The sequence below is a fragment of the Prionailurus viverrinus genome, chromosome C2, assembly GCF_022837055.1.
Source record: "Prionailurus viverrinus isolate Anna chromosome C2, UM_Priviv_1.0, whole genome shotgun sequence".
NCBI lineage: Eukaryota > Metazoa > Chordata > Mammalia > Carnivora > Felidae > Prionailurus > Prionailurus viverrinus.
In genome coordinates this window covers 107,687,633-107,759,721 of record NC_062569.1, presented here as the reverse complement: position 1 = coordinate 107,759,721, position 72,089 = coordinate 107,687,633, and positions in this window count along the sequence as shown.

Sequence of the window (72,089 nt, the reverse complement as noted above, 5' to 3'; positions counted from 1 at the left end):
ACAAAACCTCTCAGAATTTGTACTTGTGAAACTCTATGAACTTACATTCATGCCACCTCATAATCTACAAATAAATCTTGAAGCTAAAACACCTAAAAATGGACTATTCCATTATTAAGATGAAATATAGCTTTATTACCTTTAAAGTTGTTCTTTCTTCATGTTTCCATACACTAAAAACACATGATAAGAGTTTCTATGAGCACTGTAATGGATACTAGACCATACTACTCTGTTGACAGAGTAGTAAGACTAGTAGTCTGTTGACTACTAGTTTCAAAGTCTGACACATCCATCATCTTGTGAGTGATTAAGAGTAACTACGTCTAACAGACTTGTTGAGATATCTGAAGCCAAGCCCCGAAATGCTCCTAACAGGACCTGAAATTGGCATTCATCATCAATAGGTATTAGAAGTCACTTGCAGAAATTTTGTTATGACCATTTCCAAAGACAAATGCCCACCTTTACTACCAGTCTGACACCTTATGGAGCTAATTCTTTTCCCCCATATTTTAGAGACCATTTTGCTACTTAAAATTTAATAGGGTGTCTCATCTGATGTGCACAACTCTGTAGGACATTAAAGCGGTAATTATTATCTCCATTTAAAAAAATGAAAAAAAAATGAGATAATGCATTCAATGTGATCAAGTGACTTGTCAATAGTCATTGCTGATACAAACCCACAGGTCAGGGCAAAACCTGAGCATGCTAAGAAGATAGTATAGAGCAATAAGCCTGAAAAGCTGACCTTCAGTCAGCCCTCAGGAGCATGTTGGGCAACCTTAGGGGCAGGAAACCACCTAAGTGGAGTTTCCATAATTGCAGAAAGGAGTTGAGAGGGGGGAAGAAAATTAAATCTGTGAGAATGCCAGAAATACTTTTTTTTTTTTGAGGAAATTTACAAAGACAGTTTCAGCAACAGTTAGAATGCTGTATTAAATGAAGTACAGAGAAACTTGTCTGATACGTAGGAAGAGGTGATCAGCTTATAAACCTAACCATCATTTTCCTCCAAACCAAAAACTGAGACATACATTATCCATTTAGAAAACGTAGGGGGAGGGAAAATCAGAGTATAAGATCATAGTGGAAACTTAGATCCTTCTGTTCCATCTCTTCATTTTACATTGAAGAAAATAAGGTATAAGAACATAAGGAGATAGCAAAATTGATAAAACAAGTTCATGGCAGAGCTCTGACTTGAGCTCAGACTCTCTGAGTCTTAATCCAGTCTCCTTCCTACCACAAAATCCTAACTTCCTGCTGTCTTCATGAAGGCAGTTAAGATGTCTAGAAATTCCTCTCATGTCCTGGCCTTACATTTTTAGCTTCAGAGATACTACAGGGTGGTCTTTTCTTTCTGTCTCTCTCACAACTATAGTGCTTTGGCCTGTTTTGTTTTATGTTTTCAGAAAATGTAGAGAAGGCTTGCATTGATGTGCAACATAGCCATTATTCCCATATATGTGAGATGATATCAAACTCAGATCTCTGTTTAATTCAGGGTTTAGATCAAAAGAATGAAGTTCTTAAAAGCCTCTTCACAAGAAGTAGTACTTGTCCAAAAGCTGATGTCTTCTGTTCATGACTAATCAGGTAGAGTGTCTTTGAGCACATGCTTTAGGGAGGTGTATTTTCCTTGCATGTCTGGCACAAAAGCAGTGGATTTGGCAGCCTTGTGGAATTTCAGGGGTTTTCCCAGCACCAAAATGAAAGGTTCCTTTCTTGATAGAAAAAAAAGTGGTATGGCAGGTATTTTTCTGATTTTCCCCTAATTCATTTAGTACTTTTCACGAGAAGATCTAAAAGGAAAACTGAGGTGCCACAGAAATCGCTGTTGGCAATCATTTAGTAAGTATGCTTTGGTAGCGCAGAGACACATAAACATTATAGAAAATATATATTTTAAATGTTCTATGTTCTTCCTGAGGGAAAAATTTGGCAATTTAACTTAATTGATGCCCTGAGAACAGAGCTGGAATGCAAAATGAGAGCCAAGGACCCACCAGCAGCAAAACAACTCAGAAATGCATCTCATAAAAAGAACCTTTGAAATCAGAACTAAAAAAATAATAATCTATGGAGACAAGTTATGCTATGTGATTAGAAAGTAGGTACAATGAGGTGTAAAAAGATATTTTTAACTTGTGACTTAGTGCTAAGAACTTGCTCGGTGCTCAATAAACATTTGTTAAATAAGCTAAGTGAATTTGCTGCAGTGAAAATACAGTTGACCTTTGAACACTGCAGTGTTTAGAGGCACCTATCCCCTCTGGAGTCAAAAATCCACATATGGCTTTTGAGTACCCCCAAATTTTACTAATAGCTTATTGTGGGCCATAAGCCTTACTGATAACATAATTGGTAAAATAGCACATATTTTTTATTGTTATATGTATTATATATGGTATTCTTATAATAAGGTAAGCTAGAAAAAAGAAAATATTATTAAGAAAATTATAAGGAAGAGAAAACACATTTCCAGTGCTATCTTCAAAAAAAGAATATTCACATGTAAGTGGACCCATGTAGTTCAAACCCATGTTGTTCAAGGATTATCTGTATATATAGTTGAATACATAGGTAAATAGATAGATGCACACATTTGTTACATGTATTGAGTGTTTATTCTGTGCCGGTTACAGTGCTAAATGTTCTAAGTGCACTATTACATTGTAACTTTATGAAGTAAATACTGATTATGAAACTAATTTTATAGCTGAAGGAATGGTTCCAAGGAAGTAACTTGCCAAAGTTTGCTCAAATAGTCAGTGTTAAAACTGAAAAGTAATCCAGGTTTCCTAACTCCAGAGACCAAAGAATTAACTGCTAAACCGTACTGGCTTCCTTCATTCTCCATACTTAGGTAAACAATTTTCAATCAATGCTTTTTGCTTAGAAACATCACAGGAAAGAATTCTTGCTATTTCAGTTTTAATAGCATATGCAAACAATTGTCCTTTGCTTCTGCAGCATATCTTCCAGGCATACCCACATTCAAATTCACCAGGAATAAGGGCTGACAAAAAATAATCTAAGGGAGAGAAAGCTGTGCACAGTCAGTTCTATGGTTTCTCAAATACATAAAACTGTATAATTCATTATGTCTGACTATCCCATTATTAGACATATTAAAAAGATGGATAGTCCAAGTTAAGTGTCTGCTCCAGGGGATGTTGTCTCTTGTTCATTCTCAAGCTTGCATGTCTATGGTGCACCAAATGATTCATAATATAGACCTTTAGAAAAGCTGAATGTAAGTAAAACGTGAAATAGGGTTGGCATATTAAACTAATCAGCTTTGGTAAATGCCCTTTCTGCAGCCGGCAAGCAACCATTCTGCAGGTGCCCTCGTGATGTCTTGATGGACTTCCATCACACAGTTGTATCCCCAGCTTTTGCAGGGATCATTTCCCTCTTGGAATAATGTGCTCTACAGTTATGTAAATCATAGTGAGAAACTCTCTGGGTTATCTAGCGGTTCTGTTACTGCTGCCGAGGTTTAAACATAATTGTTCCTTTAGTGCATTATTTATTACACGTTGACAAAATTTGAAGTAATAATACAAAACAAAACCAGTGTTTTGACTCAGATACAAATAATGGTACCAAAAGAAAATATCTAAAGCTTCTTTGGTCTTGAGAAACATCTGGGAATATGTGTTATATTCATCCACTAAGAAAATTGTATCCAAGACTTACTAATTTCCAACTATGTGCAAAGTGCTAAGCAGGATTCTAGAAGTATTTTGTTCTACTGATGATTTTGTTGTGTTTCTTTTTTACCCTTAGATATCACAATTAAAAATAATTCATTATTAAAACATTAGAAATATATAGAAACCTTTAGGAAAATAATTTTTAAATTACCCTTTACCTCATAGCTCCAAAATAGCAGTATTTATCATTTTATTGATATTCACCCAGACATTTTAAACACATATGTAGGCATGGATGTATTTATGCCTAAACTTAGATGCTGCTTCACCTTGTTATTGTTGAGATCATGTTTTTATCTCATTCATCTATATAGCAATATAATTTTGTGTGTCTATTGGGTTATCTATTGCTGCATTTAACATTACTCCAGAACTTAGCAACTTAAGACAACCCACATTTATTACCTGATGACGTCTCTGGATCAGAGTTCTAGCTATGGTTAGCTGAATTCTTCAGCTCAAGAGGCCATACAAGGTGAGATCAAGGTTACAAAGGGCTGCACTCATATAAAGTTTCAATCAGGGCAAGATTTAATTCCAAGCTCTTTCAGCAGTTGTTGGCAGGACTCTGTTCCTCATTAGTTGTTGCACTTAATGGTTTAGTTCTTGCACTTAATGGTTTAGTTCCTGCTGCTGGTTGACGGGAAGTAACCCTCAGTTCCTTGCCACATGGGTCTCTTCATAAGGCACCTCAAAACACAGCAGCTTGTTTCATCCAACCCATATAATGGGAAGAGTCAGGGAAAGAGTTTCAGCAAAAATGAAGTCACAGCTTTTCAAAACCTAATTTCAGAAGTTACATACTATCACTTTTGCTGTATTGTATTCATTAGAAGTGAGTTGCTATGTCAAGTTCACCCTCAAGCCAAACAGTGAGCAAGGACATGAATACCCGTGGATGGGGATCACTTGGGGCCATTTTAATGGGTGGGCATAGTGATATTCTTTTTACATATATTGTTTTAGGCATCCATTATTATTTCCTTTTGACATATTCTGACAAGGAGAATTATTTGATGAAAAGGAGGATAAAATTTAAGGCTTTTGTAATATTCTCTAAATATCACTCCAGAATTATTTTGCTAACATATAACCCCATTAACAATATGAGAAAAAAAAGTCATCTTTCCTCTTTATCGAACACATTATCATAGCTTTAATCACTTCAATATTTTGGTGAAAAACATAGCTTTGATCACCTTAATATTTTAATGAAAAACATTAAAAATGCTTTATTTTTCATCTCTTTGATAACATTAAATGCAGTGCTTTTTTATATGCTTATGACTCACTCAGATTTCTTCCATTTTAAATTGCTCTTATTGTTTGTATGTTTTCCGATTGGGTTGTGCATTGATCAAAAAAAGTTAACTATGTTTAACTTTTGATTTCCACTTTCTTATTTGCCTTTTATGTAAATAAAAGTCTAATATATTAACATATATACATATTTTCCTCATTGAACTATAAGGCAAAGAGTTACCCACTAGCATTCCAATGATACTGTTTTTTTTTGCAATAACAACAAAACAAACAAAAAGCACATTTGGAACTGGAAGCATTCAGTGTTTCTCAAGGGCCCACGGAAACAGAAAGGCTCAGATCATATAAAATGTTGCATCTGGAAGCAGTGTAGCCTGAAAGGTAGGAATATATGGAAAGAAAGAAAAGAATGGTTTATACAAATGCTATGTGATATAAAAGTTTGGAACGCGAGAGAAAAAAACAGTAAAATTGTCTCCATTATTGTCAATCTAAATAAAATATACAGTAGCAGTCTACATTACTTAGGAAAGATGTCAGTGTGATTTCTGGGTTTCTTTTTGATACAACACTGAATTAAAATGTCCATAAGTGGTATAATGTTTTTCAGTTTAAAGGAGAATTTAAATGAGAACACCAATTTGTTTATTTTCTTTGTGACAAATATTGACTCAATTATACTAGACAATGTTGAAGATACTATTTATTCTTATAATAATTAAAGTTCTAAAGTTCTAATTAACCAATTTGCTTCATTAATTGAATATCTTTAATGGAATACAATAGTAACTAAATTGATCAGCTTTTATTCCTTTAAATGTTGTAAACACATTAGTAAATATGTGTCATTCTTGTCATTATTTCCACTACTTAGGGAGACCCTCACTCTTCACACATGTTATTCAAGGCACAATTTAAGTACCATCGTTCTGATACAATTGTTCCTAATCTTATACTCCTAGATCAGAACAGTCTCATAATAAAGACATTGATGTTTTTCCATTCTTCAATTCAGATTTGGTTGTCATTATTAGTTATTTTATTACTGCTTAAAAAGATCCTTATTTAGGAATGAACTTATATTTTCAAACATATTTAATACACTTTGGGAGCCACTGAAGCAATGAATTTTGACCTCGCTTAGAACAGTGTGACACATGCAGTTGAAGATAGAGGACTGAGCCATTTCCACCTTTACCCCCTTCCAAACTGTTAGGATGAATTGTGGTATAACCACACAATGGAGTGCTAAACATCTGTCAAAAGGAAGAAGGCTATTTTTAGAAACACATAAAAGTATTTTATTTCTTTGGAACAATTTCTGGGCTGTATTAAATGACAAAAAACAAGGGAGAAAGAAGTATGAATAGTAAACACTTTGAATAAATAAAACGTTGAATAAATATGTCTCCAAATAAACTCTTTCTTAGACATCAGATGAAAAAAGTCTTCCATCAAAATGATAATATAAAGTTATGACATGGCAGACAATAGTATGTGTTCACCAGAACAGGTGCATTGTTCTTCTTAACACAGAGAAAGACATTTTTCAGCCTGTCGTACAGTTTGCCTCGGCCTTGAGACTGAGTTCTGGTCAACGTATGCAGGCAGATGTAGTGTGGCCCTTCCGGGTCTGGCCGTGGGTCCTCCTGCAGCTTTCCCCACTGTCATTCTTTTTCTTTGTCAGGCAGATGCAGAAGGAATCTAGATGTCTGCAGAGCCACACAAGAGAGGGAGCTGGTTTCAGCATGACTTTGGAGCTAAGCTCTCATACTGGCCCAAGTCAGATGTGAAGTGAGTGTGACATAGCTCTTTATTATATAAAGTATGAAAAATGTTGGGTGCTTTATTTTAGCAGTTGGCATACCATGGCTGACAGACATAAGGTTCTGATAACCAGACCCTACACAGAGGGGAGCTGAAAGGAAATCCAAGAATGAATGCAGTTAAATAGGCCCCAAAAGCAACAAACCTGTTGTTCAACCCACCTGAACAACCCAGGGAGGTCTCTGGAAGGAGGGGGAAATGGTTAGCTGATAGGTTTGTGTGGAACTTTGTTTTGAAAGGTGGCCAGAGAGAATGGGAAGAAATTCAGAATTCTTTTCTTTTAATGAAGAAGTAACTCCAGGAAAAAGATGCAGAAAACAGAATCCTGCTCTACTATTTGGATTTGCAATGACCAATATAAATGTAGTCATACATCTGTGATTGAGAAGAGGAATTCCAGTGGCGATTTTAGATTATGTAAATAAATTATGTAAATAAATATTATGTAAGACATATTAATTGTAAATATGTATGTGAATATCAAAAGAAACAATGAAAAGAATTCTAAGAGGCTATTACTAGGGGGCAGCTTAGTGTGATAAATAAGGAGGCATAAGGATATTGCTACTTTACACACTATTTAGTATTATTTAGTCTATGTGTGTGTGTGTGTGTATGCATGCATACATATGAATGCATGATATATATGCAATTTTGATAATTAAATTTATTTTATATAAATAAAATTAATTTTGAAAAGGAAGAATAAAGTTTGGAGCAATATTTATAAGATAACGTAGAGTAAAAGCAGCCACTTTTGTATTCACAATCTTATCGAAATTGTTCAATCTTCTATCACCTGAGCATATCTGGATGATATTTTTTCTTGTCTCATTAATATATTTTGCTTAGTTGCTTCTTTATTCACACCAACAAACTTTTTGGAATGTCCTCTCTTTCTCTCTCTCCTATTAAATTATATTTATTTGCAAAATATAATTACATCCCCAACTCCTACAAAAAATTCCCCACGTCTAAAAGCTTACATACTTAGTGTAATATGCTGTAGGTTTTATTTGATACATTTTGACAGATGACTATATAATAATTAGAATAACTTTATCATGAAATCTTTATTCCCCAATAAGAATGTAAGCTACCTAGGAGACCAGGTGCCTCACAGTAGACAATGAATGTTGCTTGAAATCATATTAAATCAAATTATATATTTGTGTCACACTCAGCATCCAACACATTTTTAGGCACAAACTTCATTTAAAAATATTGGAAATTAAACTTGAACTCAAATGAACTGGAAACAGAGTATACAGGGGCAAAGATGAACAACTTTTAGAAACCTGAAAATCTCCTCGTTATCAGGTTAAAATATAGCTGATGTACAGTGGCACTAATAATTGTCTTTCATGATCATGTCCTGTGATCCCTTTCCTATTTGTCTACTATTTTCAAAGATGTTAAAAAATTTAAGTAGATTGCAAAGAAAAAAAAGTGAATGCATGTTTAAAAAACTGAGGTAGCAGGGGCGCCTGGGTGGCTCAGTAGGTTAAGTGTCCAACTTTACCTCAGGTCATGATCTCACAGTCCGTGAGTTCAATCTCCGTGTTGGACTCTGTGCTGACAGCTCATAGCCTGGAGCCTGCTTGGTGTTGTCTCTCTCCCTCTCTGCTCCTCCCCTGCTTGAGCATGCTCTTGCTCTTTCTCTCTCTCTCTCTCTCTCAAATAAACATTACATGACGCATTTGGGTGGTTCAGTCGGTTAAGCATCTGACTTCAGCTCAGGTCATAATCTCGCGGTTTGTGGGTTCAAGCCCTGTGTCAGGCTCTGTGCTGGCAGCTCAAAGATAAGAGCCTGCTTTGTATTCTGTGTGTCCCTCTCTCTCTGCCCCTCCCTTGCTCACTTTCTCTCTCTCTCTCTCTCTGTCTCAAAAATGAATAAACATCAAAAAAAACCTGAGGTAGCATTTCAATAAGAAAATGTATTTATCTTTAGCAAAATTCCTCGAATAACAACTACCAACACACAGTAAGTATTACTACTTTTAATTTATATTTGGACATTCTGTCCACAGATAGGTGCTGTCTCCCGGAAGTACCCTAGAATGGGGCCTCCATCATCAGTGCACATTGGATGCAGCGCAAGACCAAACAGTATGTTTTCTTTCATTGAAGTTTATGGTCTTTAACTAATTTCAAACTAAGTTAGATCTCTAACATTAGTACCTGGCCAGAGACAGGCACTTACCCACTACCAATGTGTGTGTGTGTGTGTGTGTGTGTGTGTGTGTGTGTGTTGGGGGGGTGGTGGTGAAACGAGCTGTCACCATCAATTTCAGTTTTAAAATAGGAAGTCTGCTCTGTGTTTGAATACAGATGTTGAGGCTCCAAACACACAAATACTTTCTCTTAGCTAAGGCTTTATTTTTCCTAAGAAGGACAAGTATGTTAGCAGCTTGTTTATAAGGGGAAAATGTGAATGTAGAAACACATAAGGGCATGTGGGCTAAATCTGACAGCATGTGTGCTACATAAAGGTACAATTACAAAACTTAATAAGTGTGCCACATGTCGCATAAGAAATGAAAGCCATTCCTCGGGTTCTTTTCAGTCACAGCATCCATGGAGCTATCCACATAGGTATGGGGAAACTGTAAGTATCTTACTGGTGTAGTAAATCCACTGGGTGAAGACCAAAGTATGATTTAAAAGGACATTCCTGTGACTCACAAAAAGTGAGCAGGAAACAAAAAATTAATGCTTTTATTTAATGATTACAGGCTAAAAAAATTTTTAAGTATCAGTTTTATGTCCTTACCCTAAGGTGGAGCTCAGCCTGGTATGCCAACTGGAAATTATTGTATCATTAAGAAACCCCAAATTACAGGGGCGCCTGGGTGGCTCAGTCCATTGAGAGTCCGACTTCGGCTCAGGTCACGATCTCGCGGTCCGTCAGTTCGAGCCGCCGCGTGGGGCTCTGGGCTGATGGCTCAGAGCCTGGAGCCTGCTTCCGATTCTGTGTCTCCCCCTCTCTCTGCCCCTCCCCCGTTCATGCTCTGTCTCTCTCTGTCTCAAAAATAAATAAATGTTAAAAAAAATTTAAAAAAAAAGAAACCCCAAATTACAAAATCATGATGAGGTCAGAATTGGTCACTAGATGCAGGCGGATTCTTATTGATTACCCACTATGTATCTTGATCTATGCTTTGCACTCTACGTAAGTAATAGCTGTCTGGTGATTAATTTCCAACAAATTGCAAATGTCAACAAAGCCCAAAATGTTGAAGCAATGAGACCAGTAGAGTATCCTAAGGATTTCTAACAAAGTTGCACATCTGCTCCCATACAACAAGAGAGAGGCCTGGTAAAGGGGCGGTCGCATCCTTGGAAAATGAAAGAGGAAATATAGTCATAAGTGTAAATGCAGGGTCAATGATAATACAAATGTCCTTGGAATGTCTCTAACCAATCATTTTTATCCCATTTAGAGACTCTGAGCTTGTTTAGCAGGTATATATGTAGGGCAAGTATAGACGTAGGCAAGTATAGATGAAGGGGAGGCTTCCCTTCTAACTACTCTGCTAGGTGGGTGTCTAGTTCCCTTACAGACACCTCAGGGAAAATTGTCCACATGTCAATTTCACAGCCGGCTCTTCCTCAGTTGTCTACACAGGACAGACACACAGAAACACCTATGTATCAAGGGTCTAGCATTTCTTCAGTGCAGCTGACAGGTAACGTGGGAACATAGGTAGCTAAGTGTTCTCCTACATCCAACTAAGGAGCCCTCAAGCTGAGACAAGGTGCAGGGTGAGGGCTCCTGTCTGAGTGAAGCTGGGTAGTCTGGGACACCCCAGGACATTCAAGTAAGGCCTCTCAGAGTGATCCTTCTCTGGGTCAAAACACACACAGCTCACTCTGGGAAATAATATTAGGTCCCAGCCCTTGAAAGAGCTTTCGTTTGCTCTCTTTCCCTGATCTTTCCCTATAGTTTCTCACAAAAATTTGTTATTCTTTCACATCCCACTCTTCCTCAATGTCCAACAAATACGCCAAACCTTACTTTCTTCAAACAGTGTTTCCTTTCTCATTTTCAAATTAAACATTAGAGCCCATTAAAACAGGTATAGGGAGGAGATTAGTCTTCAAATATTCCCAAAAGATAAAATAGAACATATGTTTCATCTCTCAAACACATCATAGAATGCCAAGTGAAACTGATAGTTGTTTTTCTACTAAAACAAGTTGTCCCTCTATGACCTGTCACAGTAAAAATAGCAGCTTCAATGAGTTTGAGGTTCTTGAATACATAACCTCTGATCCTGATAATAATGGTGAAGATGGTCAAGAGACATTATTAGATAAAACCCAGAGATTAGGAACCAGCGGCTCAAGGGAGTTAAGAGCCCCAAGTCTCAGTAAGAAAAAAGACCAGCTTGGCAGACCAGTAGGTTCTGAATTTCTGTTCTTTTCGCAAAACGTACCAGTCTTGGAGTACAAGAAAGAACAGGAAGGAAATCAAGCTGTATAGCTTCAAAAACACAAAGATTCTGATGGCAGAAATAGAGGCAGTTCTCTTTTAGAAAGTGATCTTTTTGAAGTAATGTAGCAAAAACCTGTATAATTCTTATCAAATACTGAGAAAATGTGATGCTGTGCTAAATGCTTCCAAGAAATGAATGAGAACCGCAGAAGAAGCCGAACTCAATCCAAGCCACATCAGAGCCAGAGAGTTTCTGCTAGCTTATATGTAAGAATTGGTCATTTATAGAATTACTTCCACATATGTAAATATATTGTTTTGTCAAGCTGTAGTGGTTTACTCAGATACTTATAATGTTATTTCCTCAAACATATTTTTATAGTTATTCTCAAGTCCTCAGGTAAAGAATATAATAAATATTAAAGCTTGATTATGCTACAGCCATAAGAATATTAACCCCTTAAACTATATAGTGGATGAGTGCTAAGGTGATCATGATCAAGACACAGTTAACACCATTAGCTCATGAGCTGGGATGATTACTCAAATGACATGAAACTGGAATCATCTACCTCTCCAAAAAAAAATAAGATCTGCACCAGATCAATAATGTCTGAAACAAGTTGTCCTTCACTAGAGGTAGCCTCTGATTTGAGGGAATCAATAGAATAATAAGCATTTAAAACGTAAGCTAAATACTTAAGTATACTTCTCACCTCATTGTTATTCCTTAAACTTTAGATTGGACACCATTTCATTGATTTAATTGGTCATTATCAGAGGGACAAGAATAGTCTTTATCAAATAAGAGTTAATATGATGCCTGATGAGATTATCTGCACAGTGACCTCAAGAAGATTGTTTCCTAAATCAGTCATTAAAATTAACATGTCCATCACACCAAAGACACAAAACAATTGCTTGCTGCTAAAAACTTCATGTAATAAAGGAGTGATTGGATGAATAATTTGAATACTGGAGCGCTATTCTCACTGTCATCCATTATTTAATCGAGAATATTGGGTAAAAAGCCAAAATAACACTTAGCTGAGTTCACACATAGTCTCAGAAGACCTTTGTAAGAGCAGGAGATTGACAATGATAGAATTAGTATTTATTCACACAGCAAATGGGTGTCTGAATATTTCCTTATGCTTCTGAAATAGTGAGAATGATGCACAAAAAGAAATAGAGTTACTTTCCTATTTTCCCCATATCTAACCAAATCACTGTTACTACTTTTTGTAGCTCAGATTGCCCTTATGCTGCCTGTACACTGAGTGACATGTCTTCTTGCAAGATACAGTTTGGTAGCATTCTAGAATCATAGAGTTTTAGTGCTTCCGTGTTAAGGGAGATAAGACATTATTATTAATTTTTGCATATGGCAAGGTTTTTAAATTAAAAAAGAATGTGTTATCCTAAAAAAGATAAAATGTGTTTTAATTATGTGTTCAATAGATGAGTGTTGTCAATGAAAATATTTAAGTGGCATCCAGTTGATACATATACATATCACAGACACACACACACATAAGTGTATTCATAGTTGGAAAACAAACACTCATGTTATCAAAGTGGAATGATAACCTCTGAGAAAAAAATTATACAACAAAAAGATTTTTGGCAATGTTGTCTCTGAGGGGAAAAATATATAAAATTATAAGCTATTATATCCTCTCTCTTAAAAAATTACCAATACACATTGTTTCCAGGACAAAGGGTTATTTTATCTCCAATATTAATCCTTATTATAATTTAGAGCTTGGCAGCATAAAATGGGACAAAATGTTACAATAACCAAAGCAAAAAGAATATCTCAAGATTATGGATACCATAATCCTTGTGAGAGTTCATAAGCATGAAAGAGTCATATATATTTTTTTAATTTGGATATAAAATGTAAGACAGCATCAGGAAATGTGTTGTTAATCAGCAACATATGAATATAGAATATCCATTCAGTCCACCTCTATGTTTATTGTGGGGACATATTTGAGACTCCAAATGAACATGACAGTGTCTTATTGGAGATAGTTCTGCTTTTTTTTCTTTTTTTATATTCATCTTCCCTGCTTAATCTGGCATTACATATCACTAAATATGCAGAGTTGTAAGTTCAGCATGTTATGTTTTAAGGCAAGGGGAGTGTCCAACAATTTTATGTATGTGTGTATGTATGTACATACGTATGTATTTGGAATAAGAGGGAGAAAAAAAAGCATGCGTGCTCAATAATCTTATAGAATGTCTACGTTGGTGTATTAGGCAGAAACATGCTCCCTACCCCCAAAGGAAATACAAGCCAAATCCTTGGGACTAGTGAAAGTTATCTTTTTCTGAAAAGGGTTTTCTCAGACGTAATTAAGGATTTTGAGAGGAGATCATCCTGGATTACCAGAGTGGGCCTTAAATCCAGGGCCCAGTGTCCTTATATGAGACACACTTGGGAAATTTGACAGACAGAAGAAGGGGAAGCAATGTGACCATGGAAACAGATTGGAGTAATACTGCTGATAGCCAACCAAAACTGGAAGAATGGAATCTACCCTAGAGTTTCTGGAGGGAGCAGTGTGCTGCTGACACCTGGAGTTCAGATTTCTGGCCTCACTGGCAGAGAATATATGTCTGTTGTTTTAAGTTAGCCAGTTTGTGGTAATCTGTTACATCAATCTCAGGAAACTAATACAGATGGCAAACAAGTTTACAATTGAAATCTTGAAATGGTGCTCAATAAAATTACTATGAATTGTAGGATGGGAGACCAGGGAAGAATATAATATGTGAGGGAAATAAGTGTCATCAATTACTATGCTATGTTCTAAGGGAGTAAAGATATTAATATAAAATGAATACGGAAGGGTGTGTGTGTGTGTGTGTGTGCGCACATGTGTTTAAGAATGCTCTGTTTAGGAAAGACATTCAAGCCGCAGGGCAGGTTAGGGTTGATGAATGGGGGAGCAGGTGATTTAAGAGATCATGTCGTTGTAATTCTGCCAGCAGCTAATTGGAGATGAAACAAATGGACTTTAGAAATAATGCGTTATCTGAAGATGATTTTCTCTCTGGGGTGCAGGGTATCAGTGTTAGAAGACTATGCGTTCTTGAATCCACCTTGAATTTGGTTTATGTGTGTATTATTTTCTACAATACTCAAGGACTGTGGACAAATAATTCCGGGACCTCAGCAGTTCCAATAACCAAACCAAAATTTTACTTTCTATTCAGCAATGAACATTTTCAATAGGGGGAAAAATGTGACAGTAATAGCTCTACTCTATTCCCCATTCTCTTTAAGTACACTCCCTTCCAATCCGGTAGAAGTTGAGATTATACCCTAGTTGTACAGAGCTAGAAGTCAGTGTTATGAATTAGTCACGTTAGTATGTACCCTTAGAGCTTGAAGCTCTAGAGCTCTTAGAGCTTGAAGACTCTAAGACCAAGTGATAGTTTAGAAAATTAGGGGCTATGGACTGTGCTGTAAGTGTACCAAAAATATCTTCTAAGCATTATTTTCTCACTTGTGAAATAAGGGATGGAAGACAGTTAACATTAAAACAAATAGAAATTCACCAAGGTAATTGATGATTCTACTTTATCAATCCTAAAAGAGCCTAGAAATACATACAGTATGCTAAAATGTGTTGTTAGTCAATTTCATCATGAAATAAGTAGTGTCCAAGGGCCCCAAGTTCAAAATGAAATATTAAGGGTTTGACACAGGCATTATGCTTTTCAGATAGTCAAATGATAAAGGGACAATGACAGCTACTGTCTCTCCCTCTAGCCAGAATATCAGAGCAGCTTTTGTGTCTGCCTCAGTTGAAGGAAGAGGAAATTGAGAGCAAATGTTAAAAGTTATATGATTAAAGGTCATTTTATGCAAGGCTTTGGAAGAAGGGTTTGTTTTCATGGCATAGGTGTTGGTTTACTTCAAAATTGAACGATAATTTTTATTGAATATCTTTGGATGACTTCAACCCCATTTGATATACATATTGGGCACTAATTCATGCATGTTAATGTTCAGTACTCACACCGTGAGAAAGAACCATAGTCACATCACAGAACTGGGATTGATATTAGTATTTAACAGGCTATGGATTTCAACACATGAAAAGGAATGACAGCCAACTTTGGAAACTGGCCCAAGGGAAAAAGGTAAGAAAGAAGTTTTTCCTTATTTCCATTGAATAGCTGAGATATCTTTTTAGTATGCTGAATAAAGAGATAGCCTACAGTTTTTTTTTCTAACTATTTAGGCATCCAAATCTTTCTAGTCAATTGAATTGTAAGAGATCTAGAATTTAAGAACATTTCCTCATATTTGGTCAGAAAAAAATTTCTTTATAATGAAATACTTCTGGATGAAAATATTTCATAACACGCAGAATTAATTTAAAAATCAAATTGTATTAAATCTTCTTGGGTGGCCAAATGAACAGAGATTTATGCTTCAGTTGGAATGTGACATGTGTTTTAATGTACAATGTGATGATAATTTACTGTGGTGATACATTAGAATGGTGTTTAACAAATTAAACATTCCATAGTTAAAAGTTTCATGCAAGTGTACAGGAGAATGGAGAAACAGAAGTGAAATACATTTCCAGATCTCTGTTAAAAAAACAGAATGGATAACAAAGAACACAAAACTTTTTACATAATTTTAAAAATATTCAAAAAAATCAAAGCTTGTACTGAGGAAAACTTATATTTTAATATTTCAGACAATTTGCTCTGAAAGCAAATTCTTATTTGTTAAAATACTAACAAATATTTAACAAGTAAATTTGTATTTAAAGAGGAGTACACCTAGTTAGTCTAAAGAATTATAACATTTTTGGCACGCCTGGGTGGCTCAGTCAGTTGAGTGACTGACTCTTGATTTCAGCTCAGATCATGATCCCAGAGTCATGGGATCGAGCCCTACTTCAGGCTCCATGCTAAGTGTGAAGCCTGCTTAAGATTCTCTCTCTCTCTCTCTCTCTCTCTCTCTCTCTTTCTCCTTCTACACCTTTCCCCCACTCATGCTCTTTCTGTCTCTAAAAAAAATTAGAAAAAAAAAGATTTAAACATTTTTATAAACATTTCAAATATACGAGTCAGTGTCCTGAGTAAGAAGTAAACATCCTCTGATTTTTTCTGTGTGTCTTCAGCAGAATCAAAGTTCTCAACTACTTTAAAACATGTAGGACATCTAAGTACATATACCTTTTTTTTTTCAATTTTTTTTTAACGTTTATTTATTCTGGAGACAGAGAGAGACAGAGCATGAACAGGGGAGGGGCAGAGAGAGAGGGAGACACAGAATCGGAAGCAGACTCCAGGCTCTGAGACATCAGCCCAGAGCCTGACGCGGGGCTCGAACTCACAGACCGCGAGATCGTGACCGGGGCTGAAGTCGGACGCTCAACCGACTGAGCCACCCAGGCGCCCCTAAGTACATATACCTTTAACTGTATTCCTTGAAATCTCATGGCCATAACTGGTATTTAGTCACTTACCAATGTACCAATCTATCTGCATATTACATGGGATTACAGATCGTAAAAAAGGAATAAAGTATACTTAAATTTCCATCGACCCCCTCCCCAGTCCCACACACAGAGACCCTATACATTTTGGAAAAACGGGAGATCCACAGATCAACAGGAAGAGAGAATAAAACATTGCAATTAGGAGAAACAATGTCTGAGGCATGAAGGTCACTGGTGGTCAGGGATACCACCTGGGTTACTTTAGTGAGGCCTGAAGATAGCAGCAATAGCTATAGTAATTAATAATGGCAATTGCATGCTGGAGGTGTCCAAAGAAAATAGTACAGCAAGGAGGCGTGGAGCTGCAGACGGTTGCTGAGAGAAGAGAAGCAACAAGGATTAGGATACGACCACTTGATACATAGGACTTTTGGAGGGAGAATGGAACGGAGCCTTTCCTAGAACATACTCTCGTATGTTAGTGGGGTCAAAAGATATAAAGCTTTTATGTGCTTTGAATTTAAGTCATAAGTCTGATTGGTTTTTCTTATATCTTCAAACAATCCTATTTCTTGAAATTATGCTAAAACCAGATCAGTGAAATCTAAATAAGGACAATCTAAATTTATAAATCAAATAGGCAATTCATAAATATGTTCACAAAATGTGTGCAGTATACAAGGCATAATTCTAGGTGCTATGGGAAATTCAAAGAAGAAATAACAACTAGCATTTGCTGAACACCTATTTTGTGTCAAGTTCTGTCTCTCTTTCTTTTTGGTGGTGGTGGTAGTGGTGGGGATATGTAAGTGAAGACATACATAGAGAAGTAAAGTAGAGAAAACGCTTGAGCTCAGTGATGCAGGTTTTGTGTTCATTGCCCTGATGCCACACTAAGCTCTCTCTTTGACTACATACCATTTATATCCATATCAAAAGATATCATAAACCACATTTATAAGGAAAAGTTTCTCCTCAACTAAGTTTATTCTATCCTGAAAATAGGGATGACTATACAATGAGTGATTTCCTTAAAGCATTTTTTCACATCCTGTTGAAAAGCAAATATCATATTAGTGGTAACAGAATATAATGTATTCACATCTGTAAGACAGGTAGGAGAAGACAGATATAAAGTATGGACATAGTCAAGGGAGAAAGGAATTAAAAACAGGAGGTGGGGCTGGTAGACTCAGCCATAAATATGGATCCTCAGTTCACTTGAACAACACTAATTACCCAATTTTACTACTCTCTTGTCTTTAATATATACATAACATTAAAATTAATCACAATAACAGTAAATCTTTCAAGCTATTTAAGTTATGTTTTGGTTTGCTATTACTATGTTGCAAATTACCACAAACTTAGCTTAAAACAACACTCATTCATTACCTTGTATTTTGGTAGTTCATTCTAAGTTCAGCTGGGGTCTGTGCTCAAGGTAAAAATCAAACTATTGGCAGGCAGGGCTCTTACCTAGAAGTTTCTAGAAAGAATCTGCCAGCCAGTCCATTCAAGTTTTTGACAGAATCAAGTTCCTTGCAGCAGTAGGACTGAGATCTTGCTGGCTGTCAGGGGCCTCTCTCTGTTCCTTATTGCCACTTGTGTGTTTTCTCATGTGACTTTCTCCATCTTCTAACAAGCAAGGGTACATAGAGTCCTTCTTAAATTTCCTGTCTGTCTGACATTTCCTTTTGCCACCAGCCAAAGAAAGCTCTCTGTTTTTCTGGATTCATGTGAATAAATAGGGATCACATAGATAATTCAGGACGATCTCCCGACTTTAAGGTCAATTATGCCATATAACACAACAATCATGCTCAGGTTCTAGGAATTATGATATCTTCACAAGGACATTCAAAATTCTGACTACCACAGTTATAAAATTGCATTCCAAGAAGTACAAAACACAATGACCAAGCAATACTGATTTATTTTTCCCTACTTAAAAAAAAAAAAAAAGGAACTTGAATCATGTGGTAGAATACAGGGGCTATCCATGTAGTTGTTGTTTTCTTCAGAAATGAAGAATGAAGACGTAATTGTGATTGTCTTGCTCTGGAACATCTTATGGCTGCCTTTGTGGGAGCATTACCAAGATCAATGACTCTTTCCTTCATGTCTTCCACATTCAGATTCATAATCCTTCTAAATTGCCACGATTTCTAATATGCTGCTTGGGTACATGGATTTAAACTTCCACATTTAATGGACTTAAGAGATCAATATAGAGATGTCCTGTGCTCATGGAGGGTTCATTTTACCCTGTAATTGCAGTTCTTTACTGAAATTGAGAGGCAGTCAGAAGGCTTTTGAAAATGAACTTACTAAAGGGACTCAGCCCAGTCCCTATGCCATACATTTCAAAATGTGATCTTCATACCCCTAGGAAAAAACCTTTAAGAGATACAAAATGACGATAGGAACTTATGTTTTTAAAAAATAAAGTTTGCCAAGTGGACTCTTTAAAAATATGTTTATAGGGGCACCTAGGTGACTCAGTTGGTTGAGCGTCCACCTCTTGATTTTGGCTCAGGTCATGATCCCAGGATTGTGGGATCAACCCCATGTCTGGTTCTGCACTGAGTGTGGAGCCTGCTTAGGATTCTCTCACTCTCCGTCTATCCCTCTCCCCTGCTCAGGCATTCTCTCTCTTTCTCTTTCTCTCTCTCTCTCTCAAAATAAATAAATAAACATTTAAGTTTTTAAAAAGATAAAAATAAGGGGCTCCTGGGTGGCTCGGTTGGTTAAGCAGCCAATTTCGGCTCAGGTCATGATCTCACGGCTCATGAGTTCAAGCCCCGCATTGGGCTCTCTGCTGACAGCTCAGAGCCTGGAGCCTGCTTCAAATACTGTGTTTCCTCTCTCTCTGCCCCTCCCCTGCTTGTGCTCTGTCTTCTTTCTGTCAAAAACGTTAAGAAAAAAGAAATAAAAATAAAAACAGGTTTTTCATACATTCTTCCAGTGTTTTTATCTACCACTTAGAAAAATGCCTTGAGAAGTTACCATCATAAGACATAAAACTTCTCTTCCACTTTATATATCATTAATGTAACATATGCTCAAAGGAACACCACAGAACCTCCACTATGCAGCATTTCGGGTAGCTTAACAGAAACACAGAGCACATCTAGACACAAAATTGTGTGTGTGTCTATTCACATATATATGTTTGTATGTATATATTATATATACATTATTGTAACCATCACATTTTCTAATTTACCTTCCTAAACTTGCACTCAGAAATATTTAGGCAACCAATTATAGGTTCCCAAAAGATATTTAATTTTTCTGCCTGTGTATTTTAAAAATTCATTGTTTGGGGCACCTGGGTGGCTCAGTCGGTTGAACGTCCGACTTCAGCTCAGGTCACGATCTCGAGGTCGGTGAGTTCGAGCCCTGCGTCGGGCTCTGGGCTGATGGCTCAGAGCCTGGAGCCTGTTTCCCATTCTGTGTCTCCCTCTCTCTCTGCCCCTCCCCCGTTCATGCTCTGTCTCTCTCTGTCTCAAAAATAAATAAAACGTTAAAAAAATAAAATAAATAAAAATTCATTGTTTGTAAACACGTGGCAATAGATATGGTAAATGGCATGTGCCTATCTCAAACAGATTATTACAAAATGACATGTTGTCAAAATAATTACATATTATTAAAAGTAATTTTCTGAAAGATAAAGATATTACCTATAATTCCACTTCCACAACGTTTGCACGTTATCTTTTATCTATGTGTACTTGTATATAGAGTATAAGTTCATTTTTTTCAAATATTGTTCAAATAACATTATACTAATAGAGACAGCTCTTGTGTTTTCATAATTTCCAAAGATTACATGATTTTCATTAGTTCCCTCAGCGATGCCTTTTTCATTAGAAATTTAGGTAATTTCCAGTTTGGGTGCATTTTGTGTGTGTGTGTGTGTGTGTGTGTGTGTGTGTTTCTTGTCTGCAACAGAAATAGAAAATAATTAAATTACAGCAAACTGAAAGAATTTCTTATACGTAACCTTGCCAAGTACATGCTTAGAATTGATATTTTCTATATTTCATATGTGTCTGTTTTACCTTTTTGGTTCTTCTCCTGTTTCTCTCTACTAGATCATTGGCCCAGCTGATTTTAGCAAACGCTTCTCACTTCTCGGACAGAGAAAAGCACACAGTTACTCGGACAGTGTTTCCCAAAGTGTTGTGCACGCACTCAGGTACTTGCTGAAATAGAAGAAACCCTGGCCCCACCACAGATCCATTCAATCAGAATCTCTATGGTGGTGGTGGGGGCTTCATAAGGAATATTTATTTTAAAACATTTCCCCAGGATTTCTCCCCTTTGCATGTTAGAAAAGCATTTTTTTCCACTTTGCTTCTTCTATCCATTCTAATTTATTGATAGAGTTTTTTTAGGAATTAATTTTAAAAAACAAACTAATCAAAGATTATTATCTATTGTTCGCTGCAGGGTACATTTTGTAAAATGATCTTTTATAAAATTGCTGTCTATATTTAGAACTATTATTTATAAAATCATTACACTGAAACCAGTCCACATTTTCCCTCTAATGCTGAGTTTGCTTGATAATTTTCTTTGTTTTTAAGTGCAAAACTGACTCACAAGGGGGCTTTTCTCAATGTCTCAACATCTGCTATAGTTGAATCTAGAATAGCATTTGAGATTCATTTGATTTCAAATTTATTAAGTTGTGCTACCTTCCACAACAGCATCTACAATCCTGTTTTTTTATTTGTTTCAAAAAGCCTACCTCTAAAAAATACAAGGCACTTACAGTTTGTCTTAAAGGGGCCATCTCCACTAAACAGTTGTGCTAATCCAGACTCCTCCTCAGTGGAGAACTTAACTGCTGGAGCTAAAATTGTACAGTGAATGGGTTCAGGAAGCTTCCACAATCTCACTCAAGAACTCAAGGTTACTGCTTCATACTCCTAACATCACAATTATAACAATAAAAAGTAATAATACAAATACATATTTTGTCAGTCTAATTGCTTTTCAAATATTAACTCATAAGACTCAAAACAATGTTATGATAAATACTATTAGCCTCATCATCCCCATGATTCAGGTGATGATAGTGAAATGCAGAAAGGTTAAGTAAATTGCTCAAGGTCCCAGAGCTACTAGGCTTCATAGACCGGGTTTGATCTCTGCAGGAGATCTGCAGGGTTTGATCTCTGCTAGTCAGTTCCCTTAACCATTAGGATATGCAACAAATTCCTGCAAGAACTGGGTTCTGGTGGTGATTATAAATCTTTCCTGAGCCAGTATGTTTTCCTAAACATGATATGGGATTTTCTTAAATATTAAAATGCTTTGTTATTTATTCCACCTCATTCCAAAAGTTAGTTGAATTTTGAAATTTAATGGAAACCAACAACAGTTGTATTCTGCTACCTTTGTCATTTGCAGGCAGTAATTAAAAAGAGATACTTAATTTACATTTTTGTTGATTTGCAATTCACATATAATTGTATGATCCTGGAGATAAGAACTATGAGTTATGCATTTTAACCTCTCACACAGTGACTAACCCAGTGTTTTGTTCATAGTAAGCGTTCAGGAAAAAATTTCACTCAGGAAAAAGTTACTAATTTTATCAAAATTTAGAATTTAGAGACATACACTCTAAAAGGCACATTTTGTGATTCTGGTCAAATAACTTAAAATTATATTCTTCCTATTAACAATTTTTATTTCAATTAAATTTTCTACGTCAAAGTAACTTGCACAAGGTTAAGCATTTACTGCAAAGAAAACATTTATACTATTATTGATGTCACATTTACTACACATATTCAATTAAAATTTTGTGAAAACTTTTCCTTTGTACAGAAAAAGGAATCTGTTTACTATAAAAATCTGTGCAAAATATAAAAGAATAAACAGAGAGGAATTATCCATAAAATAGCTATTCAAATTTAAATATCTTCAACACATCAGATTACTCATTTACATTCAAATTCTATAAGTCCAGCCTATTTATTTTAATACTTCTGTGGATAATCTCATTTTGTTTCATTTTCCTAAAGCAATGAGAATTGTAACAGTTTTTTTCAGAATTCTCTGAGGTTTTTTTTGTTCCTTTAGTTTTTCTGTCCTAATATCTCAATTATTCTTGGGTTTATAAGAAGTGTGTATGCTCTGTTGACAGCAGCAAAGCCAAATATAAATGTGCTAGTTATTTATTCATTTATGTTACATTATTTGAACCACTTGAAAAAGAAATGAAAAAAAACCCTATTTTACTCATAACAACCAAAATACAGACGGTGTATGCTTATTCCAAATGAGAATGAATGTAAAAAATATAACATATAATAAATGTTATACTTATTACATATTTATAGTATATAAGTTTGCTACATAGTTAATGCATGATCTATAGTGAGTTATAATATATATAAGATCTACTAAGATATAACCAAATTTACCACAGGTAAAATTTTGAATAAATGAGGAGACTAAATATAATAAATGCCATTTTTCTTCAAACTAATCTATAGTGTTTAGGTAGTCTCAGTGCTTTGCTTACTTGTTTATATTGTTTTATTTGACAGAGTAATTAAAAAATACCTCTGGGGATAATAAAAGGTGATAATCTCAAAGAAAATTCTGAAAAGATTTGAAAAGAGTAATAAAGAATTTGAAATAAAATTTATTTTAAAGGTATAATGATTAAACTATGACACTGCAACAGAAATAGAAAATACATAAAATGAAGAAAATGCAGCATCAATAAACACATTCCATCATATTAAAAATTCATATTTTATTTTCAAACTACCATTTCTGAAATATATATGGAAATAATTTTTGCTGTTTAATATTCCCAACTTCTAGTTATATTCCTTTTCTTTTTTCTTTTATTTTCCAGAATTTAATTGAATTTTCCCTATGCCTAATATATGATTTTTTTTATAACTTCATTTGTCCTGGAAACAGATTGTATTTTCAGTAAGGTAAAACATCAAAATACAATAAATGCATATTTTCAGTTACTTTAACTTCCATTTTGCTCTTTGTCTTAATGTTTGAATTTCTGAGCTGGTAAAGCTAAGAGAATTTCATTAAAGTCGCAAATACATATTTATGTATTTTGGTGCCATGCTGTTCAGTACAAAATGATTTCTAACATTTATGTCTTTACTGTGAATTGTGTTTCTCAGAGATCTAAATCCCTTAGTCCCGTGCAGGTTGTTTTTAGTTGTTTGCTTGATTATTTTTCACTCTATGAATAGAAAGTTTAAGTCACCTTATATGACACTTGGTCATACGTTCAGGAGAATATGAAATAAGATTCCAGATGGCCTTTGACTAAATGTCCATTTTGGACAAAAGTAGGAGGTATGCTGCGTCCATTCACTCACGTTCACATTCATCTCCCCCCCTTGTCTCTCACACAATAGGGCAGCCTAGCAGAAAGAAGGGTCCTTGTCATGTTTTCCCTACTCAGGCTAATGTTTAAATAGTTTGTCAAAAATCTCTGATGTTCACTATATTTTTGATGCTCCTGATTGTATGTTTTTGCTCAAAGTTGAAGAGTGGTCTTGGTGTGGGAGGAAATATATTTTTGAATGTTAACTGAGCAGGAATTTAGTTGTGAGATTTTTATTCTCTAGTTGAGTTAATTTTCTTTTGGGTTATAATAGAGATTCTGACCTTTGCAGAAGGAACTATTATATATGTTGTAATGGAAATACTTGAAGATTTTTTGCCAAGTTTTTCTATGATTTCTGTTCCACTTGCTTCCTTGTTTCCTTAGTTTCTATGGCAAACATGTTGCATTAGTGATAAATTGGGAAAGACCATATCAGAATTTGAAACTGGATTCTATTTTGAAATGAAAATACTTAACATTATTTTTCATATTATTACAAACATTAAAAGTGAAATTATTAACTATATTTTTATAAGAAAAAATATAATGTAATTAATTTCTCCCTTCCTCTATTTAATATTTCTGGAATAACAATGAATTTAGAAATTTGTAACCAAATGCTTATTGTTATTAAAATTTTAACTTTATGCATCTGCCGCAATATTTTTGGTACTTGCATCGTTACCTTTGTGTTTAACTAGTTTCATGGCTCATCACTAGTCTTCCTACTTCGATTTCTCCAGACTTGGGAGTAAGATGTTTAGGTCAGACAGATACAGAATGGTAGTATGTGTGCTCTAATTACTGATGGTGTGACCTTCACTCTCTGAGATTAAATTCCTTTTCTTATAAAATGAGATTAAAAATAATTACCTCCTGGGTTGTTTTAAGATTACATTAGACAGTGAATCTAAAACATTCATCATACGCCTGAGACATAATCAATGGCACTTAACAAATGGTAGCTATTATAATTGTTTTTTATTTATACTCCTCTTTCTTTCTTTTGATTAAATATGTAAGTCATTTTTGCAAAGTTTCTAAGGCAAAGAGTCTCCAAAAATATTTCCTTTTATTGCCTTTGCCAATGCGTGATAACTTCTTGATATAGTTACTGATTTTCTATTGCTGTCATCACAAATTACCACAGATTTAGGGGTTTAAAACAACACAGATTTGTTAACTTACATTTTGTAGGTTAGAAGTCTGACACAGGTCTCAGTAGACTAAAATCAAAGTGTCTACAGGACTGTGCTCCTTTCTGGAGGCTCTAAGGAAGAATGTTGCCTTGAATTTTGCTGTTTGTAAAGGATAGCCACATCCCTGACTTGCAACCCCTTCCTCCATCTTCAAAGCCAGCAGTGACACATTTTTCTGACTTTTCTTCTGTTATAGCATCGCTCTCTGTCTCTGACTATAACCTAGAAAAGTTGTCTACTTTTAAAAACTCATGTGATTATATTGGTCCCATCTGAATAATCCATGTTAATCCCCTCCCAATATTAAAATCCATTATCTTAATCACATCTGCAAAGTCCCTTTTGTCATGTAAAGTAACATATTCACAGATTTCAGGGATCCATAATATGGACATCTTTGGGCCACCATTTTTCTGCTTTCAAAATAGTACTACTTACTCATAATATTTTATGTTCATAATTTTATAGCAGTATCTTTCATATCGTATCTATTCTTACAGAGATGTTTGAGGTTAGTTTTTTTGGTATTTGCAGTTACATTGATGATGATGAGGATGTTTTTCTTGTTTGTGTAGAAACATTTGGCTTTTCATGACATTTAGAACATTAAAAAATATTGCTTATGCATTATTTGTATTCTTTCCTTTCTAGTTCTTAATGTATAAATTGAATTCCTCATATCTGTGAAACTATGCATCCTTTTTGCTATAAATATTTGAATTTTTGCATTCTTTTCACATGATTCTCACTAACTTCTTTTCTCCATCATTCTTTTAAACACAGAGCTGATAAAGGGACTGCATATGTCCTAGAAACTTACCCAGACCTGTCCACACAAAGAATTCCAGAAAAACTTGAAGCATAGTTTGAAGAGTGCTCAGGCATTGAGTATCCTGTTGACTCCACAAACCCCATCCTCCATGGGAAGAGGAGACACACAGTGGAGCTCCCTACAGTGTGGTAACTACTGTAATGGGCTCTATCACCCATATCTAAGCAAGCAGGTAGGATTTTCAAGCAATGAGAAAATAAATGATTTTGAGAACCAGGAGGTGACAGAGTGAATACTTGAGATAACTAATTGGTTCTCCCTTTCATTGGATGCTCAATTTTCAGTATCAGGAAGAAATGAAGTGTATGTCTTCATGGGAATAGGATTGGCAATTCCGAATAATTGGTGTCTTCAGTCTGACTTGTTCCCTGAAACTGCCTGCTACTCTTAAGTTTTGCAAGGTATGGAATTCAGATCCTTAGGTCCATGAAAAATAGAATGCCATTCTACCAGGTAAATGGGGACTAGGTTGAAAGGGGATGTAAGACAAGGGTTGATTGCATTTTCTCTAACAGTTGAGTAAGTAGCTGTCAAAGAACAGTAATGGTTCTGTGTAAACCTGGAATCTATGCACCATTAGCCTTCCCTGCAATACTATAAACATAACCATTCCACTTGGTGTTATTCCTTCTCTGTTAAGTTTGATCCGGGAGCACAGAGAGGCAGCAAGCAGTCCTAGGTTACTAATTCCATATTGCCTCTAAATAGTATTAAATTCTAAGTATTTAAAAGTAGCCAGAAACCAAGATGATGTTCAACTAGTACTAGTTTGGTAAGGCATGAAGTTTTGTCCAACCTAGCACATTTGTTGGGCCATACGTCTCTAGGAATGCCAAATTTGTGTTTATTTATTGCTGCTGCAGATAGAACTCCATATAGAATGTAACAACTTATTAGCTTTTCCCCTTGATAGAGTTGTTTGGTTGATTTTTTTTTTCTTATGCCTTGTGGGTAGACTATTAAATATTCCACTTTGGGCAACATGCGATCCTAATATGCCTCTTCAGAACAGTAAATTAGAAGTAGAAAAGGGCAGGTTGGTATATTTAGAACATTTAAAAATTCAATGAGCCAACAGGTCCTAGATAGCTCATCTTCCTTTAGGAATTATTTTGGCTAAACATAAAGACGACTAATAGCCTTGGGTGGTGGTGGTAATTACCCAGGGGGTAAATCCCACTTGCTACAAGACTACATTATTAACTTGATAAATTACAGCATTGCAAAAATAAAGTGGCTTACTATCATGTTAGCCTCGGGGGCCTCTAAAAGTTATAGCTTGACTTCTGATTTCAAAGTTCAATGATTCACAAAATTCTTGAGGCCAGAAGTTAAAACTTCAGAAGAAAAATCATTTCTAAAATGTTCATCAGGTTGTGTTTTCAATGATTTATCATTGTTTACACACATATTGGATCAGTTTATTTGTTATCCACAATTTGTCAGATCAATTTCTGAAACACAAATGCACTTGTTTTTAATAATGTAGCTGGCTTTGTATCAATGGCTGCCTTATTTTATTGTTGGGCACAGTAATCAATACTACATACTTTTATTTGAGCAGAGTAGAGAAAGCTCTCTACTGAAAAGTACCTTTCTCACTTGTTGCTAAAGTGATGAAATTCTGCTTAAGACTAATTTTGTTGGGTAGAGCAGTGCCCTTTCTAGTTATATTTCTTCAAATGAAAGTTTGCCTCACAGGCAAAGACATCAGGTCACTAACACTTTAGTGTTATGTGTTTCTCTCTTTTCTTCTCATGTTGGTAACAGAGCATTCAACATCATCAGAATCCTAAGCATGAACTTGAGGGAAAAGAAACCTAAAAACAAAAGCAAAAGCAAAGCAAAACAAAACAAAACAAAACAAAACCCTGAAAGGTAAGTGATAGGAAATTTTTAAAGAGGTTAAGTAGTTCCTTGAATATCTTTAAAGGTACATCTTCTGCAGCTATCAATGACACTAGGTCTCCTTAATCTCTCCTGCTGAAGAGTGGGTCACAACTCTTCCTAGAATTCCCCATAGCCCTGTTGATTGTAAGCTGTAACATTTCACCAAAATGTTACTTACCACTCTCACTTTATAGAGGAGTTAAGCACAGAAGCTAACCTCATAACCCTTATGGCTAGATATTCTGTATGCTCAGTAGCCTGTGGGCCCATCTCATCTTCCTGCATCTTAAAATCTTGAATGTGTTTATATTCTGGAGGTTATAAATTTTTAACATTCCTCTGTGTGACTATCACTGACTAGACAGTGAATGGGTAGAGAAATCTTGGATGTTATCATTTAGCTGAGTTATCAAGACCAGTATATTTGTTAAGCAGTCTTTAAGATAGTACTCTGTATCTTATATCTCTCTCTGTAGCAAAATTGAAATGAATAATTAAAGAAAATTACATATCATTAACACAGCTAACAGAAATGTACTCAGAGTCAAGGCAAATGTTATAGAAACAGAGATCAGGAAAGAAGATAGAAATACTCTGCAACAGTGGGTGTATTTTGCTCTTCTTGATATTGTAGTTTAATCATAGGTTTCTAAAATGAAAAACACACTTCTTTAAAGAGATTATAAAATTTTCATCCACCTAAACTTCAGTTCTCTGGATATGTGGGGACCAATGAAAGTCTGCTATTGTAACATGTGAAATATACAGATCTGTGGTGATTTCCAGTTTCCACCCTGGTATCAATTTTAAAATATCCATAAATAAAACAAGCAACTAAGTAAATATTATTTAAAGAAAGTTTCCCCTGCATTGGTTCTCTTTTGATTCTGTTTATTAAACTTTTGAAACCCTTGCCTTTTTTTTTTCTCCACTGAGCTTCTAACGACATTGTATTTCAGAGCTTTCTGATCAGAGATATTTCTACCTGCTTTTAAAGAGTGAAGCAAACAATTCAGTGAATTGTGTAAATGCCTTGTGGCTCTCCTTATTCCTTCAAGTGCTTAAATGAAGCCACAGATGTGGAGCAGGAAGAAATGAATGAACTCATTCATTCTGGGATCAGGGTTCCAGCTGTGTTTGCTGCACTCTTGATATGTTAAGTGCCAATTTGACCTCACCAGTAAGGAGATCAAAGATTACTGATGCCATAAAAATGCATTTTTTTTTGCTCAGTTAGCCAAAGCGATGCACTAACCCCTCCTTTTGTGATAAGTTTCTTCCTTCCTTGTCACTGATTTGTAATGCTAGCTAGTAGTTTTATATTTGATCGAAGGTCTAGATTTTGGCCAAAATAAAGTACGCATATATGGAATCCTACCTATTTTTTTCCACCTCCCCTTACCTGAATGTTTGGCTCCATCATTTCACATAATAAGTACCACCTACGTGGCTTCTATTATTGTGAGCTTTCTCCAGCATGATGCTACCACTGATTACGTATCCCAGGCCAGAGACTCTCGTGTTATCCTCAGTACTAGCGTTGGATAGTGAACTTCCAATACTAGTGTAACACATTATGCCTAAATAAGTTCACACCAATTCTTATTCATTTTGGTAAACTGCTTGTTTTCTGTCCTTAACCTACCATCTCTCCCAGTCCTGCTGAACTCACTCTAATTGGACATTCAGTCAAGTTAATTGCAATTATAAAATATCTAGTATTAATAATGTATAAAATAGGATATGCTAGGCTTTACATTTCTAAATGGAAAAAGTGAGACATGGAAAGTAAGTTTAGTAACATACAACATAATTATTGGATATGAAGAAGGAAAAAAAAGAAAGGAAGGAAGGAAGGAAGACTGCCATGCCATAAAAAGTTGGCTCCTGAGACAATTGAAAAACTGAAGCAAATGTATTTTTATTTATTTATTTTTGGACAAATGTATTTTTAATAAAATTTAAACTCTTAAACCTTAGCTAAAAAAAAAAGATACAGGGTTTGTTAGAAAAGATCTTTAAAATAGTTTGCTGATTTTCGGGAAAAGCCCATGACTTATTCTAACAGTTTTGTATTTGTTTGACTTAGAACTCTTAGTAATGGGGGCGCCTGGGTGGCTCAGTTAAGCTACTGACTCTTGGTTTTGGCTAAGGTCATGATCTCGTGGTTTTGTGAGTTGGAGCCCCACATCAGGCTCTGCACTGACAGCATGGAGACTGCTTAGGATTCTGTCTCCCTCTCAATCTGCCCCTTCCCACTCGTGCTGCCTCTGTCTCTCTCAAAATGAATAAACTTAAAATTAAAAAAAAAACTTAAAAAAAAAACTCTTCAGTAATGTCACCTTGTATTCCATCCCACAACTGACCACATTAAAGTTTGAAAAAGAGAAAAATAAGATTGAAAGAAAACACTGAGATGAAGAGTAGGCAATGAAAAATATCTACAAATCTATTAAATGGGAAAATATAGAATTTAGAGCCAAAAAGCAAATATTCAAGTCTCAGTGTCTTAGTTACTGATTGTATGATTATCAACTAGAAAAGCAATTTGCTTTGCTGAGCCTCAAATGTTTATCTGTAAAATTAGTATAATAATGAGACATATAACCATTCTTTCATAAATATTTTTTAATGTAAACCCTGTGCTAGGCTCTGTGTTTGGTCACTGGGATACAGAGTAGTCAAAAATGGTCAATTGCTCAGTACTCAAGGAATTTACAATAGAGTAAGGGAATAAATAATCACAATATTCTAATATTGAAATTGAGATATGTGCCAAAATAAAGGGTATGTCATGCTACAAATTTTATAGCAGGGCAATCACTTAGGGAAATCCAGGGCAATGATAGATTGAAGTAAGATTTGAAAGAGAGCAGGAATTAACTATACTTAATCTGTTTTGAGAGCATGTGCATTCCTAACAGAGGGAACATTGTTTTAAAGAATGTATCATGGAAAGGAGCATGTTTGTTCAAGCAATGGGAAATTTTTAAGCATGCTGTAAAAAAAGACGAAAGAGGGAAACAAGAGCCAAATTATCAATGGCCATTTACAATATATGCAGCATGGCTATAATGCCTGAGGTAACGTTAGTCTAAGTGTTTGGAATACATAAACTACTATATAAATGTTTGGTGTTTTTGCAATGCTAATCCAAGAAGTTAGTTTCACTCAAGCAAGAATGAGATTGCAATGTGGGAAAAACAGAAATTAATTTGACATTGATTAGCCTATGAGGCTGTAGATTGGGATAGCGTTCATTATGATATATGTCTTCGGCACATCCAAAACCAGATTTCATAGACATATTGAAAAAATAGACTTTCCCCATTGAAAAGTTCCACAAATGATACCCAAATCTGAGTTTGTACATTAATGTACATAAAAGGAAAAGGAAAACAATAAACTCTGAAAAATATATGCAACAATAATAATGGATGTGTAATTACTACTGTTTATAAAAGATATTTACAAATATTTTTTAAAAGATGGGCTTTCTAATAGAAAAATAGAATAAAAACATGTATAGGTTATCTCAAGAAGAAATATGAATAGCAAGTAATATGGAAAAGATTTGCACCTCACCAATTTTTAAAATAAGAAAATTAAAATATGTAAGGTAATATATGTAAATAACATATTATTAAAATTAGTTTATTATAGTAATATACATTACATATTACATGTGTAATAATTATATAATATTATATTATATTATATGTTATTTATTATATATTATATATTGCTATATGTATATCATTTTAATTTTATTATCCATGAGTATATATTATATATTGTATATTGTATATCACATATTATAATACAATTAATTTAATGTATACTTTATATTACTTTATATGTATTGATTTTATTTAGTAAGTGATGACAAGATAGATGTGTGAGGGCCTGCTCACATACCCCTAGTACAAGTGTAAATTGCAAAAGTATTTCTTAAAGACAGTTTTGCAATATATATTAAAATAACATATTTCCTTTGTCTCAGAAATCACCCTTTTAGGAATATGTGTAAAGGAAATTATAGACAAGTAAGGAAAAATATATACTGATGCACACACATACATTCATATACAAATGTGTATGGATATATCATATGCATATGTATACATGTATAAAATGTTTATCATGGCAGTTTTTAAAATGCCAAAATCTTGGAAATGAGCTAAATATTCTACAATAAGGGATTGGCTAAATGAGTTGTATATTTGTACATTAGACAACGTGCAATCACTAAAGTTGATGATATGGGTGAACATTCTATGCAGTGCATATTATGGGATATTTCTTGAGTGATGAGGGACTTCTCTAATGTAATTTTGATAAATACTCCACCTTACCTCCCTTCTTGCAGGTTCACAATGCACATCAGCATGTGAACAGCTCCAAATCTCACCTATTTAATATAGTTTTATAAAAGTAATTTGATCATCAAAACCCCTTTATTACATAGCACCTACAGATCGCTGCTGGAGTTATGCCTGTCAATTGCCACTTGCCTTGCTTTCTCTTTTAACCAAAATATTAAAAATAGATTTTCTCATAGTTACAAAGAATTTAGAAAGAATTTAAGAAAACTGTATAGAGAAATACATTTTGGATATGCAGGATTCATGGAAATATAAAAGTAAAACAGGGGCACCTGGGTGGCTCAGCCGGTTGAGCCTTGAACAACTGACTTTGCATCAGGTAATGATCTCATGGCTCATGAGTTCAATCCCTGCATTGGTCTCTGTGCTGACAGCTCAGAGCCTGGAGTCTGCTTTGCATTCTGTGTCTCCATCTCTCTCTACCCTTCCCCTGATCGTGCTCTGTTTCTGTCTGTCTCTGTCTCTCAAAAATGAACAAAGATTAAAATAAATAAATATTAAAAATTTTAAAAAATAAAACAAATTTGTAAGTATTGGAACAGAATATTTATGGGTAATATTAGTTCTTTATCCTAACATTCATCCATGGAAAAATAAATAACTTCACCTGTTAAACAGTGGTGAAAAAAATATCTTGAAGGTGTTTCTGAGAATTAAATGAGATAGTCTAAGTGGAACACCATGTGAATCCTGGCATGTAACAGACACTTAAATATTAATTGCCTCTTCTTCAACTGCCCCTATACCACACAGGGAACTTGTATGCTTGACTCAGAAACAGTGCCTTCTCTTGGCTTCTTCAAACAGGTCATTAAACATCCTTTTTTTTTTTTTTTTAGTTTCTCCCTTCTTTAAATCAACACTTCCAGGGGCAAACCAACTAATGGGAATAAATCAATGTTTTATTCCATGGGTGAATAGTTGATGTTTCAAGGCTCAAAAGACTAGAAAGTAGTCTACTCTGAAGGAGCACAGGGAAAATATTTTTGCCCTAGTTTGGTTTAATTTTTTTTTTTCAACGTTTATTTATTTTTGGGACAGAGAGAGACGGAGCATGAACGGGGGAGGGGCAGAGAGAGAGGGAGACACAGAATGGGAAACAGGTTCCAGGCTCCGAGCCATCAGCCCAGAGCCCGACGTGGGGCTCGAACTCCCGGACCGGGAAATCGTGACCTGGCTAAAGTCGGACGCTTAACCGACTGCGCCACCCAGGCGCCCCACCCTAGTTTGGTTTAAAGGGGATGTTTATTTCTCATTTATCCTCAGTTTCAGAAAAGGGCAAAGTTTTGGTGGAAAGAGTCTTAAACTCATTAGATGAGTAATAACGTGGGTTGAGGATATTTTCACATTAACATTGTTGGAAAATGATTTAACTAGTTTAAACATCTTGTTTTATTAAAGACACCTGGTCAACAGGATAGAAAGAACTTGGCCAATTTCAAGTGTCAAAGAAATGCTTGAAAAGGAGCATTTAAAATTTAAAATTTTAGGAGTGCCTGGGTGGCTCAATAGGTTAAACATCCAGTTCTTGACTACGGCTCAGGTCATGATCTCATGGTTTGTGGGTTCAAGCCGCATATCGGGCTCTGCACTGGTGGTGCGGAGCCTGCTTAAGATTCAATCCCTTTCCCTCTCTCTGTCCCTCCCCCACTTATGTGCTCTGTCTCTCTCTCCCTCTCAAAAACAAAATTAAAATTTTAAGTGCTTTATTTTAGAGTTCTTCATTGAAGTCAAGATATCCCTTGAAGAGAAATGTATTTTGAAGTTTAGTAGAAAAGAGACTGAGAAAGATGGCAATCAACCAAAGAAAAATATTGAATATGGACATTAGAGATAAAGGAAAGTGTATCGATGTTGCAATAATAGCTGAGGCAGAAAAAACAGAGAACTCAAAATAATGTGGAAATATTTGAAAGGGAGACCAACTGGTTAGACACTCAGGTCTTGAGTCTAGCTGATATCTTTCTGCCTGATACGCAGCCAGAAAGACCTTAAGAATCCATCATTCTAGAACCTCACTTCCGATCAAGTGTCCCCCGTTTTCCCCAATAAAGACCCAATTGATTAGGCAGCCACTAGTTTCTGGATGTATGTCAAAAAGATAACCTGTTCAGAACATTCTCTTGCCCAAATGTTCCAGGTGCTCAAAATCCCTCAATGGCTTACCTTTGCCTACAGTATAAATCCAATTATTAAAGGTATCCAAACCCTTCTCAAATGAGATATTATCTTTTTTCATATATTCCATAGAGGGGAAATTTAAACTGATGAAGAGAAGAGCGAGTTCAAGAAAATATAAAACCATTGAAAGGCTTCAAAGTGATTGCCTCAGTGCCCTGAGAGCAGTACACATTTGATAAATGTTTGCTAATTGAAGCTAATTGAGCATTATTTCTTAACTTTTTCCTGCCTAAATATTTAGTTGCTACATACGTTTCAGGATACTTTTCTTGCCCGCAGCCTTTGCTGTGAAACGGTCATTTTCTGTACCATGTTACTATTTCCCAACCCCACCAACCACTCCACGTGTGGAACCATCTGTGGAAATTTTTATCCAGAGGGGCCTCTCTGTATACTTTTCTCAAAAATCTAGTCACTGATATTCTAAAAAGGAAGATGTAGTAAACTCTGCCTAGATTGTACAAATTGAAAGGGAATAGGAATAAGGGAGATAAGCGAGTTAGTTCACTTAAAGGAGGAGAAGAAACAAGAAATACTATAGGTTGTGGCTGACTCTTCCTAAAGTCTTTAAAAATATATCAAATGCATTTATTGTTCAGTTAGATTACCTTCTTTCTGCAAAACCATTTTTATAACTCTGAATATAAGAAATTATGTATTCTCTGATTGGTTTGATTATTGTTTTTGTTTTGTTTTCGTTTTTGTTTCTGTTTTTTTTTTCTTTTTATTACTTTTTTAGAGCAGTTTTAGGTTTATGACAAACTAAGAAGTACAGAGATTTCCCATATGTCATGTACCCCCATAAACAGCCTATCCCAATGTCAACATCAATCACAAGAGTGGTACATTTTAACAAAGGACAAATCTTACACTAACAGACCATAATCCCACAAAGTCCATAATTTACACTAGAGTTCATTCTTGGTGTTGTGCATTCTATGGGTTTGAAAAAATATACAATGACATATATCCATCATTAAAATATCATACAAAACATTTTCACTACCCTAAATATCCTTTGTGTTCTGCCTGTTCATCTCCCCAACCCCCATATCCAAGGACCTTTCAACTGTCTCCACAGTTTTGTCTTTTCCAGAGAGTCATATAGTTGAAATCATATAAGTATGTAGCCTTTTCAAATTGACTTCTTTCACTTAGTAAAATGTATTTAAATTTCATTCATGTCTTTCTAGGGCTTCATATCTCATTTCTTTTTAGTACTGAATAGTATTGCATTATCTGGATGTACCACAATTTATATATTCATTCACCTACTGAAGGGCATTGTGGTTGCTTCCAAGATTTGGTAGTTATGAAAAAAGCTGCTGTAAACACCCATGTGCAGGTTTTTGTATGGATACAAGTGTTCACTTCCCTTGGATAAATACAGTAGAACACAATTTCTAGATTGTATGCTAAGAATATGTTTAGTTTTGTAAGAAACCACCAAACAGTTTTCTAAAGTGGCTGTACCATTTTGCATTCCCACTGGCAATGTGTGAGAGTGTGTTGCCCCACATACTTGCCAGCATTTGATACTATCAGTGTTCCAGACTTTGGCCCTGCTAGTAGATGTGTAATGTTATCTCCTCCTTTGATGACATACTATGTGGAGTATCTTTTCATATGCTTAGCTGCCATTTGTGTTCTTCTTTGGTGAGATATCTTTAAGGTTTGGGCTCGTGTTTTTCATCAGGTTGTTTATTTTCTTACTGTTGATACTTGTTAAGAACAGAGTGTTCTCAGGGGCATCTGGGTGGCTCAGTCTGTTGAGTGTCTCACTATTGACTTTGGCTCAGGTCATGATCTCACTGTTCATGGAATCGAGCTCCGTGTCAGGGTCCATGCCAAGCTCATGCGCGCATATGCACTCTCTCTCTCTCTTTCTCTCAAAATAAATGAATAAACATTTAAAAAAAATAACAGAGGTCCCTGGATAATTTCAAAAAGGTGTCTTTTTCCCACCCCTTTCTGGAAGCACATAGGTATTTTCCCCCAGTATTTGCCGTGGGAATCCAGTCAAGTTTCTGGGTATAAATCTCACACTGTTGTGGGGTTCCCCCATTACTGGGTCTCCCTAGAATTTTTAACTGTTATAGTGGTCCACACTAAGACTCCAGCAATTTGCCAATTGCAGTTCAGGTCTTCCTCCCCGGCATTGGTTCACAGTGGTTCCACTTCCGAGTCTCCGTTTTGGTAAGCCACCACTCCCTGTATTCACTTGTATTTCTCTCCAGTCATGAGGACTGAGGTTTGCCCTGTGTTTTCCCCTCTCTTATGGATCCAAGAAGACTTGTTGATTTTTTAGTCTGTTCAATGATTTACTCGTTGTTAGGACCGAGTAGTGACCTCTAAACTTTTGTGTGGAACCCCAAACTGGAAAGTTCTTATTACAGTTCTTAAGATTTTAACACTACTGTTGTTATATAACAAAATTGTTGTCCTAGTTCTTAGTTAAGTCACACATCACACACACACACACACACACACACACGCACGCACATGCACGCGCACACACACACACACACACATACAGAAATTCTGAATTTACTTGATTGTGAAGAGGTATGTTTATACTGCTCAACAAGAATCTATAGATCTATAGTAGGGATGGGGTGCTTCATTTCACCTCACACAAATAAGCATGATACACTATGAAATGAGAGTAAGTTAGTCCTCATTGGTAGTGATGGAGAAGGACAGAAAAGAAAGAGCAATTTGAAGAAAGCTCACTGACAGAAGTGGCCTCATTTCTACATGGCCCCTAAAATAGAGGAAGTGAGCCTCTTGGGTGCTGAAGACCCCTGAACCTTAGTTTTCTTTCTCTTTTTCTGTATTTAATCGGCCTTTCTCCTTGAACCATAGACCTCTAATAAGATTATTTTGTCATTCCCCCTCAAATATTCAACATGCATTTCCATGTCTATTCATTTGTTGATGCCTTTTGTTGGTGTAAAGTTTCATTTCCCCTTCTTTCCAGCTATTACTTCAAGAATAAAATAAAGTATCACTTCTCCCAGGAAGCCTTCCTCAACCTCTGAAATCTTAAGTGACCAATCTCTCACTAAAGTCTGGTGGCACTTTTGTATGTACCATGTGTTCGGCACTTTATTTCTGCTACTTCAGTCTTGTCTGTGTACATCCATCCATCCATTACCTAATTGTAATTTCTTTTTTAAAAGTGTATTTATTTATTTTGAGAGAGAGAGCCAGTGAGGAAGGGGCAGAGAGAGAAGTGGACAGAGGGTCCAAAGTGGGAGAGGCTGATGCGGAGTTTGAACTCACAAACTGCAAGATCATGACCTGAGCTGAAATCAGATGCTTAACTGACAGAGCCACCCAGGCACCCACCTAATTATAATTCCTCAATTGCCAAGTATTAATGTCAACTTCAGTGCTCTCAAACTTCTTGATGCTTCATAAAATTTAGTTGACTATGAAGATGATAAGGAGCGGTAGAAGACAGGAAGTCCTAAGCTTCTTAAGTGACTTTGTGAGAATGTTTCTCAAAGCGGATTTGCAGAGCACCTGAATTAATAACTCTAGAAAAGGTATTAAAGTGCAGATATTTTCCATAGACCTTTTAAAACAATATCTGGAGGAGTAGTGTGGGATCTACATTTTTAACAAGCTCCATATGTACTCACTACTTTACTGACCACTTAACCTACAACTGGAAAAAAGACATAAAGGTTACATATTGAACAAAAAGCAAGATAATAATGGTGAATGCTCATGCATTGTGTTAATGAGGTACAGGAGAACTAAAATTTGGTCATATGGGTCTTCCAGATATCTTACATCACTCTTTGTAGTGTCTTATTTCAACTCTATTAAGAAGCTGAAACGGCATATGCCATACAAAAAATTCAACGCCATAACTTACAATGGAGAGCCTACTGTTTTCAAACAACTTTCTACAAGGTGCTATAGAAGAATTTTGGAAAAGAGAAATAGATTGATTTCCAATATCACTGTGTTTTGTTTGCTAGGGACTTTTCAGAATTATTTCAAAGATTGGAAACATGTGAGAAGTCTACAATTTTTTAGGGAGTATAAGGCTTTAAAACCAACAACAACAAGAATTATTCGATTAGGCTCTTTACCAAACACGGCCCACAGAGCCACATGTTTTCACCTCAGAAACCTCATTTCAATTATTTTGCCTATTATTATGTGGTATTCTCATTCACCAGCTACAGATGAATCAACTGCTACAAGTAGAGATGGTGCTGTATATCAACTGACAAGGAACAAGATAAGGATTAAAATTTAAAAAAATACCCGCTAGCTGGAGAAAGTGGCAGATGATGGGTGCATAACAAAGCCCATTACACCTGGCCATTAAGTTGGACAATTAACCTGTACTGCTTAAATTTTCCATTTTCATATGAACCCAAGTAAACATGCACTGATCTCTCTCTCTAAATTGTCAAAGCAGATGTTGGTATAAAGCTAGCTTGACAGGTATAAAAATATGCTGAATTATCCATTAACTAATTGCAGGAGTTGGCTAGAGCAGAGGTCAGCTCCGAGTGGCCAGTCAGACAGTCACATAAACAGCCTATCATTTTCAAAGAAGAAAACAAAGGATGATATTGTCAACTGATTTAAAGGAAAAGTCCACTTTTCCTTTACACACAAAAACTAAATAAATTTAGTACACACAAAAACTAAATAAATTATAAAATGTAGATAATTTGCCACACTGACAGAAGCAAAATTAAGAGATTTAGTTTCTCACACCCATTTAATTCACTAATGTCCCTACTGAAACAATTAGCAGGATGACATTTGCTGTAATTGTAATTTTTTCCCCTACATGTGCTTAATTTGCAGGAAGTTTAGCATCTGTGAGGCTGCTCATCTGACAGCCCTAGAGACTAAAGTCTGTTTATTGGCAGAGGAGAATGGCCGAGGCAGCCTTAAAGTCTGAGCTAATATTATCACCTTTGCCATGCTTGTTTTTCCTCAATCTGGAGGCTAGTGAGCTGGGAGAAAGAAGTCTGTGAGAACCATTAGACAATGATTAGTTTCATCTCCTGAAGTACCCATTTTGGGCTGGGCATGATGACATAAAACAAATTTTATATTAATTCCAAGACAAGATAGTTTCTCCCAGAAAAGTCTTTTTAAAGATACAATATCCAGAAATCAAGAGTGTGCTTTCATTGCTAGAAAATGTTGAATTACACTTCCCGGGTCATATGACCAAAGTTTCATGATTTTCTGTTCGAAGTTTGCTTTTGCTAGAGAAGCAGTAAAGTTTGTACTGATCAAAGCCCAGGCTGTCATCAGTTCTCATGGTAGAACATTGTTTCCAGCATTAACTATGATTTTGCCAAACTGTTTTCTGTTTCTGCATCTTACCTCCTTTTTCTCTAAACTAATGGATAATAACTGGTACTTATGTCATAAGATTAATGGGTTAATACACATATAGCACATAAACAGTGCTTGGTACAAGGAAGAAATAAATAGCTATTACTGCTATTTTCATGGGGCAAAAACAGTAGTTATCTTAACAGTTACTTTACCTTAGAATGAGTCTTTATTTTTTGTGACGTACATATGTAATTTCTCCATGGTCATCATGAATATTCAGGGAGAAGTGAATACATTCTTGTTCCTCTCTCAGTCTCTTTTCCTCATTTAAATCTTAATTAAAAACTATTTTTTTAAATGTCAAATTCTCAAGTTTTGAGTCTCTTTGGCCAACTTGCTTTCTCCTTCTAGGTGTTCATGAAGTACAAACAACTCCTTTATATCACTTTGTGAGTTCATAGAATGAACTCATTTGTGGCTGGGAGTGGTTCCACACGAATATTACTGAAGTTTTTAGGCTATATTTTACATCCACTGGGGCTGTGGACATTTTCTGTGCTTGCTGCTGATTATGCTGGTACCTGCATAGCATTGTTTCCTTTATCTTCACTTAGGCCTTGCTTACAAATGTGTCTGAATAATTGATTTTGGACAGACCCAGCTACATAATTTGTGGGCCACGTGAAAAATGAGAATGTGGTTTCCTTGTTAAAAATTATTAAGAATTCAGGGGCACCTATGGCTCAGCTGGTTACGCGTCCTTTCAGCCTAGGTCATGATCTCACAGTTTCCGAGTTCAAGCCCTGCATTGGGCTCTGTGCTGACAGCTAAGAGCCTGGAGGCTGTTTCAGATTCTGTGTCTCCCTCTCTCTGCCCCTCCCCTGTTCATGCTCTGTCTTTCTTTCTCTCTCAAAACTAAATAAAAATTAAAAAAAATTTTTTTAATTATTAAGAATTCATTATAGCAGAGCTTAAACCAAGTACAGTTTCTTCTGGGTACAAGATCTTATATGACTGCCCAGGTCACATGGTCATGAAGTAGACCTTGATTTGAGATAATAGAACTTTTTATTCAGAATCTAAGCTAATCATCTGTTGGTACTTGCATTAGTGTTTTATCAGTAAAAGTTTTCGTTTTTGTTTTTCCCGGTATGTGGACATAGACTCTTATTTATAGGTATTTTGACAGCCTTTAAATTGCAAAGTAAATATCCTTATTTTTTATAAGTTCTGATTTTCGCTGACTTCCTAGAAGCTTCCCGGAATATTTTAGGACGAGAAAATACAAAAAGAAAAAAAAAGGAACATAGATTTCATACCCAAACATGAGCCCTTGATCTCCATTCTGAAAGGGAACTACTGGTTGATTGGTTGGGATAAGGAAAATTTACCAGAAAAAAAATAAAAATAAAGAAAAAAAAAGAAACGGAAAACAAGTGATGTGTCTGAAAATCTACAAATTCTCCTCTTATCCAGTCTCCGTTTATATCACAAAAACATTTTTGTCAATTGATTTAATGCTTTCATTACTTAACACCATTTATTAATATGATGTCTTAATTCTTTTGATTCTAATGACAGAATGATCAAAATATTTTTATGTGGCATTTCCTTAATATTTCTGCAATTTTTCTCCTCTTTATTTTTATTGGGGAACTTTTACATAAAAACAGATTTTAAAAAGATAATATCATTCACTGTTTACCATTTTCAGTTGAAATGTTCAGCTTACAACATTATAATCATTTCCAAGAAAGCCAATTGAAAAACTGAAAAGTAGAACATTATGATGTGAAATAAGAAAACTAGAGAAAACTCTAATGGTAACCAAAATATAATACTAATGGACTTAGGTCTCTACATACCAATTCACCGAGCATTAGTCATACAAGTAAACCTATGGTTTTAATCGAAAGACATAGCTGCAACCTTTCTGGTATCACTGGTCTCTGGTATCACAGTAGTTAATTTATGCATATATCACCTTAAAGGTTGTAAAGGACTTTACATACATTTTGCATACATAGACAAAAGAGTCCTGTGAGGGCATAATTATTATGCCCCACTTTGTAGAAGATGAAGCTCTGAGAAGTTCAATGATATTCTCCAATGTCATACAGTTAATAGCAAAATGTCCTTTAAGATCTTGCGGGAATCAAAGAGCAGAAGTGACATAATTGCAGTGGTTTACTGTAAGTTACTTGGAGAGTTGGAGGGAATGCATGACTGGTAAACAAAACATAAAAGAAAGACACCACAAGTCTATTCACTGCTTCATTCGTGTTTGTACCCATTCACACATTTATTCAAACATTCTTTCCTTTAATAACCACAGACCGATGGAAGCCACAACCCATGCAGATGGTTGTCTTTGTCAACTGAGAGTAGTAACATGAATATATTCTTGACTTTTCTTGACAGTTTCGAATTCTGCCAAGGAGGAAAAGTTTTTATTGAGGTGGAAATGGTGGAAATCTTGTGACAAAAAGGAATTGAGCACCAAGCTTTACAGAAAGCAGATTTGAAAGGCTTTAAATATTTTTCCTCAGCCTTGGCTGCAAATTAGACTAATATGAGAATTTTTTAAATAATGTGTTCGTGGAAGCTTTCCTCAGAGGTTCTGCTTTAGTCTAGGGTGAGGCTCAGATGGGTGTGAGTGTATATATGTGCATGTGGTACGTGTTTGTAACTTTGTTTTGCAATAAGAAATTCAAGAAGGATAAACCAGAAACTGCAGAAAATAGTACCTAAGTGGGGAGAGTGGACGAGGGGAGAAGAAATAGGTCTGGGAAACAGGGTATGATCATAAAACAACTTGAGTTTTGAGTTTTGAAACATGTAAATATTTTATATATTTAAAACAATAAAATTACATTTAGAATACTGGGGGAAAAAACGGGGCACCTGGTGGCTCAGTTGATTCAGCATCCGACTCGATCTCAGCTCAGGTTTTAATCAGAGTCATGAATTCAAGCCTCATGTTGGACTCCATGCTGGGTATAAAGCCTACTTAAAAAATTACTGGAAAAAATCAAATATTAAAAGTAAAAGTAAACAAAAACTGGTGAGCACAGAATCTGAACTGTGTGGTTAGTAGGTTATATAGTTTAAGAACAAAAAGAAATGCAAAGATATTACAACCCAATGTAACCTATGACCCTTGACTACCTCTTGGATAGGAAAAATTTTTTAAAGCTATAAAGGAAATTTGGATGATAAATAAAATAATTGGAATATAAAGTAAATGTCAGATTATACTATTTTATCAATGTTACATTTTTGGATGTGTTAAAGGCACTATGTTATGTAAAAAAATATCCTTGTTAGACACTTGCTGAAATATGTGGAGCTGAAAATACTAAAATTTCTTTTTGTGTTTGTGTGTGTGTATGTGTGTGTGTGTGTGTGTACAGGTTGATGGACACACAAAGAGAAAGAGAATAAATGTGGCAGAGTGTTTAAAATTGTTGAGTCTAGGCAAATGGTACACAAGTGTTCATTTTGCTATCATTTCAATTTTTCTGAAAGTATGAGAATATTCAAAAAGTGTTTTGAAAAATAAGATGAAACTGGTAGAAAAGAGAAAAGAAATTTAAGAAAATTTAAACCATCACACGTAAAATTTACAAATTAAAAACAAAGGGAGTGACCAAAAGTAACTTAAATAAAGGCCCTTAGTAATCAATCTGAAAAGATAAACATCCCCAAAGGAAAATAGCCTGCAAAAAAGAATAGAAATTTAATATAAAGAGCAATGTAATTTCTCATTTAATATAGAGAAATTCAACTTCACTAGTAATAAAAGAAACCGGCAGTTAATGTCATTATAATGCCTATCATTAAAGAGGTTCATTGAAACTGGTTTTCCTATAAAATCTTTCTGGAATAAAACTTGGTAAATACTTGTGTAAACCCTTAATAATACACTTTGTGTTTTGGTTTATACATGAACATGGAAATTTTATTTCCAGAATTAATCATAGGAAATTAAGGATACCTCTAAGAGGTAAGTACAAAGACATTCATGATAGCATTGTGTAAAATGGTGAGAAATTATAAATAGCCTAAGTGGAACAAATAAAGACTTGGTAGTCTGCACAATTGAATATGATATAGACATTAAAAGATATATAGTACAATTTTATTTATTGATATGAAAACAATGTTGCAATATGGAAGAAGAATAAAAGGTTATAAACCAGTTAGTCCAAGTCCCTTTTTATTTAAAAAAGAGAATATGCTCTTAATCCCTTTCAACGGTTTCACCCATTCCCTGTCCCCCTTCCACACACACAATTTTCTTCCCCTCTGGTAATGATCAGTTTATTTTGTATATTCTCTAAGGGTCTATTTTTTTGGTTTGTCTTTGTTGTTGTTGTTCATTTGTTTTGTTTCTTAAATTCCACATATGAGTGAAATTATATGGTATACATCCTTCTTCGACTGGCTTATTTCATTTAGCATAATACTCTCTAGACCTATCCATGTTGTTGCAAATGGCAAGATTTCATTTCTTTTTTATGGCTGAGTAATATTCCATTGCATATATACACCACATCTTCTTTATCCAATCATGTATGGATGGACACTTGGGCTGCTTCTATAATTTGGCTATTGCAAATAATGCTGTAATAAACAGGGGTGCATATATCTTTTCAAATTAGTATTTTCATGATGAGCACTGAGTAATATATAGAATTATTGAATAAGAGTATTGCACACCTGAAACTAATATAAAAAAAAAGAAAAATGAAAGGAAAAAGAAAAAATGTATATTTAATATACATATATGCAAATAAACAAATGGAAGGAAATTTAATAATGTATTATGTATAGCTATCTTTGTAAGAATGTAGGTGGCTTTTTCTCATTTGTGTATTTTTATTTTATAATGATTTTTCAAAAATTAATTCATATTACCTATTTGAAAAAAATATCTTCAAAAAAGAGAAGCTTACAAAATAGTTGAGAGTGCTCTGAAGAGAGTTCTAAAAATAACACAGATTTTAAGGACTTTATTCAAATAAAGTAAAGGAGCATTTCCAAAAGCATCTCTAGATAGCGCTAAGGACAGTGGCAGAGCATCAAGGGCATGATGAGTTTAATGCAAAATAATAACAGTGAAAAGGGATGGTCTGTTGTTGTTGTTTAGAGCAGGGAGAGAGAGGAAGACAAGACAAAGGAACAGAAAAGGAAAAGGAAAGAATAGAAAATAAGAACCGCTTACTGCACTTTCCAATCAATAAAAGTGATCTTTAGACTATTAAGGGAAGAGCAAACTTTGCTGACAATCAATGGCCTCAATATGAAAATTAAAAAAATCATCAGAACCACGTAGACTCTCTAAACATGTTCGTTACTTGCCTCAGAAACATTATTCCTCAAGGAACTGAATATGACAGTTGATGAAAAACTGAGTCCAGTAAATATACTTTCAAGAAAACAGGAAGTCTTTGTGGAGGCTGCTTTGAGGCAACAGGCTTGAGCCATGGACACCAACGCAAGGCAGAAGGGCCCACAGGAACCACGGAGCTGAATACAAAGAGGCTCATTAAGTGACCCACTTGGAAATAGCCATAGGCCCTGACTGACCAATGGGCTACTTACAACCAGGCACCGTTTCAAAGATGATCCCTTACTCTATCACTGTGGCCCCTCACCACCTCCTCACAGTAGACAATCTCTCCTTTGCTGTCCTGCCCCCTGCTTCCTTGCAGTGTGTTCAGTGCACTTCTTTCTCCTTCGTTCTGTCTTGAGTGCATTCTTTCACCACCTGCACTGCTGGTCCCCGCCCAATTGGAACACCTCACAGTTTTGAAATTTTCAGGGTGTCTCTCAGTTTGCCCGTTCACGAAAGTCAGTTCACCAGAACTTGACGTGCAGGATAGTGAATTCATGAAAATCTATTCGACAAATATTTTAACAGTATCTAGAACAATCTGCCACAGCTGAATATCCACCTGAGGCAAAGGTGGTGGGCTGGGCTGAAAAGGCAGGAACAGTAGAGGACAGTGATAGATTCAATGCAAGGGGCAGAGGCAAAGATGGGGCTGAAGCAAGTAGGTACTTGGGCAGAGGTGGTGCTGGTAGCGGTAGGGTCAGGGAAGCTGGTATAGGCTCCATAGTTCTGCGGAAATAGAGAAAACAGGAGAGGCATTGTGGCAAAAGCCAACCTGTGGTAAGTGGGAATCCCAGGGGCCAAGGGCCAAATTTTGCATGAAGATCATTTTTGAGTTAAAATCAATAAAAACCCCCAGCAGATTCAGGAAAGGCTCTTAACCCCCCACCCCACAACTGCCTAAAATAATTTATATAGAGGACATGTTCCAAGAAGACAACTATCACCATAGATACCTACATTATGATATGGTAGACAGAGAGGAACCCAACAAGGCCTATTTGATCGAAATCTTCTATGTCCCATTGTTTCTCAGTGGCCCAGCAAACATTTGTTTACCATTTACTTTTTCATCCTCCTGTAAATTGTTTTCCATCCCTTTGAAGTCTGAGACCCTTACCCACTTCTTTTTAGTTCAGAATGACATATATACCTCATTTTGCCTGACCTGTCTTTGTAACTTGTATTTCTATGTGGATTTCCCATAAGTACAAAATTAAATTTGATTTTCTCCTGTTAATCCTTTCCATGCCAATTTGATTTTTAGTCCTACTAGAAGTACTTGAAGGGCAGGGGAAATTCACCCTCCCAAACAGCCCAAATAAACATAACTCACATTATTACAAGATTACCAATATGTTATGAATTATAGCATATAATATTATAGGTAATTTATAATGTATACTACCTTGAGATTATTCATAGTGAGCATCGGGGTGCCTGGGTGGTTCAGTCAGCTAAGCGTCTGGCTTTGGCTCAGGTCATGATCTCGTGGTCTGTGAGTTCAAGCCCTGCATCGGGCTCTGTGCTGACAGCTCAGAGCCTGGAGCCTGTTTCAGATTCTGTGTCTCCCTCTCTCTCTGACCCTTCCCCGTTCATGCTCTGTCTCTCTGTCTCAAAAATAAATAAACGGTTAAAAAAATTTATTCATAGTGAGCATCTATTGAGTGTCCATTTATAGCTGACACCCAAGAAGTGTGTTTTGTTTATAGTATAACTGAATTTTCACAGCAACACTTTGAAGTATGTACAGTTATGTTCTTCATTTTACAGATGAAAAATACTAAGTTTATTAGTCTAGTGAGTCCAGACATGAGCATAGATTGAAATGTCTCCAAAAATGGGTGCCCAGTTTCCATACCATTTTAACAATTGGTTTTATACCTTTATACTTTTTAATTTTGAGATATTGGAAATTTAGGAAGATAACTGCCATTTTTCAGAGTTTTTAACTGCTTTGGAATTCTCTCTAAAAGGGACATAGGCATTATCTATATGTTTGGCAAAGTTATCTAGACTGTGGGAGAGAGTTCCATATCATTAAAGACTGCAGAGAAAGAAGTATTGCCAGGCTTCTCCCAGGTTCTACATTTCTCCCCTACACCCTGTTGTGGAGGGTAAACCATGACAGAGAACAATAAAGAGCTCACCAGCTCAGTGCTCGGAGATTTACCTTCGACAGCTTTGCCAGGAATTCAGGTTGAGTCTTGTTCTCTGATAGTGATAACTATGCATCAACTTCATCTCTCAGTTTTCTTAACTAGACTGAAAATTTTAGCACATAGACCGTTTTGCTCTTGTTAGCAAAACCAACTGTACTCCAGACTGAATTCTGGTTCCTAAATCTTATCCCAAAAGCAGACACTCCCTAGCAGCCTAGGGACTTCTCAGATTCAAATTTTCATCGACCGTATTTTTAAGTATTATCTGCCCCAGATCATTCAGTACTGTTCATTGACCCTTAATCTGACATTCCAGCACCACAAAGAACATTTTATTGTTGGTCTTATTAGTGTAAGTAAACAACCATGTATAGATTCCCAATTACATGCTAGCTACTGAGATGGTTTCAGGAGAGAATATAAAAATAATGTACTACCAATACTCAGCTGATTGTTTTTTCTTTTTAAAAAATATTTTATTTACTTATTTATTTATTTATTTATTTTAAATATGAAATTCATTGTCAAATTGGTTTCCATACAACACCCAGTGCTCATTCCAACAGGTGCCCTCCTCAGTGCCCATCACCCACCCTCCCCTCCCTCCCACCCCCAATCAACCCTCAGTTTGTTCTCAGTTTTTAAGAGTCTCTTATGTTTTGGCTCCCTCCCTCTCTAATGTTTTTTTTTCCTTCCCCTTCAGCTGATTTATAAACTACATTAGCTTACCCTGGGCAGTCTCAAATTCAGGATTATATTCTGAGTATTTTGATTATATTTACTTACCTTTCCTACTATATAGGAAAGGCCTCATCATATTATTCTAAGGATGATCAATATTCCACTGTTTGAAGGATCAGAATCTAATCCCTAGATACTTTTTAGATTGGTTCAAGCTATTGGAACCGAGGAACTTCTATTGGACTTCCAGAAAATTGGAACTTGTCAGGAGCCATCAGTTCTTTCTCATAATGGGCCCTGATTTGTCCTCAGGTATTCAGAAACTGTCCCAGTGTTCTTTCAGAGATCCCACTTAATGTGAGGAATTTTTTCATAGGATTTCCAAGGGCCTGAGCCCATCATTTTGAAACCAGTTAAAAAAAGCAAGACCCAAATTCTAAGCATACTAAAACAAAATCAACCAACCAAACAATAAACAAATAAAAATAAACAAACAAAAAAAATCAAAATCCATATTCTTTCTCACACTGTATTTTGGCAAAAGCAATCTGAATCATTTGTGAGACTCCCTAAATGCCTCTCTTTCTTACAGATGATGGATATGATAAGGTATTTCAATTTCTTCATTGACTATTAACTTCATACTTTTTAACCTTCTTTTGGGGACGTGCTATAGTTCAAGAGTAATTATCTTTGGTGCATAACGTAAGATGATTTCATTTGTCCTGGCAGTTGACGAATGTTTTATTTCTATTTGCTTAGTTTCTTTATTCTTTTCCTTTTTTTGTCTATTTACTCCCGCTCCATTGCATAACGTAATTTGATGCTCTGTTCTATTTGTTTTAGCTCACAAAAAGAAATGTGGGGTGGCTTTGTGAAATGAAAACATTATAAATGAAGCTTCCTGGGGAGAAAAGTGAGTTGGAGTCAGGCCCCTGAGTATCAGTCTACTCACAGGCCTGCAAATGACTTTCTTTAGTACATCTGGTTCAATCTGACAGCACATTTCTGGTGTCGCATGTACATTTGGATCCTCTGTAGAAAAACAACTTATATTATGATCTAACATTGTTGTAGGAATCAAACTGATTATAAACCAGTAAACATGCTGATATGAAGGCTACATGATTAATTTTTATCTTGTATATTCTCTCATAAGACAGTCTATCAGGAGATTTTCAGTCAATAGCAATAATTATGCCTCTTTTTCTAATAAAAATATTCAGTGAACCATTACTCTCTCTTGACTAAGAACTGGATAGGCAAAAGAGGAAGTATGTCTTTCAGTAAGTTGTTCTGACCTATAAGCTCAATACTGCCACCATGTATTAAACATTCAGTATCTTTGTTAAAATTAGAAAGTAAGCTTACTTGTACATTTTCTATATTACCTTTATTCACAGGTGATGTTTATAATTTTGACAGCTGACTTGAAGGAAGTGAGGTTTGCTTGATTTGCTCTTTTTTCAAGTGCTGCATTCTCTTTACCATTTCAGCTCAGGGTATATTTACTGGAATCTCATGCTTTGTTATTCAGCGCTAGATAAAAATGAATATTATCATGCAGCCTGAGTAGGAGGGCAGGTGGGGTAAGGGGTATAAGAGAATGCTCAAAGTACTATCCCAAGAGAAATCTTAACAGGGGAAAGTCCTACTTCAGACCTTTTTAACTTAAAATTCTTGGTACGGAGCCAGCGGCACCCTTGGAGAAGCCTGCAAACTCTGGGCATTCTGCTGCTCTTATCCACTCAACATGATGTTTCACAGTGGGTAGATTTGAGGGGAAGTTTGCACAGCACTTGAAATAATTACAAGAATAATGATTGGTTTGGACAAAATAATGTATTGCCAAAGAATATTGAATAATGGATGCTATGAGTAATTTCCCGGTTTAAGCTATCTTCCACCCAGTGTCAGAATGATTGCTTTTTTTGTGGTACCTAAACTGCATACGAGCAACTATCCATTTACTTGCAGTGGCATTAAATCCTCTTTCCTACAAACCATAAAAGCTCCATTTTCCCAGCTTGCCAACTTTTATCCTACCCACCAACTATGCAGTCAGAAATAGTAAAAAAAAATGTGGGGCCAACAAACTGCTGAACTGTTCTATCAAACAATATGTCAAGGTCTAGGTCTTTACTGCCTTTTATGAAAAGTTACTACTTTTCTTGTGAGTGTTGATCATCCATAGTTCACACAGATAGCAGTTATGTGACTCTGGGTGCCCTCCATTCACTACCACCTTAAAAGACACACTGATATTTATGAACACATAAAATCACACGTGATCTATTTATCTAACCAGATAAGTTCCATTATAACATCAACTCAATTAACAGCCATGAATCTTTTTCTGAAAAGTTGCCAGAATATAAGCCTTCTCTAACAAACGTGCCAAGGGTAAGTAAGTGGTTGAAATTGCCACAATATATTCAGATTTGACAAGCAAGTGATAATGTCTTGAAATAAAAATTAAACCATGATCAGAATGTTGAAAATGTTTTTCTTTACAGGGAATTGGGAAAGATAGAAAATCATGAATTATTTACTTATTGTCATTCTATAACTTTATATGTGTAAGGCCCACACCTGATTTCACACACTAAAAATTAAAAAAACAAAAAAAAAAACAAAAAAAAACAAGGGAAAATATCTCATTAATAATTTTTACATTGATTATTTAAAATAATATTTCTGTTATGTTGTATATATTGGATTAAATAAAACATAAAATTAATTATTACTGTTTCATTTTACTTCTTTTAATGTGACACTAAGAAAATTTTAAATTATATATGAGCCTCTCAGATGTATCTTTTTTTTAAATTTTTTTTTACATTTATTTATTTTTGAGAAACCGAATGAGACAAAGCATGAGCAGGGGAGGGGCAGAGAGAGAAGGAGACACAAGAATCTGAAGCAGGCTGCAGGCTCTGAGCAAGCGGTCAGCACAGAGCCTGACGCAGGGCTCGAACCCATGAACTGTGAGATCATGACCTGAGCCGAAATCAGACGCTCAACTGACTAAGCCACCCAGGTACCCCTCAGATGTATCTTTAAAAAAAATTTTTTTAAGTTTATTCATTTATTATTTCTGAAAGAGAGAGAAGAAAGAGCAACCAGGAGCAGGGGAGGGGCAGAGAGAGGGAGACACAGAATCTGAAGCAGGCTCCAGGCTCTGAATTGTCAACACAGAGAACGATGCAGGGCTTGAGCTCACCAACCGCAAATCATGACCTGAGCTGATCAGAGGCTTAACTGACTGAGCCACCCAGGCACCCCTAAAATTATATAGTTTTAATATAGGACACATTCTGACAACATGGGGTGTGCTGTTTACATCATCAATTTAAAAATAATAATAAAGTTGGGGGTGCCTGGGTGGCTCAGTTGGTTAAGAATCCAACTTTGGCTCAGATCATGATCTCAGAGTTTGTGAGTTTGAGCCCTGCATCGGCTCTTGCTGACAGCTTGGAGCCTGGAGCCTGATTCAGATTCCGTGTCCCCCTTTCTCTCTGCCCCTCCCCCACTTGTGCTTTGTGCTCTGTCTCTCTCTCTCTCTCAAAAAATGAATAGACATTAGAATTTTTTAAGTAAAAATAAAATAAAATAAATATGTGGATGGTGCAAATTCTCACTCTTGTTTTTTGTGTGTAATATGTTAGGTTTTTATAGGTAATGTTATAAAAATGTATGTGGAAAAGTCCAGAGATAGGAAGCCTTTAGAAAAGCATGTGTGTAATATACTACTATTTATAAGTAACTTTAAAATGGAAATTAAAAGCCTATAATGTAGGCTAATAAATGCTTTTCTTAATAGTTGAAACATGGACTATAGTTTGTAAAAAATAAAGTGTTTACTAAAAACAAAACAAAAAAGAAACAAGGATACATATTAAATAGAACACAGAAAAAGAATCTTCATTATATGAGAAAATACTAAATACCAAAAAAAGAAGCCAGTTAACTAAAACTTGTCCTCATCCCCAAAAAAGGAAAATTGTAACAATACATACTGAAACAGTGCTAGTAGTGGATAGGGAAGTTTGGTTTCTACCTTTAACCTTGGGGTTAGGGGTAGGGGTAGGGGTAGGAGTAAGGGTAGGGGTAGTGTCTTTTTCTTGGTTCTACTCAAAGTAGAGCCTGAGACAAAGGCTTGCTTGTCAGTAGTTTGCCTAATTACCTGATCTGAGGGAGGAAGGCATGCAGCACAATGGGAGTAAAAGGGAAGAAAAGAAAGCCAGTTCAAAAATGTCTTATCAAGTTGAACCTTGATTTTAGGGCCTTTTGTGGAATCTTATGAAATATGTTGCAGAACTGTCTGCAACAAGGTAAAAAGGGGGTGGGGCACATTTCCCATTGTCTGCCAACTCCATGGGTCAGGAATAGATGCACAGGCATTTAACACCATCGGACTTCATTCATCCATACCCTGGTAACATGGGTCTGCCTTGTGCTTGGCCCATACTGTGGTTCAGAAGAACCTGGAGACAAGAAGTGAAAAGTATGCTGAGTCCAAGACATGGGGTGATTCCATCTTCGTGAAGCCCATCAACATCCTTTTGGGACTGGTTGCTGTTGCTGCATCAGTGGCAAATAAAATGAAGCAATACGATTTTGGAATGAGGTGGGAGAAATGTGAAAACATTAAGTACCTACATGTTTCAGTTTTCCCACTCTGAAATGGGAATGATAATAGCACCTTCTACGTGCCATTGTTATGTTATGATTACAAAGTATTTAGCACACTGCTTGGTAGAATGCCCCTTCCCAGTAGGTCTAAATGCTTCGATTACTCAGGATCAGCTACATTATTAACAAATAATCTCAAATTTTAATGATTTAGGAAATAAATATATGTGTGTATATAGTCCATTGTGCGTTGGCAGGAGGGATCTGATCATTGTGGCCACCCACAAATCAAGGCTGATGGAGTCACAATTGTGATGATAAGATTGATTTAAAAAAAAAAAGGAGGATGAAGAAGTAGGTAACATTTCAGAAGGACAGAATATAAACTTTTATATTTTACCTATGCAAGAAGCAGCTCAGAGAATGAAATGATATCTGCTTTCCAATGACCTTCTCTATGCTTATGTCCCAAAGACCCTGATTTTCAGTCTTGTCAAGGACATTAAAGACCGTGTAACCAAATTACATTGAATGTAATTGTATTAAAATCAAGATCATCAATGAGGAAAAATAGGGATAAATTACATATTCCACAGGTAGAAACTTGTGGTGGTTATTGAATAATACAAGGGTCAAACTGATGAGAGGTCAGAAAACAAGAAAGAGGTTGCATAGGAAAGAAGGGAAGTGCAGAGTTCCAAGGAGAACACAGCTGGGTCCTTTCTCTGTTATTCGAAAAAGGTAGAACAAACTCCAAGCCTTTTGCTGGCATCTTGTTTTCCAGAGCCCCCTCCTGCTGCGCTAATGAGGTGAAAAGTGACCTGGCTGTTCATTTTCTGGCTCCTTACTCAATAATGGTGCAACATGCTGCAAAGCTGACTGCATACGCTGTGTCAGAGATTAGATCATGCAATGCCTAACAGATGCTCTTAGGGTCTTTGAAATAGCAACTCTAAAGTTTCAAAACTGCATGTGTTTTTCATCTAAGATGCTCAAGGGGTAACAGTGCTCCTGCTAATTTCACACACTTTCGCATATGGTTCCTTCATTACAATGCGTCACAAGCTAGTTGCCTACAAATTACTCTATTTGCCATTCCAATCAATAATTATGAGCTATGAGGAGTCCTTGAGTGTCCAATTTCATTGGGATATATTTTGCACTCTGATCCTCCCGTAAGAAAGTATCTTTTGAATGCATTAATATCAACTTTTAAGGTTAGCCTTGCAAACTCCAGCCTCAAGGTGCTTTTTCTTTTGTTTTGTCACCAGATGAAGAGTGTCTTTTTGATTATGGCACTGAAGTTAATGTGGACAGAACATATGTGTGTCTAAGGGTCTGTGTTCACCTGCACAGGGTAGGGAGGAAGGGAGAGGAATTTACCTGGAAATGAGAACAGCATGCTTTGTAAATTATACTTCAAAAAGAATACAGGGAAATAGGTTAACATAAAACAAATGCCAGATTTGCCTAATCATACAGTAATAGAGCAGCATGAAAACAACCCTGACAAGCTCTCTCTCTTTGGTCAGTAGTGAAAGGGGTCATAGGTTGTTTTTTTTCCTCCCTGCATCAGAAAAGTAATGGCTTAGCTAGGACTACTGAAAAAATGTGGTGTAAAGTCTGGGTCATTCAGTTTTCTAAACAAAAGAAAAGATTATCTTTATTGTGACAGAAGTCTTAGCAAGGGGAATACCACTAATCCCTTCAGGTAATGCAACCTCATAAATAGGAATGAAGAGAGTAGAGTCTGGAAAGATATGCCATTTACTAGTGAGAGATTCAGAGCAGCATTCTAGTGTTTACTTAGAATAAAATTCTTGAAGAGATGGCATAAATTTAAGTTCAGAGAATAAAAGATTTGGTCTTGAGTGCAATATATATATATATATATATATATATATATATATACCTTCAGAATTCTTGAATGGGATGTTTTCCCTTCCTGTCCATTGCCATATTAAAAATATTTGAAATATAAACTCTTTCTATCATGTGGGAAAACAATATGAAATTCTTAAAGGGATAAGGTTATTTGGTTGTTTAGAGCCTGGATCTAATGCGCCATCAAGTATTTTGTGAAGAAAAGGAAGAGTAAAGAGGGTTTACAGAGGAGGCAAAGGGAAGCAAATATATGAGCTTAGAAGACTTAGTGCTCAGAAAGAAGATTGTTCTCCCAGACCCAAAAGAAATAGCTGGAATGTGATCAAAGGAGAGAAAAGAAGACAAGAAACGAGGAAAAGAAAGGAGAGCAGGGTAGAAATACAAGATTATTTGCAACTTATCTAATGGAATCTTTCTAAACACCATAAACCTTTTACAAATAAAAAAATTAGAAGGAAATTACTGGGAAGCTATTGTTCTTGTTATTGCAATTATTGACCTTACCTGTACAAGGTCTTCAAGATAGAGTTTGGTCTTGACACAAACATTTATCAAACTGTGGGTCCATAAGATGGAGTAATTATTTCAGGGCTCCCAGTCCTGAGACGTGTCCTCCTTCCCAACTCTTTGGTCACCTACTGGTGTCAGATTCTTTAACTTCCCCATCACATTTGGAAAATTGATAAACAACTTTCATTATAAAAGAATCTTTACTTTGATGCATCTGAATTCCAACGAAAAGACATGATGAAGGGACATCTACTACAAACTGTTATGGACTTGTGATCAACCAGCCTGTGCAAATCAAAGGGAGAAGAGAGAGGAACTAAGAAGCATGTCTTCCTTCTCCAAACCAACACTCACTCAGGAAAAAGATGTTTATTGTATCCCAATTCACACAACCCAAGCTTTACATCAAAGTAGCAATGGACCTCCTGAGGGTCATTGCTGGTTTGCTTTGGAATCAGAAGGGAGCTGAGTCTGCCACAGGATAGCTGACCTCTTACATACCACCCACTACCTAGAACCAAAGAAGACTAGCCAAACTTGATCAGAAGCCAGATTCTTTTAGCCCAATGTTTTGTAGGAGGCATGCCCAAGGGCCCAGTTCCTGTTTAGCTTGTCCCATTTAGATGTATCCCCTCACAACACTTCCAGGAAACCCATACGCCCAAGAAAAATATTTTTAAAAATTCCTGTGCCTACACTTTAGGAATGAGTTGGCAACTAATACACTTTGAGGTTCTCTGAGCTAGTAATGTGGTTAATGAAATACTTTTATACAAACATAAAAAAACCACTGTTGACATGAAAATAAAAATTCCTTTATTCACTTCATGTGACTATTCAGGACACCTGTAAGAAGTGGGATATCAAAAGGAGGACAGGTATTTACTAGGACAGAAGCCTGCAAACCTGTTACCTTCCTGGAGAGCATCTGCTTGCCACAGAAGCAAGGTAATAAAGGATTGGTAGGTGGTTAGGCAATTCTAGCCAAGAACCCCAAGGTAATCTGACAAAAATAAGTATGAATGGGTCATATTTTATTTTATGAATTTTGGAGGTTTTTAAAGAATTGAGGACGCATGCTTATTTTTGTAATCTTTTGAATTCAGAGTTTTGGTATTCCTTCTGCCCACATCTGCCCATATCTCCTGACCAGAGAGTTTTGCAGGGCCTTGATTCCAGTGGAGGTGGTGACAGGTCTCATTTCACGAGCAGACCAGGACACCCCTCAATGAAACTTATCACATTCAGGCCAGGGACCAAGCACTGCCCACAGCACACAAGGAGAGCCTCTGCTAGATGACTGGCCTGAAGGATAGAGCAACCAGAACACAACAGCAGAGTGCATGCAGCACACCCTGGAGAATCTCCCTGCAGTGCCAGGTCCAGGCACTAGCTAACCTCTTCTTGGTAAGGCCATTACATTCAGGAGCAGGAGATATAACTAGTTTTTTGATCACAGAAAAGCAGGAGGAGACTTAGACAAAATACAGAGGAATTTTTCCCAAATGAAGAATAAGATAAGGCAGTGGCCAGAGATCTAAGAGAAACAGATATAAGTAACATGCCTGAAAGAGAATATAAAGCAATGATCATAAGGAAACTCACTGGGCTTGAGAAAAGAATGAAAGACATCAGTGAGACCCTTGCCAACAGAGATAAAATAATTAAAAAAGAATGAAACAGAGATGAAGAGTGCAATAAAAAAGATTAGAAACACAAGTGATGCAATGAACAGCAGGCTAGAAGAAGCAGAGGAATGAATTTATCAAGATGGATAAAAACAAACAAACAAAAACAAGCCAAACAAAAACAAAAACTTCCCTAAGCTGGGGAAGAAAACAGATATCCAGACCCAGGATGCACAGAGAATTCCCATCAAAATCAACAAAGGCAGACCCACATCAAGACATATTGTAATTACTCTGGGGAAATCTAGAGATAAGGAAAACAAAACTTAAAAGCAGCAATACAAAAGAAGACAGTTACTTATAAGGGAAAACCCATAAGGCTAGCAGCAGATTTTTTACCTTCTCCAAGCCAGAAGGTAGTGGCATGATATATTTAAAGTGCTGAATAAGAAAAATCTGCAGGCAAGAATATTCTATCCAGCAAGGTTAACATTTAAAATAGGAGAAATAAAGAGTTTTATAGACAAATAAAAATTAAAAGAGTTCATGAACACTAAACCAGCCCTACAAGAAATATTAAAGGGAACTCTGTGAGTAGAAAAGAAAGACAAAAAGTTACAGTTTGAAGTAGGAAATACAAAAGCAGTAAAAATTGATATTTCTATAAAAAGTCAGTTAAGGAACTCACAAAATAAAAGGATGTAAAATATGATAACATATACCTAAAACATGGGGAGGACAGGAGTAAAGAATGGGTTCAAACTTAAGTGATCATCAACTTGACGTAGACTGCTATATGCAGAAGAGCTTATATACAAACCTAAGGTAAATAGCACTAATAATATCCAAAGAGTGAAGAAAAATAAATCCAAATATATATTAAAAACATCAACAAAACATGAAAGAGAAAAAAAGAAGATCAGAGAAATCTCCAGAAACAACCATAAAACAAATAATACAATGGCAATAAGTACATATCTATCAATAATTACTTTGATTGTAAATGTACTAACCACTCCAAACAAAAGACATAGGGTATCAGAATGGATAAAAACAAACAAACAAAAAAAAAAAAACAAGCCAAACAAAAGCAAAAACAAAACAAAACAAAAAAAACACAAGACCCATGTGTATGCTGCCTACAAGAGACTCATTTTATTTTTTTTAATTTTAAATGTTTATTTTTGAGAGAGAGAGAGAGAGAGTGCACACACATGCACAAGCTGTGGGGAGGAGGAGCAGAGAGAGAGGGAGAGGGAATACCAAGCAGGATCCACACTGTCAGTGCAGAGCTCGCTGCAGGGTTCAACCTCACCAACAGTGTGATCATGACCTGAGCCAGAATCAAGAGTCAGACACTCAACTGACTTAGCCACCCAGGAGCCCCAAAAGACTCATTTTAGACCTAAAGACACCTGCAGATTGAAAGTCAGGAGATGGAGAAATATTTATTATGCAAACAGATGTCAAAAGAAAGCCAGACAAGCAATACTTATATTGGACAAAATAGATGTTAAAACAGAAACTGTAACAAAAGATGAAGAGCACTATATAATAATAAAGAGAACAATCCAACAAGAAGGTATAACAACTGTAAATATGCATCCAACATGGGAACCCTCAAATAAATCATAAATAAATAAATAAAATAATAATAAGCATAAGGAAACTAATCAAAAATAATAAAATAATAGTAGGAGAGTTCAACACCCTACATGCATCAATGGATAGATCACCTATGAAGAAAATCAACAAGGAAACAATGGCTTTGAATGAAACTGGAACACATGGACTTAACAGATATATTCAGAACATTCCATCCCCAAATAGCAGAGTACAAATTCTTTTCAAGTGCACATGGAACGTTTTCCAGGATAGATTACATATTAGTCCACAAAACAAGTGGACTAATTCAACAAATTCAAAAAGAGCAAAGTCATATCATGTATCTTTTCTGACCACATGATATAAAACTAGAAATCAACCACAAGAAAAAATCTGGAAACACTACAGATACATGGAGGTTAAATAACAAGCTACTAAACAATGAATAGGCAGACCAGGAAATAAAAGAAGAAATAAAAAAGTACATGGAAACAAGTAAAAATGAAAACACAATGGTCCACAAGCTTTGGGATGCAGCAAATGCGGTTATAAGAGCAAAGTATACAGCAACACAGGCCTACCTTAGAAACAAGGTTATGTTGTTACATAACCTTACACCTAAAGGAGCTAGAAAGAAAAGAACAAATGAAGCCTAAAGCCAACAGAAGGAAGGAAATAATAAATATTAAAGCAGAAATAACATTTAGAAACGAAGAAAAAAACAAACAAAACAAACAGTAGATCAATGGAAACAGAAGCTGGTTCTTTGAAAAAATTAATACAATTGATAAATCTCTAGCCATATTTATCTAAAAGAAAAGAGAAAGGACATAAATAAATAAAATCACAAATGAGAGAGAAGAAATAACTAACATCACAGAATTACAAATAACTATAAGAAAATATTGCAAAAAAACTATACACCAACAATTGGACGACCTCGAAAAAATGGATAAATTCCTAGAAACATACATTACCAAAACCAAAATAGGAAGAAATAGAAAATTTGAGCAGACCAATAACCAGCAAAGAAATTGAATCAGCAATCAAAAAACTCACAACAAAAGTCCATGGCCAGATGGCTTTATTGGCAAATTCTACCAAACATTTAAAGAAGAGTTAACATCTATTCTTCTCAAACTATTACAAAAAATAGTAATGAAAGGAAAACTTCCAAGTTCATTCTATGAGGCCAACTTTATCCTGATACCAAAACCAGATAAAGACATCACAAAAAAAGAGACCTACAGGCCAAAATCTCTGATGAACATAGATGCAAAAATCCTGAACAAAACACTAGCAAACCTAATCCAACAATACATTTAAAAAAATCATTCACCACAATCAAGTGAGATTTATTCCTGAATTGCCAGTGTGATTTAATATTCACAAGTCAGTCAATGTGATACTTTACATTAGTAAATGAAAGGATAAGAACAACATGATCATTTCAATAGATGCATAAAAAGCATTTGACAAAGTACAATATCCATTCATGATAAAAAAAAAACCCAACAAATTAGTTTTAGAGGGAATATACCTCAGCATAAGAAAGGCCATTTGTGAAAAACCCACAGTTAACATCATCCTAAGTGAGGAACCACTGAGAGCTTTTCCTCTACAGCCAGGAACAAAGTAGGGATATCCACTCTCACCCGTGTATTCAACAAAGTACTGGAAGTCCTAGCCACAGCAATCAGACAACAACAACAAAAAAGGCAGCCAAATAAGCAAGGTAGAAGTAAAACTTTCACTATGTGCAGATGACATGGTATGAGTTGATAATTATTGAAACTGAGTGATAAATTGATGGCTTTCCTATAATTTGTATATTTTTGAAACTTTACATAATAAAAGAGTAAAAAAAAGAATTGGGGAATTGTACATTTTCTAAGTCTGATATTATACAATGTAAAAACAGAATTATCAAATACTAAGGACATAAGTGGAACACAAAATTTGGAAGCAAACAATGCTCACAAACAAATGCAGTCCATCATGGCCTTTTCTTAAAAAATGTAAGAACTAGTATGCATTCCTACATATATATCACTATATAGCCAACTAAATCTGAATTGCAATCCAGAACAATATTTTTGGAAATATTCCAGACTTTAAGGAATCTAATGATATTGCTATAATAAGACTATCTGTATATGATGTGTACACAGACACACATAGACACGTGCACACGCGTGCACACGCGCACATGCGTGCACACGCGCACACACACACACACAGCTGAAATCTCATTCGTTTTTTGTCTTAGTTTCATTATCTGCAACTTATCTAATGCAATCATCCTCAACAAAAAAGAAGAAAAAAAGAAGATGACTATCGGAAAACCTCAGTTCTTATTATTGCAGTGATTCAACTCACCTATATAATACTTTTAAGATGGGATTTGATCTTGTCACAGAAACTTACCAAACTGTGGTTCCACAAGAAGGCACAATCATTTCAGGGGTTGTGAGAAATGCCCTCCTTCCATCTCTGTATTACCCACATGTCTCTTTAAACCACTTATCACATTTGGTAATACGATGAACAGCCTTTCTCAGTACAACAGAATCTTCCCCTTGATTGGTGGGGTTCAGGACATGCTACCCCACAATATGGCACTTTGGCATATTGAATATCTTAAGCTGCAAGAGTCTGAGAGAATGGCAGAAGCTGGAAGGTCTGACTCACCCCCACCCAGCCTTCTTCCCTGAAACTGGCCATAAAACTCTCAAATGGGAAGTGCACTCCCTGTAGGAACATCCTTCTCTCCATAGACAAAAGGACACTTAGAGGAATCCTAACAAACAGGTCTTGCTAAATCTCCCCCACGTCACCATAGTTACCTCATACTCTTTTAACCTGTCACATTCCTCCCCTGTACTCTTCATCAAACCTAGCATGAAATACTCAGGACTGTTTCGTTGGATCTTCATTTTCTTATAAAGGCTCTCTTGTCACATAAAACTTACATTAAATAAATTTGTATGCTTTTGTCCTGTTAGTCTGCTTTGTCAGTCTAGTTTTCAGAACCAGCGGGAGACCCTAAGAGGGTGGAGGAAACCTTTTTTCTCCCCTACAGATGATGTATCTGGCTTTCATGGAGAGGACATGATAAAGGAAAATGTACTGGAAATGTTCTGGTCTAGGCATTAACCACTCCTTTGCAAAGCAAAAGGACTAGAACAAGTAAAGACTAAAGTTTTTTACAGGTATAATATTCTTATTCGTTCCTTTAAATTTATATTTTAACAACTTACTAAACACACTCTACCTTCTCTTTAAAGTGGGAATTCCCATCCTTTGGGGGGAAGATTTTTATTTAAAGTTTATATTCTTCAGTTAAAAATATCACAACAGCATTACTTCTTTGTTTTAAATTTGTATCGAGTTTAGTTTCACTTTACAAAAGGCAATGATGCGCTGTATTAATTGAAGAATTCATAGAAAGAATTCAGGGAGAGTCATAAAGCCTAGAGTAGATTGATGTCATTTAACAAGTTTGGACAGAAAGGTTGGCTATCTAACAAATTGTTGGTTCAAGTTGTTCAACCAGACCAGATATTCAGGAAATTTTTCATCCATTGATACCTAAGTTGAACTCACAAAGTATGTTTCCTGAAAACATGAATTTGTTTATGTAAATGAATATTCTATATGCAAAATGCAGGCAGAAATTTCCATTTAGGCATGAAATTACCTTTTTTATGTGCATAGGAACATTTTGTGAGCACAGACATGGGACCTAAAGTTTGAGCATCTGAAAGCAGTAAAAACCTCACCAACTAGCTAACTGATAAAAAAAAAACAAAAAACAAAAAAAACCATGCTACAATTTTAGGTGCATGTTCTAAGAAACTTTCAGATTGGTCCTGACTTTAGCTTTAAATGACAAAATCAAGACCTAAATCACTTATGAATGTCTTTAATTCCCCACTTAAATAGTCTCATATCTGTATCAAGCCTGATGTTAGGCAGGACAGGCTTTCCAATCTAGTCTCTTTTTCATTCTTTATGTAACTACAGCTAATATTCTTATTCCCTCCTTTGGTTCATTTGTAAATCATATAGGGTATACTTGGGAATTTAAATGGATCTTATTATTAAGTTTTTCCTTTTTCTGAGCCATAATCAATTTGATTTTGATGATTGAACTAATCTTGTCCAATGATTTTCATTATCTCTTTTGTTAGCTGCTGCACCATCAATAACTTCAGGTGTATCAACCTTTTGCTGGTACATTACGATCTTTCTTACTCAGAGCAATTTTTCTTAAAATAATATCCTTTATTCTAATAAGCACATTGTGTTTTTCAAATGTCTCCAAGTTTAGAAAAAAAATGTTTTGCTAAAAAGGAATGAGGTCTATTTTCCACTGCATCTTAATAGATCTATAAGTTCATTTTCTATACATTGCCTAACATATGGTCATGTGCCTGATGAATAGCTAATATTTTACAGGTGACACTGGCTTTGTGAAAACCACATTAAAGAATATATTGCAATATTTGGGCAAAAAAGGATAAGTTTTACCGTTGCCAAAGCTGTGTTCCATTTCTATGCTAGATTACCATTTATGCATTTTATTATGCCTTAAGTAAAACTAAAACTAAAATACCTACATTAACGTTATTCTGAAATTCTCTATCAAAGAAAGAATCAAAACTAGAAGCATGCTCATATAAAAAAACATCAGAAAAATAAATGGAAAAAAACATAGGCTTGGTTTTATTTTTAATTTCTATGACCAAAACTTTTCAGAATTTTTTGGAGGGGGGTGCTGGGAGGAGTAACAAAGATATATAGTTACTTATGAGGACATAGAGCAAATCTGCATATAAAATATGTAGGTTTAATGTCTTAAATGAGCAAGTTTGTAATTAAAAAAATTCTCAAAATACTTCCTATGAACACTAGCTCATCAAAAACATTTTATTTTAGGCATATTTCTGGGAAAATCACAAAGAGATATCATTCTTTTGCAATCAGAAATAATTATGAGAAACCTTTTAATAAATGTATTTTTATAACACCACTGACTACATATAACTATTATTCTTAGAGTTAAAGTAATAGAATTAATAATTCCATGATAATACTGATCTTTTTATATAGTAATAAAACACTGATAATCAAATGCAAAGCAAACTAGTAATAGACCCTAGCAAATTATCCGTTATACATACATTTCAAGGCATCATGGCATACTTGCTTTAACTCAAAGGAAAAAAAATTGATAAGATTTTAGTTGTATTCTAATCAGCAGGCCCCTAACTCAAATCAAGTTAACCCTCCTATTCCGGATGCCAGTAGATAATATCCTGGGATTTGCCACAGCCTGGTGAGACTGCAAACCCTATTCATTAGCATGCAGCCCGGTGGAAGAACTCAAAAAGCCTGTGCATAAAGAAGTGGAGGGACTCCTAGTTCTGCATACTGATGGCCTTGGAGGAGTCTGTGAGCCCCAGCTCCCCAGCTATCCTGGGAGCAGATCAGAAATGCATGACATTCTGAGTCTCATCCTTTATCATTGGACAACATATTTAGTTCCATTGGAAAAATTGACAGAATTTTCCCCAACTTGTGATTTGCCTAATGGTTTACAATCATTTGCCCACATGAAGGAACAATTAAAATAATGTTGGCTTATGTCCAAAAACTTTGCATGAGAAAAAAAGTAACAGGAAGGTGGGGGAAGTGAATTTAAAGTTGTGTCCTTAACTATGAGGAATTAGAAATTGTGTAGTAAAACATGATAAACATTTAGTTATACATGTATTAAAATGCAAACAATTTTCTTGCTGAAAAAGTACTTTCAAGTTTTCCACTTGCATTTCTCTGTACACTTAGATTGGTCAACAAACAAAAATCTTAGCCCTTCCCCTCCATTGCTGACTCACTAAGCATTCCCTTTTTTTTTTATAAAAGGCAAAATCAGCTAGAAGCATTTAGATAAAACTGCCTTTAGAAACCTAAAATCCTCATTAGACAGAAAAAATAGAAAACATTGAGATGAAAGGTTAGCCTTTTTTTTTAACAATATAAGGAGAAATTTTTTTTGCAGATAATTTCTGCTGCATCTTATAAGCATATTTCCTCAGTTTGAACCCAGATGACAGTGGTGACATTTTCCTTACCCTGCTCCGGTTTAAGGAAAACCCCAAAATAGATCAGCACTGAACACAGAGGACTCTGCCAAATTCCAAATCTGCAGCCCCAACAACACTCAAAATATTTTCAACATTTTACGCACAAGTAGCATGGTTACCCACTGCTTTTCAGAGCCATTTTTAAAAGCTTAATAGAGGATTATTTTGGATGAGGTCCTGCTCTAACACATTTCTGCTTCTTAGGCAAAGTCATGCTCAGGGAAGTATTACTTTATACTCTGGAATTAGGCTTAAGAAAGAATTGGGATATGCTTGCCTAATACAATTTACTACATCCTCTGGTATCTGCATTCACTAGAGATCAGGGAAGGGAGGGAGTGAATCAACATTTTGCTCTAGTTTCTATTCAACTCCTGGTTACCCCCGCAAGAGTAATCTAGAACTCTATTTTTCTAACCTTGAATCATTTCACTGCTCATTAGAAAGGTGATAACATTTGGAAGGCAAACATTATTTTCTTCAACAAGTATTTTCTGAATGCTTTGTGAGCAAATGCATTATACTAAGCTTTGTTGTAGGGATTTTACATTTTGTGAAAATATTTAAACTGCTTCCACTTGAAAAACAGCTGAGTGGTTGGAAATAGAGTGAAGCTGGGGGAAACAGGAGGCACTCTTGACCACTATTATTACATGTGCTTTGGATCCTTTTCCTAGAGCCTTTCCTTCTCCTCTCCTTCTCCTTCCCTTGCCCTTCTCTATCTCTCCTCTCCTCCTCCTCTTGTTCCCTTCTTCCATTATAAACTAATAGAAAAAGAATTAATTTCCAACACGTTAGGAAAATTTGGCTCAATTGAGTAGCATAGGATTCACTCACGTGAACTTTACTTTTACCAGTTATGTCTTAAATTTTGGCTAAAGCAATAACATTTCAAAATCACAAACTTGTAATTTTGAAATACATGGGTTGTTTAAAGTTTATAATTTCATTGCTTTCCCCCCCAGTTCTCTTATTGAGCAAGCCTGACTTTCAATGCACACTCTCAGTAGCTTCCTCTTCTATACCTATTAGTTAAGGGGGTTACACTGAGGCCTGCCCATAATATAATTTCTAGATGAATCTTATAATTTCTTCATTGTACTATTCCCTTTAGAAGTCATACCAATTATTTCTGATATTGTCTTTTACTTTTCTTGGCCATCTACCAAATTTTAAGCTCATTGCTAACTAATGTAATTAGTCAACACATGTTTTCTTTATTTTTCTTTCTCCTATCCTATTCTCCATAATGTCAGTTTCAGAGACTACAATCTGACTTTAAAGTTTCTTAACATGCTTCACTCCTATTAATTCCAGCTCCACTATTTTCCTTTTAAGTCATCTTATATCTTTTATCCTGTGTATTGGTCTAGGATTTTTCAGCTACAATTGGCATAAATCCAACTCAAATTTTATTAAAAGAAAATAATGGTTCATGGAATTGTGACGTTATCATGGCTGGATCCTGATCAACCAAGAACCTTAGAAATCTATCTTTTGTTTTCTTTTTCCCAATTTCTTGATTATGCTGTGCTCTGTGCTATTTTCAGGCATGAGCTCCTCATATAATGACAGATAATCATTTTTTTAATCTAGCTTTATAGGTCTTTTGTAGAAGATGCCCAAACAGAGATCTGTCATATATCTATCCTCTATATTCACACCAGTCAATGAAAAAAAATCAATTAGTCCTGTGTGTGTCACCAAACAAGACCACCAAACAAGATAAATAATTGAGAATTAGTTGGCCTGAAATAATTCCTTCAAAAAGGAAGGCACAGTATGTTGATGGGTATATTCGTTTTCTATAGCTCCTATGACAAGTATCACAAATTTAGCAGCTTAAAGTAATGTAAAATTATTCTCTTATAGTTTTGGAGGTCAGAAGTCTGAAATGGTTTTACTGGGCTAAAATCAAGGTGTTGGTAAGACAGTATTTCCCCTGGAGGCTCTAGGGGAGAGCTGTTTCCTTGCCTTTTCCTCCATTCTTTCGCTCCTGGCTCCTTTTTCTATCTTAAAATCCACCAGCACACCATCTTCAGATCTATCTTCTCACTGAACTTTGCCTTCATCATCTCTTTCTCTGACTGATTCCCCCATCTCCTTTTTATATGGAAACCTTTTAATTACAATGGGCTCACCCACATAATCCAAGAAAATCTCCCCATTTCAAGATCCATAACTTAATTACACATGGAATAAATGTCCTTTTTGTTATGTAAAGCAGCATATGTATAGGTTCCAGAAATTAGAACATGGGCCATGTTTTAGGACCTTTTTTTTTTTTTACCTACTACAATAAGCAAACCTAGAAACACCTTAAGCCTCCTAGCAGAAGAGCAATACTCTTTGAATGGCAGCCTCACAAATGGGGATATGATTGTGTCTCCCTCAAATACATATTTTGAAAGTCTAATCTTCAACTAGATGTATTAGTGAGTGAGCCTTTGAGAGGTGATTAGGTTTAGATGAGGTCAAGAGGATAGACCCCCTATGATGAGATTAGAGTGTCCTTGCCCGGAAAGAAAGGGACTAGTAGGGCTCTTTTAGGCTGTCTCCATGTGAGAACACAGCAAGAAGATAGCCATCTATAACCCAGGAAGTGGGCTTTCACCAAAACCTGACCATGCTGGCATCTTGATTTTGGACTTCCAGCCTCCAGAACTGTGAAAAATAAATGTCTGTTGTTTAATATACCCAGCCTGAGGTATTTGTTACAGGACCCTGAACTGACTAAATTGGAATAGAACACATTCCTAAAGGGGTGCCTGGGTCTACTGTAGGTTAAGCCTCCAACTTTGGCTCAGGTCATGATCTCATGGTTCATGAGATTGAGCCCTTCATTGGACTCTGCACTGACAGTGTGAAGCCTGATTGGGATTCTCTCCCTCCCTCTCTCTCTCTCTCCCCCTCTCTTACTTGTACAGTGCTCTCTCTCTCTCTCTCTCAAAACAAATAAATAAACCTTAAAAGAAGAGAACACTTTTCTAAAGGAACAGAAGGATTTCCAGAAGAAACTCAGCCAGCTTCAGATATGTTTTTTATAATATTATTAGCCTTTAGTTGCCTGACATTATCTGGTATACTCAGTAAATAATCTGAAGGTCTCAACATTACTCATAAACTCTCACTCTTAATAGATGACTTTACTTTCTAAATCAAAGCTATATGCTATCAGAGCTTTATCAATATCAGTTGCTCTATTCATTTACCTTTATTTAAAAAAAATTAATGTTTATTTATTTTTGAGAGACAGAGCATGAGTGGAGGATGGGCAGAGAGAGAGGGAGACACAGAATCCTAAACAGGCTCCAGGATCCAAGCTGTCAGCACAGAGTCTGATGTGGGGCTCCGCACTCACAAACTCCAAGATCATGCATGACCCGAGCCAAAGTTGGATGTTCAACCTACTGAGCCACCCAGGTGTCCCTCACTTCCAATTTTTTTTTGTTGCTGTCTACATTCATTTCTATTGTATCAACTGAAACTAATAAATAATTAATAAATGATTCCCAAATCTTTATCTCTTTCCCAGATCCCTCTACCATGCTTTACTTTCAATCTTTCTTTGATGGGCATTTTTGCCTGAATGTCTCACTGGGATCCTTAAATCTTCATTTCAACATCAAATTCATTTTCTTTCTTCTCAACTCTTTCATTCATGGATTTTGCTATTAATGACACCATCCTCATCAAAGTTGGAACCCTGGAGTCATCTTTGTCTTCTCCCCTTTTTGTTTCATTTCTAATCAGTTGCTAAAATTCAATACAGTCTATCTCCTAACTGCATGAATCTGTTTTATTTCTCTTTATCTCTCATTTGAACCACTACAGCAAATTTGTTGCTTCCATGTTGTCTCCCTCAAAGTTTTCCCAATAAATATTTCTAAAATGAGTTTATGATATTTTTTAGCATCTCAAAATTTTTCAAGTGTTCCTCAGTGCATTGAGAATTAAGTAATGATCCTTTACACTTGCATAATAAGGTTTTATAATTAACAAAGCACTTTGCATCCATTATCATGCTTTTTGTTACAAAAACAGGCTTGTAAAATATTTTAGTTTTTATTATGATCGAGGAAACTGAGATATGCAGAGGTGGAATTTTGTAATAGACTTATTTGGTAAGTAAGTGACATAGATTTATGTCATACCTATTGTACTCAAATCTACTCTTTTTTTTTTTTTGAGACAAAGAAACTCTTCTCATTTGGCCATTTAGTGTTTTCTATTGGAAAGACATAAGCACACCCTTTAATAAAATTCTACTACCTAAACCTCTCAATTTTGAGTCATTATAATGTTATTTCTTTGTTAAGTCTCCATCATTTCCCTTTTGTTAACCTATACACTCCTCTAATTCTTCATGAAATCTAGATATTGATTCAAACTGATCTCTTTCTTGTGCTTTCTTTCTGTGTGTGTGTGTGTGTGTGTGTGTGTGTTTGTGTGTTTGTGTGTGTAGGTGTGTATTTTTATTTTGCCCTTAAGCATTTGAAGCAATGATTAGTACAGACAGGACCTTTTGTATGTGAACCACTTAGGACAGAATGTTAAAATATTTTATTCCTTTCTAGAACATGCTTAAAAGAGCATGAGAATTCCTATGTTGGTTTTGACTCCAGCTTTCTGTCTTTAGCAGAAGAAAGATAAGATGTATATTCTGACACTTGTTAAACACAGTAAAGAAAACTTTTTCAGGACTATTTGCAGTAGGTGTTTATCACAATAGGGGAGAGAGAAGGGCCTTAACTCCAAAAACAGAAAGATAGCTGGGGATTAATAGTCAATAAGAAGAATGAGGGGGTCAGTGGATGAAAAAATTGCCAAAAGGAGATGATACAGGTAGGGAGATTATTGCTAAATTGACCTAATAGGAGTCTTGCTGAAGACAGACGAAGATTGTCCAGATATCAAGAGTTGGGGATTTTCAATAAACTGACGTAGCAGGATTTTTGCTACAGCTAGATAGGCAGACCAGTGACAGGGCCCAAGGATGAGGCAGTATTACAGAATGCTCAGAGGAGGCTGCCTAATGTTGGTCAAGGAGAGAGTCTTCTTCACATTGTAGGAAGCTTAGGAGAGAAACAATGGTTTTCTTCCCCTAAACAGTCATATTTCCCATTATATATTCATAACTAATAATGTTTGCTGAACGTCTTACAGTCTGTTTATAGTTTTATTTCATCTTATTCTCAGGAGGTGTTAACAGTTTAATGAGAGACTACCTCTCAGAAGTTGTCAAGGGATAGAGATTAGATATCCTAGGCTTGGAAATGTGTTCTATGCATAGTGTCCATACTTTTCTTAATATTAACTACACTCCTTCTCCCAGAGTTTGCCTTTCACAACTGAGAAATAGTCACCTAATTTACCTCCATATTCCCTTTTGCTGCATTGTTTTTGCAACCTTTCTTTGGACTTTTTCTATTTCAATTTTAGCTATATCACACTGTGACAATTAAAGCTGTAAACATTTTTCCAGATGGCAAAGCATCAAAACAGTTTCAAAGTTTGAGATAATATCTTATATGTTCTTTTTAATATGACATATGCTAATGTTTGATATTTTAGTTGTGTTCTTGATCAAGTGAAATTTTAAGCTTTTAAGACTGAGGTGGTAGCTTGCAGCTGATACTTATAATACAGATTATTTTCTCATTCACTGCTTCCCCATACAAAAACTCATCAGCCACTTGTATATGCACTCAAAATTTGGTGAAAATTTGGTCTAGCCTACTGTAGTAAATTAACACTAATTTTATTTACCCTTATTTTCAGATCACATGTCCTGATATTTTAGTCATCTGAAAGATTTTTGCCTTCTTAAAATTTCAGGGTGGTATAATTGAGAAGTTACTTTTGAACTTCTCTAATTAATACATTGTTTTAATTTAATTTATATTTTAAACCTCAAGCATATAGGGATGAACAGAGGCCAATGTTCATAATATTTAAACTCCATTAAAATAAAATGTTTAAATTTTGTCATTCTTTTAAGGAGTAAAACAGTATAGATTCAGTTCACATCTTTTTGTATTCTTCCTGAAATCTATTCTCCTCATCCCTTTCCCAGAAATAACCACTTTGTTAAAATTGTTTTCCATGGATTGCAGAAAGACAGTCTTGGGAATCTGACAAAATCCAGTTTCTCTGAGCCAGGTGATCATCTCTCTAGACCAGGTTTCTATATTTTTATCTTTACTAAGCTTCCCCATGGTTTTCCAGAAAGACAAATGAGCCTTTTGAAATTACGGACATATAATACTGTTTGATTTTCACGTGTCACATGATTTCACCTCTTGCTTCAGCTTTCACATTATAATTAACCAACCATCTCCAGGGTGTGCATATCTTCAAACAATGAAATGTCATTCTAGTGCAGCCTAGGTGACAGCTGAAAGCTTACCTGTAAATTATAATCAAGAGCAGGTCACATGCTGAGAGCAAAAGCTGTGAGTATATTAGGTTGTCACCAGATTTATCCATTTTCATGCTAAATTAACTTCAGCAATAATCATTTAAAATATCAAAAATATCTTTAAAATGTGATTGATCTGACCCCCATCAAGAGTTACAGGTAAGGTAGTGATGAATTTTATAAGAAAAACACATTTAAAATTAAAATAAAAGAAAATGATATATCTTAATCTTTATTAATAGAAAAGATGAAATCTCCAAGTAAAAATAATATTTTCAAATCTTTAGAAATATAAGAATTAAAGTTAATCAATGTTTATTATCTTTTTTCTCTCAATAAAATTAATATTCTCAATAAAAAAAACCAGTGAAAATTAGAAATGCCAGGGGAAGACCACAGTTAGCAATTACCTCTATCCAGCCACAAATATCTACAATAGAACAGCTAATATTAGCCACTGCAACTACTCAGGAACCATTATAAAATGGGATGGGTAATGTAACAGAGGCCAGAAAAACAAATCTGTGCATGCCAGGAGCTTATTATTATTAATTGATGATTATTAACAAATAACTATAACATTATTTTATACTCAAAAAAATCAATCTACCAGAGCCCATCTAGAGTTTCTCCACTTTTATATCAACAAACACATATGCAATGTGTAAAATGTAAAATGTGAATATGACATCGAGTAATCCATATCTAATTCTGGCTTTTAAACATCATTTAGTTTTATAAACAAGTTTTCTTTGCAATAAAACTTTTTTTTTTAATTAGAGTGTATCCATTGCAAAGGGAAAACTACAATTTTTAAATTGTCAGAGTCACCCCTATACTCCATTAATGAATTTACAAAGAAAAAATCTTTTCCATCAGGCCTATAAGCTTTCCTTTATAATTTCACTTTTGGCTTCACCTGGGTGATAAGTAAAGTCTAGTAGTTAGCCAGGGGAAGCCAATAGAAGCTATTTACATAAGCTTTTAGGGTAAATGAAGTCCTAATTTGGACATTTTTCAACAAAATCACTCATCACGGTAGAAAAGACACAAGAATGAATAAGGGATATGCTAT